General features: G+C 45.3%; 1 protein-coding gene across 1 annotated transcript; it reads right to left on the bottom strand.

The window, feature by feature from the left end:
• Positions 1 to 36,619: 36,619 nt before the first annotated feature.
• Positions 36,620 to 41,831, bottom strand: LOC121047894. The gene is made up of 4 exons (XM_040503560.2): positions 41,798 to 41,831; positions 41,394 to 41,611; positions 38,837 to 39,123; positions 36,620 to 36,878 (listed from the first exon to the last, which is right to left on the bottom strand). Exons 1-4 carry the CDS (start codon positions 41,829 to 41,831, stop codon positions 36,620 to 36,622), a joined length of 798 nt encoding a protein of 265 aa, XP_040359494.2.
• Between the last annotated feature and the right edge of the window lie 30,258 nt (positions 41,832 to 72,089).

The raw sequence follows: 72,089 nt of genomic DNA, 5'->3' as shown, positions 1-72,089 counted from the left end.
AGCAGGTGCTGCTTTCATTAAAAGGTGAGGATTTCACATTCTGTTTTCAAACAGCAAGTTTTTGAATGAGGGTCCTAAACAGTTAACTTTCTTTTGCAGTAAATGCCAGATCCTCCAGTTCAGGAATATGTTAAATATATTTGGTATGGATAAGCCCAGTGTTTTGCTTCTTTATTCATAATTTGACAACAACAACACTTTTTATTTTATCACTCAGAAATACACACAAGAGACTGCGTTGCAAAGAAATGTCGTGCTGAACGTGATATTCCAACTCGCATATAGTTTTATTGGTAGCCGATATAATATATTGGATTCCAATATCCATAATACGCTGAGTATATTGGAATCGTAAACCCTTATTGGATCCCCATACGACACATGGGGATCCAATAAGGGTTTATACGGTATTGGATTCCAATATTTTCAGCGTATTATGGATATTGGAATCCCATAACAAATCCTTATTGTAATACAATACAATAAATGTAATGTTTTCCAATACACTGTCTATATTGTATTGCAATACAATAAAAATATATTGTTTTCCAATATCCATAATACGCTGTTTATATTGGGGTTTTCCAATAGGGCGTTAGTATGGTAGCAGGGCGGCAGAGCAGGTCATCTAAACGGATGCTGACAGCAGCTAATTTCACAGCTAGCAGCAGCAGCCATCGATACTAGTTCTTTTCGCTGCCGTCATAAAGTGCGCGAGTATCTCGAGGCCGCAGGCTCCTGTGGCTTCGTTGAATCTTTCCACGTCTGTACATATATGTCAGAAAAGGATTCTACTCCAAGTGGCCTTTTAATTTATGATTATTGTAATATCTTTGCACTCTTCACCCAAAGTTTCAAGTGAGATCTAAGCAGAGAATGATAAACAAGCAAACAAAAGTTGATCTTGATAAACAAGCAAACAAAAGTTGATCTATGTTTATCATTCTCCCAAACTTATCAAATCTGTTTGGCAATATACTGGTTGTCCCAGAAATTGAACAGAGTGTGTTTGTGAGAGGCATAATAATTTAAAATATTGAACACTAAACCATCACAAAGCTTCTTTGTGACAACAGCAGTAAGCATAAATATAGAAAGACAGTTGTTCGGAACATAAACAGCTGTGTGCGCCTCACACTTTCCCGGAGAGGAATAATCCAAAATTCATTTAGTCAGCTTAGCCATAATGCCACTCCACACACCAGTAATTGAAGAAAAAAGTGTTCCCTTGGTAGAAAGTGTGGGATACAACTATCACCAGATTTAGCACAGCACAAAGAAGCATCCATACAGTGATTAATTGTAGAAGAACTTGTAGTTGGGCTAGTTGGTAAACGTTGGAAATCATAGTGTAAGGCGCAAAAAAGCAATGGACACGAGAGAAAACAGACATACAGGTGCCATTCACAACTGTATTTGAAAAGTGCAGAAAGAAAGGAATTCATACATTGTCATCATCACGTCCACGCATGCGCTTAGCCATGTGTTAGATGAAGCGTATATCACATTACTAAGCGCATGCGTGGACGTAATGAAGATGACGATGGATGTATTCCTTTCTTTCTGAACTTTTCAAATATATATATTTGTGAGTGGCACCCTGTATGTCTGTTTTCTCTCTCAGGTCCGTTGTTTTTTTTTTTTCGCCGAACACCATGATTCCCAGGGGATTAATTGCAGTCTACCCCTGCTGTGAAAAGAAAACAGTTTGGTACATGTTCATGAGTACATTTATTGACTCTCCAATTTCGGAACATGGAAGTGTACATGAGCAGCTACAATATTGCTAGACTATGCAGTTAAAATTATTTTCCCTCTAAACAAAAAAAATTTAAGTGAACAATTATGAAAAAACTTCACACTTTCGAAGAAGCTTGAAGGCCTGTAAATTGAGTTCATGAAGCTCACATAATTAAAGAAAGGAGCGAGAAAACTCCAACAGTGTTTCTCTACCGCAAAAATAAACTAGACATCACAACGACCTCAAACTCTGGTAGAATGTAGCCCTGGCGATTGGAGTAGGGTGAAAAAGTTTGAGAACACAACATTACATGGATCAAAAGATAATAAAGAAAAAACTAAATTTCTCTATGAGCTGACGTCCATCTTAAGCCTAATTTGCGGTACATAAAAAACAGCACCGAGAATGCTAGCACTAATTTTGGTGGAAAAAGCTTGCCATCATAAAAGAAAGGATGATTATCTTTCCTGCTCACAAACTTTCTCATTAAAATGAATGCCACAAGAACTAAAATGTCATCTTATGGTTTTACAGTGGACTCGCTTCATACCAAAATTGTTTCTCTTTATTATAATTTTATGAAATGTTCTCAAACGTTCACATCCTACTCCAACCGCGAGAACGTTTCAGAGGAGTTTGAGCTCTCCGCATTCTCATGCCGAGCAGCAATAAATGTTCAAGTTGCAAAAGTAAAAATAGAGCTATAAAAAGCTTAAAACCTGTCTGGAACACATGATTGGGAAAAGGCTTTAAAAGAAATGTCCACAACCGATGGCTAGATGAAAGCAAGACATAACAAAAAAAACATTATTGCCATACTGAGCAGGTGGAAAATACTCATGAATAAATTGTTTTTAAAGGATGAAATAAAAGTAAACACCGAATGTCGTCTTTCTAGAGCTGAGATTCGCACCAGCACTTCCTGCTTTGGACACGATGCTTAGGACTTCTTTGCCTGCAAACAAAACAACACGATACTAAATGCAAAACACCTAAACTTGTTAACAAGGTGCTATAAAGGAAACATAGCATGCTTTCCTGAACTTACTTCGCTTAGTTCGATATTCAACCCTTTGTCAAAAATTTGCAGGGATGACGGAGAGATAGTGTGGGCAGTTGTCGACTAATAGTAAACATTTTTGTTGAAAAAGTAGTGCCAGTTGCACCTGCTTTCAAACAAGGTTCTCGAAAAGTTCTCCTGCCCTCCTTGCCATTGTGCATACCTGTGGGGACTAACATTTTCAGCTTTTGCAACAGTCAAAACAAACAGTCGTGTCTCTATGTGGGACCAGACCTCTCACTTGCATTTGCCCAAATTTCACGAAGAACTTCCAAAATCGCAAAGAAACTGCTGGGCACAACGTCGCACTAATGACCTAGCCCATGTCGCTACTATAGCTCGCTTGCCAAGCTCAAAAGACCTTATGCTGGACGACCGGATTTCAGTACCACCCGACTCTGAATCTGTGTCCACGCAAAGTTCACTGAAACCGTTCGGTAGCACTGCTTAAAACCTCTTTCGCTCCGTTGTCCCGGTCCTCTGCTCTGTCGACCATCAAATCCCTATCTGCCGCCACAAAAACTGAGTTCGGAAAAATGTCTGCAAGATGGTCGCGGACGCTCTCGGCAATAATTCTTTTTTGCCGGTAGCACAGACGATGTAACGGTTTTCTATGTCATTTCATTTTCCCCCCTCTTGTTACTTTGAAACAGAGAGAACGACAGAATACCAGTTTACGTCAGGTTGCTTCCAAGAAAATAAGCACATGCACAGTGGTTATCAAAAAGGTGATTACTTACGGTTCTCGAGTCCCGCCGTCCAGAAGCTGTTCGGTTGTCCGCTTTATCAGTCAGCAGTCACCGCTGTGGACGCGGCTGGACGTAGCTTAATTGGAAATCAAAGTAACTCAAAGTTCAAACTAGTTCAAGCTATTCAAGCTGTCCCAGAAGTTCGCTCGAAGAAATCGAACCGGCGAAACCAGCGGTGGCAGGGGCCACAGTTGCAGTGGCGGGAACGCGGATGGATGAATATTGGCTGTTCCGGCTGTTCCCTTTATAACGGGCGGTAGCTTGCGCCACCTAGCCTCGAATTAATTAATTGAGAAAAATTTCCTTTTTTCTTCATTCCGTTTTTTCCCGTACTTAATCCTCTTCCATCACCTCGTTGCAGCTATCACCGGGCAGGTAGAGTACTTTTCAGAAAGACCTTTAAAAAATCGGGCGAAAAAAAAGGAACCGGCGAACATATATTTTTTACATTATTTTATTGTTTTACAAATAAAGTCATTTGAATGTTTTATTTTCAACATTATTTTATTGTTCTACAAATAAAGTTGCATTAACGTTTTATTATTAACACTGAAATAATGTTAGTAATAAATGTTCCAAAATCATTATTTTAAAGTTATATTTTAACGTTATTTGACAGTTACATATGTGATGTTACATTGACGTTTCAATATTAACACAGAATAAAGTTAGTAATAAATGTCCCAAAATCATTATTTGAATGTTCTATATTTAACGCTATTTCACAGTTACATATCTGATGTTACATTAACGTTTCAATATTAACACAGAAATAACATTAGTAAGAAATGTTCCAAAATCATTATTAGGACGTTCTATTTTTAACATTATTTCACAGTTACACATGTGATGTCACATTAACGTTTCAATATTAACACAGAAATAACATTAGTAATAAATGTTCCAAAATCATTATTTGAACGTTCTATTTTTAACGTAATTTCGCAGTTACATATGTGATGTTATATAAACGTTAATAACACAACATATAATGTTATATGTTTTACTGGAACGTTATACTAATGTTTCAAATGCAACTAAAACATAATATGTTTAACTTGAACGTTACATTATGTTCAGGTATAACACATAACGTTATTTAAACATACGCAACAATAAAATAACGTTACTACAATGTTTGGTGCTACCTGGGACAGTGGCCAATGTGACTGTCGTCGGCGATGTCTTGTCCCCTCTCCGAGAGCGATTGCGCTCGGCGGAAGGACTGAACAGTCTTGAAATAAGACGGAAAGCACGTATATTAACAGTTTGGAATTTAGCATGAAGGGGGATGGCAGGTAACATTTACAAAAAAGCTATCTTTTATTTCGCTGTTTAATTATACTGCGGTTCCTGGAAAAACTGCCCTCTTCTGCCGATTTCGATAACGTGTTTTGGAACCTGCTTTCGGGGCTTCGTGTTTTGACCGCCAGGCGCTGCTGATATCGCATTCGCCTGAAGAGGTTGGAGAGCGAACCTGCCGTCACAGCTTTCTGTTCTAGCCGCTACACACTAAACATTATAACACCCATAATCGTGTAAAAAGGGTGTAAGTTAGGAAAAACACCCTTCTTACACTTCATTTACACGATATTTGAATATCGGTGGGTGTAAAAAGGGTGTGCTGATGTTTTTCATCCCTTCCACACCCTTTTTACGACCTCGCTTATTGCGATGGCGTCTGAAATCGTGTAAAAAGGGTGTATGGGCGAATTATACGCCCTGTATTAACACGGTGTGAAAGGGGCGTTATGGCGATGCCAGTCTAATACACCCATGATTTCATATCCGTTAATGCTCATTGCTTTGCTGACACTGTTGCTGGTGTACGGCGGTATAAACATCCAGTATAATTAATCGCTACACGAAGTCGCGTATGGTTATAAAATGATGGAGTATAGTTTTTGCAACTCCGATCGAACTCACCGTCCGACACGAGCCGAAAATTACGTGTCGCGTGTGCGTCAGTTTCATCAGTTCAACTTCGATTTAAAAACGAAACATCTCCACTCGCAAAAGATGAACGAAGACGTGTCAATATACAACCCAAACAGCATTGCGCCGATATAGGATCAAATATGAAAAATTGCGCCGTTACCATTTTGGTCCAGCCAATATCTGTGAAAAAAAAGGATGGGTCGCGGCGACGCCATCCTGACATACCGTAGGCGATGCCGTTTTTGGTTGAGCGTCAAGATTCCCGCATGAATGGCCTATGCCGGCGAGGTATGTCTATTTCTTAACCGCCTAAAATCCGACGTTAAAAAAGAAAAGAAAAACAAGATGAAGCAAAACGGAATCTGCTTACTTTTAACCAGAGAAAGACCTCCTGCGCTGAACCACTGAACAAACTATGGGCCGTGGCGCCCTCATTTCGTGTATTACAAACTCACCTGACTGGCCCTCGCACTACTTATAGCACCTTCACTGAGATTTTATTTTTGTGTGTAGTTCTAACGAAACAATTCCGCAAGACAATCGAAAGTGCCGAATTTATGACACCCCGGCTATAGTACGCGATCCTTAGTTGACACCAAAATATCTAGCCTCCCGACGCTTTTTTTTTTCCTTTTTTTTTTCTTTTTTCGTACGGGTGAAATTGCATCTCTTGTTTCATGCGTTCGAATTTGTTTTGTGTTATTTATTTCGTGATTTCGCGGTCGGCGTCAGAGCACGCACGCCACTGCGTGAAGCAAGTCCTGACGTGTCCCATTTTGCGACCCTCCTTGGGCAGCCCAGGTGACTTATACAAAGCCGCAGAGGGAGATTAGCTGCTTTGTCCACCCCTCTTTGACCTCGTCTTCTGATAAGCCTCCACACCTTCTTTTGTGTCTTCGTGTGGCTGTGAGCGAGTGCGAAGGCCGCTTCTAGCAAATCAGAGGGGTGGTGTGTAACACGTGACCGTTCTCCGTGGGATAGGGACGCTTGGACTATAATATGTCACGTGACTCGCTCCGACGCGCTGATGGGCTCACTGGGGCCGAAGTCTTTGCCGTATTCCAAATTACGGTGAGTGTAGGGGCCACGTAGGTCCGGTTTCTAAAAAGCTTCCGTCAGGCGTCAGTGTTCTTCTGTTTTTCGTGCGTTGCAGTCGCAGCCGTGGTTTTTCGTCTTGAACTGCCGGAATACGTTCATACTAATTTTTTGGTAATATTTGTGAATTTCGTTGGAGTCCATAGAATTATTGTGCTGTGTTTGTTGGACGCGTTTCGACAAAGAACTAACTGCTCGTCGGCGCTCGTGAGACTTCCGCTGATTGTGATCGACCGCCTTCATCCTCGACATTGTGTTTGCGTAGTTTTGTGCTGCCCTAGTCGGTTTGTGCATCTATCACGACAGAGAGCTGCTCATCGGCGACGGCGAGAGTTCCGTTGAATGTGAGCAACCGCCTTCATCCTGGACGTTGTGTTTGCGAATTTTTCTGTGGTGCCCGAACCGGATTATGCAACTATCACGGATTACATGAGATCGGTGTTTTATTTGTAAGTACTCTGCAAGCATGCTTCTGGTAGTAGTCCTGCTTCCGTCTCAATAGACCATCTTACTGTTTACAAGCATGAACTGCTGCTTACCCCTCAATCAACTCCCGGTCGTTCCGTCTCTGCCAGCCTGTCGAGTTTTGCCTACGTCAGCAGAGCTAGAAAGCTTTAAAGTAGGTTTAGGCGAAGGAGAGCCTTATTTAAAGTTTGAGTGCATTTATTTTAAGCCTCTAAGAATTTTGTAGCTTTGTCACAAAAACTTAACACTAGGTCACAAATGCCAGCATTTGAGGTTTGACATGGGTTTCTCGCGAATTCGCGAAAGAAGAAGATGAGGTCCATGCACGTTTTTTCTGGATTCAAAAAATAAAGTGTTCCACATGTTTCAATTTGTTAGCAATCATTTCTCCGTAAATACTTTTTGATGATGTGCTGTGTTACACATTTAGTATAACTTCTTGTAGCTGAATGAAGTGAGAGTTACTGCGCAGGCGAGCTGGTGAAGGATCATGGTGAAAAAAACCCAAGACTAGGACAAAAAATCGGGACAACACAACACGTCTCAAGACATTTTTGAGGCAGTATTGTGTTTTCCCAATTTTTTTGTCACTAGTCTCGGGGTTTACCCACCACGCTCTTCTAGCTGCAGTACACGTTTTTGGTAAGGTGTACTGCTGCCATCACACCCTAATAAATAGGTGTAGAGCAGAATCACTCCTTTCTGTGTAGGGTGTAAGGGATTACACCGGTTTTTGAGGGTGTGAGAAATAACACCATTTTTCTAGGGCGTTTTTGTACACCAATAAGGGGGTGAGTTGTGACCCATGCCATTTACACCAATAAGGGCGTGAAAATGTTTAGTGTGTAGGTGCCGTCGATTTCGATGGAGTCGCCCGCGCCTGGCGGTCAAAACTCGAAAGCCGTGAAAGCAGGTTCCAAAACACGCGGTGGACAGAGCGCTAGAAGTTCTCAAGCTCACCGCAGCGTAGCTCCGTACATCTAGCACCTGCCGGAAGTCGCGGCTTTGACTGCATTCATGTTGGTCGAAAAGCGAATTCTCTGCCCGTGAAGCATCGCTTCCAGCTGAATGAATATCCTCTCTATTATTCAAGACGACAATTGAAATGGCATGGGAACAGCACAAATAAAAAACAAACAAACATATATTACGACAGAAAAACTGGCGCCATTCTACGACTGCTGAGTTGGGAAGCAAACGCATGTCTTGGAACCGCAGTGGAGCGGCTTGTTGTTTTATTGGCTTTCAAATGAATACGGCATGAGTGTTTCCTTTTTACGAAGAGATTCATCCTCTGAGCCGTTTAAAATACTTTCGGATGCATGACACTATTGATAAAAGATCAACATGCAGGGGATATTCTTTAGTGCTTATGGGGTCATCGAGAAAATATGAACCCTCAAACAACCAGTATAGAAAACGGAACTGCACTGAACCTCTTTTGATTTTGAGAATGGTTACGACTCCTCTCTGAAGTGCTGTGCTAACGAAGGAAGTGTGTCGCGGATAGTTACTAAGGTAAGACGTGATGTGTGGGCAGTGTCCGTGTTGGCGTTGTCTCCGTTTAACATAGCAGTTTTGAAAACGAGAAGACTGATGAGAGCGTTTGAAACGCATATCCTGCGCGGGAAGTTCGGCAATAAATATAGTTTGTGAAAAGCTCATGTTACGTTTCCGTTTTCTACAGCTATCGCTCCGAAAGTAGAGGCTCGCTTGGAAATGCGCGAAGCTGTTGACTGTCTTTCTTGCGATAGCTGGTTAGCAGGCCTGGGGGCCGCCGGTGCTGCGAGGTAATTTCCTGTCCCAAAAATATGCCAGCTCTTTTCGGTTAAACCGCGGCAGCGTTGCGCGCAAAAACCTGCGCCATGCGTAGCGTCCTGGCGTCCTAAAATGTTACATTCGTGGCAGAAGGGGGATTCAAACCCACGCCTCCTGAGATCGACATTTCGGACATTTACATCAGGTTCTTGAACGCTTCCGAAGTGGATCTCTTAAGATCAAATTGTCGAAATGCCGATTCTTTTTCGACAAAGTGTTGTATGTCGGCCACGAGATATCTGCAAAAGGAATTGCAACCGACGCAGCCGAAACAGAAAAAATCTTAAAATGGCCCAAGCCAACAAACTCTTTTGATGTCCGTTTCTTTCTGGGTCTTGCTTCCTACTATCGAAAATGCATCAAGAATCGCCTCACCGCTGCACAAACTCATGGAGATGCAAGCCATGTTTTCTTGATCACAGCATTGCCAAACTGCATGCGACGAGTTGAAGAGACGCATTAAAAGCACGCCCATCCTTGCATATCCTGGTTTCAGCCTTCCTTTTATCTTGCACACATATGCCAGCGACCGAGAAATGTGGGCGATGCTTTCGCAAACATTGATGGTGACGAGAGAGTCATCGCACTTGGGAGCCGCAGTTTTTCCAAACCAGAGAGACGCTACAGTGTCACAAGGAAAGAGATGCTCGCACTGACACTCTTCGTGGACTATTTTTGGCACACCTTGCTTGGTCGAGAATTCACCTGCCGAACAGATCATAGAGCTCTCCAGTGGCTTCGAACACTGAAAAACCCTGAAGGCCAAGTCGCCTGCTGACTAGAAAAGCTAAGTGAATACGACTTACAAGTTCAACATTGACCAGGAAAAAGACACAGCAATGCACCCTCAATGTCGCGACGACCATCTGCTGACGTACCAGCTTCTGCCTGCTCCACAACAATCAAATCACTCTTCACAAGGGAAGAACTTTCACGCTCATAGTGCCGCGCGCAAGGCTGAGAAAGCAACGCTCGGTCACGGTCCTCCAGAAAGTTCCCGTTTATTCATGTACCGCACGTAACTTCTATCATTTATCCCTGCTTTTGTTTTCTAGAAAGTGCGTGTTCATTCTTGCCCCGATCACGCGACGCTCGAACCGCTTTCGCCGAATCTTCGAGATAGCGGCGCACTCTAGATAAGAGGCCGCCCGCGACCTTGTCGAGTCAGTCTCGCCCCAGCGTTCGACTCTGCTGCCACGCCGACTTCGACGCCCGCGACGCTCTATTATTATCTTTTGTACTCTTTTATTTTTGGCACAAGTTCGCCACATTAAACGTTTATTTCTTCTTGTTTATTTCCTGTTTTCTTTTGGTCACCACCCGTGACATTTTGGTGGAGGTGCTGGGTACCGCATGCCCGTGCAGCGTTCTCCTCCAAGGGACCGCAGTGCAAGTCCGATTCCCGGCTCGGTGAGAAGACCACTCACCGCAGAACCTGAAATTCGGACCAGCCGCCGCACCAAGGGAGAGGATCCTGAGTACGGTTTGCTCCTGGACAAGCCCAAGCCGCAGAAGACGACGATGGCCAACCAGTCGCAAGCCCCCGCCGCTTCTCCCGTCGTCTACATGCCCGTCGCACCGCGGACGGCTGTCCCCTTCCACGGTGAACTCTACGAAGACGTCGAAGACTGGATTGACCAGTATGAACGCGTTGCCCGCCACAATGGCTGGACCGACGAGCAACGCCTGCACAACGTTTACTTCTCGCTTGAGGGAACCGCCAAGCACTGGTACGAGAACCATGAGTCCTCTTTGACGTCGTGGGACATCTTCAAGACCGACCTGAAGGCTACGTTCGTCAACCACCACCGCCGAGAGAGAGCCGAGGACCTACTGCGAACCAGGACCCAGGGCCCCAATGAAAGCGTCACGAGCTTTGTGGAAGACGTGCTCCGCCTGAGCTCCCGCGCCGATCCTCAGGCCACCGAGGGAAAGAAGCTGCGCATTTTGATGCGGGGCGTGAAGGACGACATCTTCGGAGGCCTCGTCCGCAACCCGCCGGCAACCGTTGACGCCTTCGTCAGCGAGGCGACAAACATCGAGCGCGCCCTCCAAGCGCGCGCTTCCCACTACCAGCGGCAGCCAAGCGTCACTGCAACCGCGCTGCTTAGCGGTGAAAACGTGCCTGGTACGGACATCCGCGAAATTATCCGGGAGGTTGTCCGGGAGGAACTGCGAAGGTTGCTGCCAACCACCAGCCGTCCGCCAACCATTTCCATCGCCGAGGCTGTCCGAGAAGAAGTGCATCGCGCGCTCCAACCAGAGGTTCCCGTCACCAGGGTGGCACCGGAGGAACCGACGTTGAGCTACGCCGCCATGGCCCGACGACCGCCGCAAGCTTCCCGCCAAGCCACGGCGCCACCCCGAAGAGACGCCCCAACGCCGCAGTACCCCCGACGGCCGGAAGATCAGGCGCACGTTCCCCCAGAGCGACCTGCGCCGAGGAAGACAGACGTCTGGAGGACGGCCGACCGACGCCCGCTGTGTTACCACTGCGGGGAAGCTGACCATGTGTACCGCCGATGCCCATACCGACGACTCGGGCTGCGCGGATTCCATCCAAGCGACCCGCGCCCCCGGTATGGTGAACGCCCTCGGGAGATCGACGAGTACCTGCGACGACCCCAGTCCCCCGAGCCTGCGTCACGCCGAGAGTTCCGGTCGCCGTCACCACGACGTCCAGCTTCGCCGATGCACCGACCCCGACGTGAAAGCCTGTCACCCCTCGCTCCACGCCGGGGAAACTAGGCGCGGCAACCCCTGGAGGTGGAGTTGCCGAAGACGACCGACGCCAAGATCCTCCACGAACGCCGGAGGGACCCCACTCGAACGCTACCGGAGACCGAAACGACGCTCCTGAAACGGTGTCCAACAACCTAAACGTCATCATCGACGGCCACGACGCATCGGCACTCGTGGACACCGGAGCAGACTACTCAGTTTTGAGTGGGAGGCTCTCCCGCCGCCTTCGAAAAGTCACGACGCCGTGGGATGGACCTCAAATACGAACCGCCGGTGGGCACCTCATCACACCAGTCGGGCGATGCACCGCTCGCGTCGAGATTCACGGTGAGACGTGCCCTGTAAAGTTCGTCGTTCTGCAAGACTGTTCGAGGGACGTTATCCTCGGAATGGACTTCCTCTGCGAGTATGGCGCCGTCATCGACCTCGGAGCAAACCGGTTGACGCTGCGAAAGCCTGTTTCACCACCGGAGGAACCCAAAGCGACGTCATCTGCGGTCCGAGTCCTCGCCAGCCACGTGAACTTACCGCCGCGGTCGAGTGTTTTCGTACCCGTCGGGATCACCGAAGATTTCTGCGCCGAAGTTCTGCTCGAAGGAAGCCTCCAGTTGCTTCTGGGAAGAGGAATAGGCGTCGCAAGAGGAGTTGCTGAACTTCAGGATGGCCGCACTGTGGTCCTCGTCACGAACTTCCGAAATGAAGCGCAACACCTCACAAAAGGTGCAGCCGTGGGCCAGGTCGAGGAACTCCAAAACTCCGCCGCTGTCGCCGCCATTACTGACGAATTCTCGCCACCTCAGCAAGACAGTGCGTCGCCAGCGCAGCTCGACATTGACCCTAAACTCCCGGGCCCGAAACGACGACAGTTGATTAACCTTCTCGCCGAATACCGCGAATGCTTTGCCACGTCGTCGAAGGTGCGCCAAACCACCGTTGCGAAGCACCGCATCGTTACCGAGGACGACGCGCGCCCGGTGCATCGATCGCCATACAGAGTCTCCGTTAAAGAAAGGCAGGCGATCCAGGAGCAAGTTCAAGAAATGCTGACCGACGACATAATTCAACCTTCAAGCAGTCCTTGGGCCTCTCCAGTCGTACTGGTTAAGAAGAAAGACGGGACGCTTAGGTTCTGTGTAGACTACCGGCAGCTGAACACGGTGACGAAGAAAGACGTCTACCCACTCCCCCGCATCGACGACACTCTAGACCGGCTGCGCCACTCTCGATATTTCTCATCGATGGACCTGAAGAGCGGCTACTGGCAGATCGAAGTCGACGAAAGGGACCGAGAAAAGACAGCCTTCGTCACGCCGGATGGACTGTACGAGTTCAAAGTGATGCCCTTCGGACTGTGCACGGCGCCAGCAACTTTCCAACGTGTCATGGACACCGTACTGGCAGGACTAAAGTGGCAGAGCTGTCTCGTCTACCTCGACGACGTCGTCGTGTTTTCCAGCGACTTCGACGAGCACTTGCGACGACTCCGAGCAGTTCTCCAAGCCATACGGACCGCCGGACTCACCCTGAAGCCGTCAAAGTGTCGGTTCGCTTATGACGAACTGAAGTTCCTCGGCCACGTGGTTAGTAACGAAGGTGTCCGCCCAGACCCCGAGAAGACTCGTGCCGTCGCAGCATTTCCAGCGCCAAGAGACAAGAAGGCCGTCCGAAGGTTCCTTGGGCTATGTGCCTACTATCGGCGCTTCGTTCGAGATTTCGCAAGAATTTCCGCACCGCTCACACACCTCACGAAGGACGCCGAGAAGTTCGAATGGGCCGATGAACAGCAGCAGGCATTTGACGAGCTGAAGCGACGACTACAGACTCCTCCTGTTCTTGGACATTTCGACCAGGATGCGGAAACCGAGATTCACACGGACGCAAGTAACGCAGGGCTTGGCGCGGTTTTGGTTCAAGTACAAGAAGGCACCGAGCGAGTCATCGCCTACGCAAGTCGGACATTGACCAAGGCGGAGAGAAATTACTCCACGACTGAGAAAGAATGCCTTGCGGTCGTCTGGGCAATCACGAAGTTTCGTCCGTACTTATACGGGAGCCCGTTCCGGGTAGTCACGGACCACCACTCGCTCTGCTGGCTTGCGAACCTCAAGGACCCGTCAGGACGCCTCGCGCGGTGGAGTCTCCGACTACAAGAGTTCAACATGACCGTCGTCTACAAGTCAGGCCGCAAGCACAGCGACGCCGACTGCCTGTCCAGAGCTCCCGTCGCAACACCTTCCGGCAGCAGCGACGACGATGACGACGAGTGTTTTCTGGGCGCAGTGAACATCGACGACATGGCCCGGCGTCAACGAGACGATCCTGAGCTGCGCGCACTAATAGAGCACCTGGAAGGGCGCGGGAGTGCGATGCCACGTGTTTTTTCACGAGCGCTGCCGACCTTCGCCATTAGACAAGGTGTACTCTACAAAGAGAACTTCGGGAACAACAACTCGCCATGGCTGCTGGTAATCCCGACCGACCTTCGGGAGGAGATCTTTCAAGCCTGCCACGACGACCCGACGTCCGGACACCTTGGTTACAGCCGGACCCTGGCACGTATTCGTGAAAAGTATTACTGGCCCAAGCTCCCCAAAACCGTCCACCTGTACACGCGATCATGTCATGAATGCCAGCGACGAAAGAAACCTCCGACGAGGCCGGCCGGACTCTTGCAGTCAGTTCCTCCGCCAACAGCACCCTTCCAGCAGATCGGAATGGATCTGCTTGGCCCTTTTCCGCCGTCGACGTCGGCAAATCGCTGGATCATCGTCGCCACAGATTATCTCACGCGGTATGCCGAAACGAAAGCCCTTCCTTCCGGAACTGCTGTGGAAGTTGCCAAGTTTTTCATTGAATCCATCGTCCTCCGGCACGGCGCTCCCGAAGTCCTGATCTCAGACCGTGGATCATCATTCATGGCCCAGCTGACGCAAGAAGTCCTTCGTCTCAGCCACACCAGCCATCACCGCACCACAGCGTACCACCCGCAGACCAACGGGCTGACGGAGCGACTCAACAAGACAATCGCCGATATGATCTCTATGTACGTCGACGTAGAGCACAAGACGTGGGACGAGGTGCTGCCCTACGTCACGTTCGCCTACAATACGGCGGTTCAAGAGACCACTGGATTCACCCCTTTCCAGCTGGTACATGGTCGGAAGGTAACGACCATGCTGGACGCCATGCTGCCCCATGAGCCATCTGACAACGAGAGCGACGACGCCCAGGCGGTTGCTCAACGCGCCGAAGAAGTTCGCCAGCTCGCCCGACTCCTGATTCAAGACCAGCAACGCGTCGACGCCGGCCGCTACAACCTTCGTCGCAGGGACGTCCACTTCCAGCCCGGAGATAGGGTGTGGGTATGGACGCCCATCCGTCGCCGCGGCCTCAGTGAGAAACTGCTGAAACGGTACTTTGGACCATACAAGGTACTTCGTCGCCTCGGCGAACTGAACTACGAGGTGATGCCCGACGGAACACGAACATCGTCACGCCGCCCACCACGACCTGAGGTCGTCCACGTCGTGCGCCTGAAGCCGTACTACGCTCGATAGGACTGTGGACCTTTTGTGCTCCAAAAGACTCTTTAGTTTATCGTTCTTTTTTATTTTGATTTGTTTTACACTGCATCGGGGCGATGCACTTTTAAAGGGGGGAGTAATGCCGCGCGCAAGGCTGAGAAAGCAACGCTCGGTCACGGTCCTCCAGAAAGTTCCCGTTTATTCATGTACCGCACGTAACTTCTATCATTTATCCCTGCTTTTGTTTTCTAGAAAGTGCGTGTTCATTCTTGCCCCGATCACGCGACGCTCGAACCGCTTTCGCCGAATCTTCGAGATAGCGGCGCACTCTAGATAAGAGGCCGCCCGCGACCTTGTCGAGTCAGTCTCGCCCCAGCGTTCGACTCTGCTGCCACGCCGACTTCGACGCCCGCGACGCTCTATTATTATCTTTTGTACTCTTTTATTTTTGGCACAAGTTCGCCACATTAAACGTTTATTTCTTCTTGTTTATTTCCTGTTTTCTTTTGGTCACCACCCGTGACAATAGGGCTGATCATTCCCTCGCTCTAGCCATCTAAGCACTCGAGGGGCGAGCCGTGGAGAAAATCATAGACCCTGACGCTCAGCGAGACTTGCAAAAAGGAACGAAACTCTCATTGAATGACGGGTGCCTTTGATGACGCGAGGCTTGTACCAGTTGTACCTTGTGCCTGGGTTCCAGAAGCCTTATTTTCAATAACTTCAAGGCCCAAAAGCATTAGAGAAGGGAGTGTTATTCAAAAATATAAACAAATAAAAACGGCATTTATGCTATACAACAACTTGAAAGTAACAATGGCGGATTATTAAGCTAAAATATGTTTTAATGGTGGACTTAAAACAGAGTGGATCTTTTAAGGTGGCTATCGAGGTGGGCAGGTGGTTCCATTCGTTGCTTGTCTTAGGAATAAATAACAGTGATGTGATTGCTGCGCCAATTGCGCCAAACTGCGCCAAGGGGTTAACCCTGCTACATCCTGCTACATTTTGCCAAAATATGGGTAACCTGCGCCAAGCCTGCGCCAAGGGACTAATTTTGGTCGCCTTTGAAAACCGAAACTGAACTGAGTACCGTAATTGAGCACACATGAGCTAGGTGGTGCAAGCGGCCATCCGGCGCAAAGTACCCTGCATCAATCGTTCATCCGGTCTTGCATGATTTTTCCCGCCGTCTCCCGTCTCGCGTCTTTAAAAAAAAAAATTTCAATGATAGACGTGGGCGTGTGCGGACGCTCCGACGCTAGCGTGCTGGGTACCAGCCATGCCGTCATGCGGTGAAACGAAACCATGTTTTTGCGCGGCGGGGGTTACTTTATGGGCTGAAGCACTCGCTCCTGAAAGCAACGGCCGTGGCCAAACTATATTTGGTCCCTGCCTGCCAGCCACCTTGGTCGCGCGGCGTCGGGTGTTGCCGACCCTACGTCACTGCAATTATGGCACTTTCTAAACTGAAACGTAAGGACTGCCGCATGTTCATCAACAATCCTGTTCTTGTTTAATACACTACTACAAATATCCCTTTAGCTCAAAGACTTCTGTGTCGAAGTATTGATTGCCTAGGTTTCTCTCGGTAGGCTTTCTTTCGAGACGTACCCCGGTACCTGAAAAATCAGCCGCGAAAGATGTTGGTGAAGAAAAGTGAGATAAAGCAAAGAAGGCAATGTCCGCATGCTGAACCCGCACAGTGTGCTTGTTTGTCTTGAGTTCAGTCGTTGCAGAAAGCGCTCCAAGAACTTTTTGACCCTGGCTTGCGATGTCTTGCATCGATGCGCTCAGGTTCTTTTTTTTTTTCTGTGTTTAGCTTGTACCTCGCCTGCCGGCCTGGCAAGCACGTGCCGCTGGACTTTTTTTTTTTTTTTTCTTTGTCGTATGTCGGACAGTTACCTTTTGCATACAATTTTGGGAATTAGTTGGAGACAGAGCGGAGTGGCATGGTTTCGATCGAACAGCCATCTTCGCTCGCGCGACAATTTCGCATTGCACGGCAGTAGTTAGGTGTTTCATCTGTTGGAGACTGCTTCCATTTATTATACTACTAGTCAACCTAATGATGTGATAATAGAGAGTTTTAGCAGATCGTGTTTTTGGGCCACGCTACTTGTAGCGGGAGCTCGCGCTACCCCTTCGATGCATGCTTCGAAGCGCGTGCCTGTAGCGGTAGTGGGCCTTTGAAAACGATCTACTAAAACTCTCTATTTACTACTAAGCTGGTCATTTTCAAATAGATTTTAATTTGCGCAGTTTGGTCCGATTTATTCGTATCATTTAACTAAAGCATTGCAAAATGTGTTGTCATTGGCATTTCAGTTAAATGTTGAAAGACTCCCAGGTGGTCTATCTTGACAATAATTGGTTGATTGCGACGAGCAATGTGTCCTTCGTTTGTCCACACCTTGAAATTAATCTTTTTTTTTTTCTAAAAATATTTGCTTTAAAAGCCACTTTCGCTGCTCCGAAACACTGTTTTAACTGCTCCAAAAGCCAGTTTTGCTGCTCCAAAACTTTGTTTTGGCTGCTCCAGAAGGTGCTCCAAAACGGCTTTAGGCCAATCACATCACTGAAATAAAATAAAAAAAGAATGAAAGACGTTTACAATTCTCTCTAATGCCTAATTAGAGCGCAGCTCTTGAGGAGGAAGAGGGGAGGGTAAGAAGGGGAGGGTATACCCCTCTTCCAGTTCCGTAAACTCCCCTCCTCCTCTACCTGCTTCCCTTCCATGTAGTGGGAAAGTTTCGCTAAATCACCCTCTAAATTTAGCGAAAATTTCCCCGCTGAATTTAGCGGGGAAATACTTCCGCTAAATTTAGCGGAAAATAATCCCTTAAAATTAGCGGAAAAGTTTTTCTGCTAAATTTCACGTGACGTCACTATGATTAACGTGACGTCCCGTGTGACTTCACGAGCGTAAACTTTTCGCACTAAATATGGTGGGACATTTTCCTTTAAGTTTATCGGGGAAATGTTCCCGCTAAATTTAGCGGAAATATTTTCCCAGGTCGAGCGGCGTCCCCGTGTGATGTCACGAGGGCAAAATTTTCTTGCTAAATATGGCAGGAAATGTTTCCGCTAAATTCAGCGGGAAAAGCGGGAAAATGTTGGCAAATTTGCCGCCAAATTTAGCGGAAATATTACGCGCTAAACTTACCGGAAAAATTTCCCGCCAAATTCAGCGCAAAAATTTTACCCTCGTGAAGTCCCACGTGACGTCACGTGCGACGTCGATATGGGAAACGTCCCATAATGCAACGTGCGGTTACGCCGACTGCAACGGCGACGGCGACGCCGGTAAACCCGGAAACGGGCACCTAAGAGCTGCGCTCTAAAAAGTACACTAAGGTGCCACAGTGAGGGACACCTACTTTGTGGCTATGATCCGCACGGGATGAGTGTTCCAAAAACAGCTCGCTTTTCAGTGAAGGATTTTGATGATAAATCTTATGAAAAAGGGCTAGTCTAGACCGTTTTCTGCGTACAGCGAGAGTAGGAAGGTTTAAAGTAGTTTTTAATGCAACACTTAATGCACTATGGTAGTTAGACCAAATGAAACGTGCACTGCGATTTTGAATTGATTTTAGGTTATTAATAAGAAAGTTTAGTCTTGAAACCCATACCGCAGACGCGTACTCAAGTTTGGAACGGAGAAGAGTTTTGTAGTAAAAGCTCTAAAGATAAAGGCACCATAGAAAAGTTTCGACGTAAATACCCAAGCATTTCGCAAGCGGTTTTTACAATATAGTTGTTATGCGTTTGCCAGGAGAGGTTAACGGTGATATGGACCACTACGTAGAGTAACCAACAACTAAATAGCTCCAAGCGACCGGGCGTTTCCCCCCCTTTAATGAGATCACACTGAAAAGACGCTGATGTTAACAGCAGTTTCTTTGCGTGGATTGGTTCCCTCCTGTCTGCTTCACATGGGACGAGTCCTGACCAGAGGTCGGCATTTTAGGTCGCCTTCACTCACCCTCACCCTCACAGCTACACTCACCTAAACCCCTCACTGACCCTCACCCTAACAGCTACACTCACCTTCAGCCCCTCACTCACCCTCACAGTCACACTCACCTTCAGCCCTTCACTCACCCTCACTAAACCTCACGGCCCTCACACACTGACCGCCCTCACGGCCCTCACGCACCTCACTCACTCATGGCCCTCACGAAACTCACCGTCCTCACGCCACTCACCGCCCTCACCGCCCTCACGGCCCTCACCGCCCTCACGGCACTCACCGCCTTCACGGCCCTCACCGCCCTCACGGCCCTCACGCACTCATAGCCCTCACGCCACTCACGGCCCTCACGGCCCTCACCGCTCTCACGGCCCTCACGCCACTCACGCCACTCACCGCCCTCACGCCACTCACCGCCCTCACGCCCCTCACCGCCCTTGCGGCCCTCACACCCCTCACGCCTCTCACGCACTGATGGCCCTCACGCCACTCAGGCCAGCTTCAGATGGGGCAATTTCGCCCAGAAACTTTACGTCGCAACACCAGCAACACGGGCCGCCCGCGATCACACGCAGCAACCAATTGCTGCAGTTTGCCATCGTCATCATAACATTTTATTTTTCTTGCACTACTTAGACACAATTACGCGTTATAAACGTGTTTTTATGCATTGAAATCTCGTTAAGAATACTAATGCACCTTTCTGAAACAGTTTATTTCCAAAAAACGATCGATTTCAAACCAGCCCTTACAAAAATGATCAATGAGTTTCAATTGACTTTCTATTGTGTTCCTATAGAGTCAATTGAAACTCGATATCAACTCAATGTCTAATAAGTTTGACCATTAGAAACTCAATTTTTATTCTATTGAATTTACTGATTAGGAATGCAATTGAGACTGATCATAAGAAACTCAATATCGATTCTATTGATTTTACTCACTAGGAATGCAATTGAGTTTGATCATTAGAAACTCAATATCAATTCTATTGAATTTACTCATTAGAAACGCAATTGAGTTTGGTCATAATAAACTCAATTTCGATTTTATTGAATTTACTCAATAGGAATACGATTGAGTTTGGTCGTTTGTGGATTACTGCACCGAACGGTTATTGCTTGTACCAATGGTTTTCAATTATTCTATTAAGGGATAGAGTCTAATGACGTCGAAACACTGTTGATCATTTATGAGACTTCCAAGGAGGAGATAGCAAACTGGGAACCTTAATAAATGCTGGGGTGGTCACCGGCCAAATGAATACCTTTCTTATGTAGGGTATATAAGGCGGTGGGGTAGTCAAAGGGAGTACGAATAGTGGGTTGTGAGTGCTTATAGTTATGATGTTTGTGTTCGCAATAAAGAAAAAAAAAAGTTATGATGTTTGTGTTCGTTTCCTTCATGTGCTTTGTTTCCTTCATGTTGCGTGCTTTAAGGAATTATACAAAAAAAGTTCTCAACCAGTTGCAACTTTTTTTAAACGCAGTTGTAATAAATTCTATTGAGACACGTTGCAAAAATTCAATTGAAACTCAATTGCAATATTTTTATTGAAACTCAATAGCAAAAGTTCTATTGAAGCACTATTGCCAAAATTCAATTGAAATGCAATTTCTAAAAGTTCAATTAAGACTCGGTGACCAATACCCTGGTACGGTTCAATAGGGACTCATTAGAAAAAGTCAATTGAGTTTCAATTGAGACTGAATGCGGTCTATTGAGTGAGTCCTTTACACTTTCAATTGAAACTCAGTTCATTTTTTTGTAAGGGATAGAACCAAGTCTTTCGCTGTCATCATCACCGGCACGAGGTATCACGTGAAAATTTTGCGTCCCTGATTGGATGCAGCCGCTTCAAACGTATTCGAATTGCTCCGAGTTGCTTGCTTATTTCGAGCTGGACCCGATCTCAGCAATTCGTGTCGATCTATGGAAAGCTAGAGAACAACCCGTCATTAAGATAAAAATTGCTGAGAAAGATGCTCGATCTGAAGGGGGTTTCACGCACTCACCGCCATCACGCACTCATGGCCCTCACACACCTCATGCACTCACCGCCCTCACGGCCCTCACGCCTGTCATGCCACTCACTGCCCTCACGCACTCATGGCCCTCACACCCCTCACGCACTCACCGCCCTCACACCACTCACGCGCTTATGGCCCTCACGCCACACACCGTCCTCACGTCCCTCACGCACTCATGGCCCTCATACCCTTTACCGCCCTCACCACCCTCATGGCCCTCATGGCCCTCATGGCCCTCACGGCCCTCACGGCTCTCACCGCCCTCACCGCCCTCACGGCCCTCACCGCCCTCACGGCCCTCACCGCCCTCACGGCCCTCACCGCCCTCACAGCCCTCACAGCCCTCACCGCCCTCACAGCCCTCACGGCCCTCACTCACCCTCACCTCACCTGTGAGGATGAGGGTGAGTGAGGGCCCTCATGAGTGAGGTTTGCCGGGGTATGGTCCTGACATCAGCACTCCTCTAAAAACAAACGCTCGCTTGCTTGGAGCTATTTCGTTTTTGCGTGACTTACTAGTAGGACCTCACTTGTTCCAGCAAAAATCGTACAATGTTATATTTGGAGTAGTTTCGACTGTTCGCATGACGGGAGATTTGCATTCCTTCGCATTTATTGGTATTAGGACGGAGTTTTCACGACGTCATAACAGGAGGACACCTTGGCCAGACGAAGACACTGCGAAAAGCCAGAGAAAGATTCTTCTGGTCCAGAGTGACAGATGACATTGCATCGTGGTGCTCAAATTGCAGGGAATGTAATGCGCGAAGCTTCTCCACCACACTCCGAAAGCTCCAGTCGTCATGCAGATCGCTGAATCCCCATCACAGGAGCGCTTCTAACTACAAAACGAGGGAGCAAGTACATACCTTTCGTATTGAACTGTTTCACGCGATAGGTTAAGGTTTTTCCATTGAAGTTCCAAGAGTGCCAATTAGTCGCCGATTGTCCTTTTCGTAATTTTTTTCTGTCGGTTTGGCGCCCCTGGGAGTGTTCACTCGAACCAGGGAATAATAATTGTATCATGCCGATATGGTACCGCATGCCAATCTTATCATTCTGCTTATGCTATGTCATCTATAGCACTGGGTCATGCCGCAGTTACCGCCCCCTTGTTTTCGGCTATATAAACGATGCCAAATAAACCTTGCTTGTTGTTGCGTTCACGAAGCCAGCAGTGTTGGACTGACTTTCTTGTCAGCTGAGAGCCAGCTGATACATGGTGTCAGGAGTGGCCCACGCGACCACACCAGAGCCGTCAGCAGGAGGCAGTCATGGAACCACTCAAGCAGCCCGACCCTTTGCTCCTGTCGGGAAACGTTCAGAAGAACTGGACGCTCTTCAAACAGAAGTTCGAGCTGTACCTGCAAGCGACGGCGCCAGACAAACCAAGAACGGAAGCTACCAAGGCGGCCACACTTTTGACCATCGCCGGTGATGACGCCCTAGAGATCTTCAATAACTTCGCCTTCGCTGAGGGTGAAAGCAAGGAGGATTACAAGACCCTTGTCGCAAAGTTCGAGGACTACTGCGCGGACCAGCAGAACGAGGTGTACGAAAGATACGTCTTTCGGACAAGAACGCAAGACGAGGCGGAACCGGTGGAGCAGTTTATCCGCGTCCTCAGGAAACAAGTAAGGTACTGCAACTTCGGACAACTTTCAGATTCAATGATCCGCGATCAAATCGTCTTCGGCACTAACAACAAAAAGTTACGGGAGAAAATGCTTAGGGAAAAGGATTTGACGCTCCAGAAAGCAGAACAAACCTGCAAAGCCGCAGAAGCCTCCGCTAAACAAAATGAAGCATGGTATGCCCACGAAGAAAAGGTGGACTCAACCACAAAAGGCTATCAGCGCCGCTCAGATGCTTCAAGAACCGAACAGTGCTTCAAGTGCAACAGGAGACACGAAAAGAGGAAATGCCCCGCTTTTGGGAAGACTTGCTACGCCTGTCAGGGACGCAACCACTTCGCAGCTTGTTGCAACAAACAAGTCAGCGAGGTGAAGCACGACGACGAGGGCTTCGACATCTTGGACCTGGGTGTTTGTGGCATCGAGAAGGAACGGGACTGGATTGTCAAGGCCCAGCAGGCGGAGCAAGTGGTCTCGCTGAAGGTAGACACCGGCTCCCAAGCCAACCTGTTGCCCCTGTCGGTGTACAAGAGACTGCACCCTAAGCCGTTTTTAAGACCAAGCCACGCGGTCTTGCGCTCGTACAGCGGCAATGTCATCAAACACTGGGGCGTCACAACACAGGAGGTTACGATCAACCAGCATCACTGCCGCGTCGACTTTTTCATTGTTAAACGAAGTCAGGCCATTCTCGGGCTACAGGCGAGTGAGCACCTGGGACTGGTGTCCCGAACGGTGAACTCTGTAAGCACGGGCAGCGCCGTTCCGGTGACCCAAGAATTCGCCCACCTGTTCCAAGGCACCGGCTGCGTAAAGCGACGGTACCGAATGGTACTACGTGACGATGCCGTGCCAGTGGTTCAGCCTGCACGACGGTTGCCCTTGGCACTGCGAGAGCCCCTGCGGGAAGAACTGCAGCGCATGGAGAAGGCCACCATCATCCGGAAAGTGGATGAACCCACTGACTGGGTAAGCCCTCTTGTTATTGTGAAGAAAAAGGATGGCAGCCTTAGGCTATGCATGGACCCTAGAAATATTAACGCGTGCTTGAAGCGTAAACACTACCAGATGCCACAGCGCGAAGATATCGAGGCTGAGCTTCACGGGGCGAAGTTTTTTTCCCGGCTTGACGCTAACTCCGGGTTTCATCAGATTCCAATGGACGAAGCTACGTCAAGGATCTGTACGTTCGGCACTCCGTTCGGTCGCTACCGTTTCCTTAGGCTTCCGTTTGGAATCTCGTCAGCACCCGAGGTATTCCAGAAAACGCTGAGCGAGATATTTGACCCATTACCAGGAGTAAGGGTTTACATAGACGATATTTTGGTGTGGGGAAGCTCTAAACACGAGCATGACGAGCGCCTCAAGGTCACTCTCCGTGAAGCGGAACGAGCGGGCTTGACGTTCAACTTGGTAAAGTGCAAGTTCGGCGTGCAGGAAATTTCCTTCCTGGGGGACGTGATAAGCGAGGTCAGAATCCGCCCAAATCATAGGTTGGTGAGTTGCCTGCACGAGATGCCAGCACCAACCGATAAGCTCGGCGTACAGCGGATGTTGGGAGTGGTAAACTATTTTGGAAAATATTTACCTGCGCTCAGCGAGAAAACAAAGCTTCTACGAAGTTTAGTACGTAAGGACACTGTCTTCAAATGGACAGAAAACCACGCACAAGAATGGACTGTGCTCTGCGAAGCACTCGGCAAAGAACCGTTACTAGCGATTTTTGACCCCACAAAAGAAACAAAGATAACGTCAGACGCCTCAAAGGATGGCCTCGGATCGGCGATACTGCAGCGCCATGGTAGTAGCTGGCGTCCTATTGCCTATGCCTCCCGGGTAATGACAGAGGCGGAAAGTCGTTACTCACAGATTGAAAAAGAAGCCATGGGAATTACGTACGGCTGTGAAAAATTCCATCACTTCATCTATGGACGGCGCGTTTTCATAAAAAATGATCATAAACCTCTTATCGCTATTTCATCGAAGGACATAGGGGACATGCCACCAAGACTACAACGTTTTTTCCTTCGCCTGATGATTTACGATTACAAACTACAGTTTATTCCAGGCAAAGAATTGGTCCTGGTTGACATGCTCTCAAGGGCGGCGCCTGCTACGTCAGGGGACACCGCTGGCTTTATCGACGTTCAGGTACATGCTGTCGGCATTCTGTCATCCTTAGTAAGTGAAGCAACAAAACTGCGTTTCGCTGAAGGAACCCGCAAGGATCCAGAGTTGCAAAAGGTTGTCGAAAACATATCCAGCAATAAAGGCGTCGAAGGGGAACTTAAACCGTTCGCTTCGGACCTTTCCGTAGTGGAAGGAATTTTGTTGAAAGGGTGCAAAGTTGTCGTTCCCAAGAAACTACTACCGGAAATGCTCGGACGGATTCACGAAGGCCATCTGGGCTTAAACAAGTGCTAGGCTAGGGCACGACGTCTAGTTTTCTGGCCAGGCCTAAATTCAGACATTGAGTCGCTTGTAAGAAAGTGTGCCACATGTACAACTTATGCATACAAGCAACCAAGCGAACCACTTTTGCTTCGTCAAGTTCCGGATTATCCCTGGTACAGGGTCGGTGTAGATCTTTTTCATTACGCGGGAAGTGCGTACCTCACAGTGTTTGATGCACACTCCAACTTTCCAGAAGTTGAAAAGCTCGGCGACACGTCTGCAAGCACGGTTATCGGCAAACTGTGTGCCATCTTTTCAAGATACGGAATTCCGGTGGAGGTTTGCACAGATAATGGACCCCAGTTTTCGTGCCGGGACTTTGCCACGTTTGCCAACCGATATGATTTTAAGCACATCACCTCAAGCCCCGAGTTTCCTCGTTCCAACGGTCTCGCGGAGAAGGGCGTACAGATTATTAAGAGGCTCCTAAAGAAAACTGGAGATGCGCGTGAAGATTTCTGGTTGGGCTTACTCGGCTACCGTTCTTCCCCTCTAGAGGACGGCCGTGCGCCGGGAGAGCTGCTGCAAGGCAGACGCCTGCGTACGCGACTTCCCGACTTCAGCTTACAGCCGGCATCCACCGTCAAGAAGCATCGCCAGCCAGAGACCGCGGGGCAGCGACTCCAGCCGCTCTATAAAGGACAAGTCATCCGAGTGAAGAGTAAGACCTGGTCTTCAAAGGCTAAGGTCACGGGTACAGCCGCGCCCAGATGGTACAACGTGGAGACGGAAAGTGGAACAACTCTACGGCGGAACCGTCAGCATCTTCTGGCAACACCGGAAACATTCAATCGCGACTCGTCAGCTGACAGCGATGCCAGTGACTTTGAAGACGCCGGAGCGGAAGTGCAACTTCATCCAGGGGCTCAAGGAAGAGCCAACGAAACTCCTCGTGCGCAGACAACTCCTCAAACTGTTCAAGGAACACCAAACGCGGCTCCACCAGCGCCGAAGAGATCTACGCGAGCTACGGTTGCACCCAAGCGCTTGCAGTACGGGCAGCATTTCGAACAAATTATTTAGCATTGTTTCCCCTTGTCGTTTGTTAACCCAGGTTGTTTTATGTCTTTCTTACTAAACAAAGGGGGATGTATCATGCCGATATGGTACCGCATCCCAATCTTATCATTCTGCTTATGCTATGTCATCTCTAGCACTGAGTCATGCCGCAGGTACCGCCCCCCCTGTTTTCGGCTATATAAACGATGCCAAATAAACCTTGGTTGTTGTTGCGTTCACGAAGCCAGCAGTGTCGGACTGACTTTCTTGTCAGCTGCTGAGCCAGCTGTTACAATAATAATAATATTAAGTAATAAATTGTTTTATTTTTCTCGTGCCCACAAACAACCTCTCGGTTTACAGTGTGGTGCACTAAACATACATGGAGTAAAACCTAAAAATACAGGAAACAAGAAAGTTGTATCAATAAAAGTCATGCAACATTATCGTAATGCAAAAATTGATTATTGATTAATTCACAAAAATCCAGTCACGAAGACTTAACAGAAACTCCTGGGTGGATAAAAAGATGTCGAGGTTAAATTTCTTTGCATCAAAAGCAATTTGTAACCTCGACAGTGGGTTTACAGCGGACATGCAAGTTGGATAAAAAGTTGAAATGTTTCGACTCGGGCGAGCGGGAACATGAAACTCAATAGTTTGTAATAAGGCCGCCGAATTTACCCTGCCATGAACAACTTTGTGAAGGAATAAAAAATCTCTGTACTGCCTTCTCAAGGCGAATTTATGCAGCGAAAATTTATGAAGCAAAGTTTCGTAGTGATAAAAACATCTCCTAATGTAGCGGTCATATAAAATTCTTACCATTCGTTTTTGCACATTTTCAATAGCTAGGTCTCGCCACAGAGTCAATGAATTCCAAATGACTGAGGCAAATTCCAGTCGCGATCGAACTAGAGACTTAAATAAGAGTAGCAAGCAACGGTGAGTTGACAATTGACTACAAATTCTTGAAATCATTCCTAACGTCCTCAACGCTGCATTTACGGTAGCGAAGACATGATTGTTCAAAGAAAGTGAGCTGTCAATATACACTCCAAGGTCCCTGATAGAGGAGACAGAAGGAACTAATACGCCATCCAGGTAATATTGTCACGGGTGGTGACCAAAAAACAGGAAATAAACAGGAAGAAATAAACGTTTAATGTGGCGAACTTGTGCCAAAAATAAAAGGGTACAAAGATAATAACAAAGCGTCGCGGGCGTCGAAGTCGGCGTAGCAGCACAGTCGAACGCTGGGGCGAAACTGACCCCGCTCGCCTTGCCGAATCCCTTATGTACCCTCGTGGGTTTCTGGATCGTTCGGCGTAGAAGGTTCGGCGCGTAGAACATTCTGATCTCGAACAAGCCCCAACATGGTTCTCGTATTTACCAGAACATTACTTTACCGAGTCAACAAAAATGCGCCTCCGCGGCCAGGAATCGAACCCTGGCTTTCAGCGTGGAAAGCACGCGCAATAACCGTTAGACCACGAGCGCGCTGCCTTCTTGGTCAGCTGTGCTCGCGGCAATATTAAAAACAAATAACATCACGCTTCCTAGATAATACCATTGATTTGGATTTCAAGTGGTTAAGGAACAAGCTGTCTTCTAAACACCATATCGAAACACGACTTAGATCTGCTTGGAGAAGAGAGCAGTCAGATAGTGACTTAACACTTAGAAATAACTTAACATCGTCAGCAAACAGAAGGATGTTAGCATTGCTGACACAATAAGCAATGTAATTTACAAACAACAGGAACAAAAGCGGGCCAAGAATTGAGCCCTGCGGCACGCCAGACGTTGAAATAAACTGTACAGAAAAGATGCTATTGACACGAACAGAATTGCGACGATCACACAAGTAGCTATGAAACCATCTACACAAATGTGGGCTAAACCATGTGAGGCCAGCTTGCTCAACAATAAATCGTGCCTAACGCTGTCAAATGCTTGAGACATGTCCAGGTAGATGGCGTCAACTTGACCTCTACCAGTAACTATTGGTGCGGTGGAACTTAAAAACGAACACAAATTGGACTTTACAGACCTACCTTTTAAGAAACCATGTTGTTCATCAGATATCACCGTGTTCAGGTAAAAATGAACACGCTTATGAACTACTTTTTTAAAAACCTTGGAAAATCCAGATAATAATGACATCGGACGACAATTACTAGCTAAACAAGAATCACCTCCTTTTAATACAGGGACAACAACAGCGAACTTTTCCAGAGCTCAGGAAAAAGTCCTTGCTTAAGTGATAAGTTAAAAATATGACACAGAACAGGGGCAAATATAGCCCAGCAACCATTGATGATAAAAGTGGGTATGCCGTCAATACCCGTAGAAAATTTCGGTTTCATTTGATCTATTGCTTTGATTATATCTTCAATGTCGACAGCAAAAGAAGTCATAAAGTCACCACGTTCTATACCCAAGGTGTTAATACAACTCGATTGCCCAGACAAGTAGCAAGAGCTAAAAAAGTCAGCAAAACGATTTGCTACTTCAGCTGGTAACGATTTGTACCCAGCACTATCACGAAGGCAAATGTCCAAATTCTTTTCCCGAACGTGTTGTTTCGTGAATCTCCAGAATTCTGTAGGATTTTTAGACAAACTACCTTCAAGATCATTAAGGTGCATACGCTTGTCCTGTTTATGCAGTTGTTTAACCAGGCATCGATAAATACTGAATTTTTGATACCAAACCTGTAGTCCTGTCTCTTTATATAAACGATGATAGCGCAGCTTTTTGCTTGAGGAAATCTTTAAATATCTAGAAAACCAGCTAGGATAGTGGGAGGGGCACGTGCGCTTTTTCGGATCAAAGACATTAAGTGCGTCTTTAACAATGGAACCTAATCTTTCAGTAGCTGAGTCAACTATTTCATCAGATAAAACCTCCGACCAGTTGTACTGTTCGAGGAATCTGTATAAACCAAGATAATCTCCCCGGGAATAACAAGAAGCGACTGAACTTTCTTTCGCCCGTGGCGGGCCTGATAAGGAAAATTTTGTTATAAACGGCGGATGGTAGACATCAACGGGCACAAGTGGGTTATCAGCCAGCATTGTCCGCTCAAGCGGGGAGTTAGATAAGCACAAGTCAAGAACATTACCACATGCATTCGCGCTTTCATTATACTGGGAAAAATTGAAAAAGTTCGCAAATGATAATAGCCACAGCGCTTTCCTCGAAGTCACGCTTGTTGTACAGGAAGCAATACCAGCTGCCCAGTTACTTCCAGGTAAATTAAAATCACCATATACCTGAAGCCGAAACTTAGAAAAGTTAATGGTTGTTTGGAGGGCTTCAATGTGTGCTATAAACTTTGACTCATCAAAAAGTGGAGGGAAATAATAATTTTCAATTAAGTAATTAAAACCATCTCTTGTGGGTATTTCAACCCAGGTACATTCTGAATAGGATTCTAAGTCCTTCCTTCGGTGAGACTGAACTCTGGATTTAACCGCAACAAGAACCCCACCCCCTAATTTCATCCCCGTGGTATCATAACCTTTGTCTTGTCGATACACAACATAATTAGACGGGAAATAGTTGAGACTGGAAATGCCAGCACAAAGCCAAGTCTCGGTCAAACAGATTATATCAGAAGAACTCATCAGTATATTCGACATAAACTCATCCGACTTAGTACGTAAGCCCCGGGTATTTTGACAGTTGACCTCAAGTGTCCGAAACATTTTCACTTGTTACACATTCGGCACTAAATACTCTCGAGCTGTTCAGCTTTCCAAAAAACTGATGAAATATTGAGCCCTCAGGCCAGAGTTCCGGCTGGTTCAAACTATCAAACACCGACTGTTCCTCCGAAAGGTGAGACGAGAATTAGGAGTTAAATTTCGGCTGAAGCTTGGTAACGATAACAGGTTTGTTGTCTAAAAACGGGGTTATAAGACCCTCAATGTCAGACACGGTAGTCATCGGACTCAACCTAGACACAAAGAGTGCCTTGGTTGACGGTCGGCGGGGTACCGCAAGTACCTTTTCAGTTCTCCCAGTTCCAGTTGAAGGCGGAGGACTTCGCTTTCGCTGCACAAGCGTGAATCCATCAGGTCCGGTCGCCTGAGCAGTAGAACGAATCTCGCGAACAAGTCTCTCGGGCACCGGGAGCCTGTGCAGAAATGGCGGGAAACTCGGAGTCCGCCCAGTTGCTGCACGTCAGGGTAGCGCTTGTGGCCTCGAGCGTAGAAGGCCTCAAAACCTCTCCTGGGGCAGAAGGTGGGCCACCGGACGAGCCAGACGACGCCACCGCTACCGCTGAATACAATGCGTGAGGACTCGAAGAAAGAGGCAGAAGTTCCAGAACCCTCTTGTTTAGCAGGCCGAGTTCGGAGCGCAAGAAGTCATTTTTAGCCTTGAGGCACTTAACCTCGGCGGTCAAGACATCCAGTTTTGAAGATATCTTACTCAGAAGACGGACGAAGTCACGCTCCTTCACCGCCTCAAACCCGGCAGCAGCGTCAAGTGCAGATTCCTCCGTCTCCGACGCAGATTCCTCGTCCCGCCCGTCATCGTCATGGTTGAGCAGGAGTGTCGACGAATTCCGGCAGTGCCTAATACAATCCGAGCACTTTTAGGTGCTCCTACCACTCTGCATAAGCAAGTCATATTCATCCTGACCCACGCCGATCCATTTGCAATGAAAGCGTCGATTGCACGAACCCGAGCAATATAAAAATTGCTGCTTGCTGTAGAATCGAACGGAGTACGTGCCGCAGACGTCCGTCGGCATTGCTATCATTCGACGTTCGAAAGCCGACTTTCTGGATAAATCTCTGCCTTGCTCAGAAAAAAAAAGAAAACACGAAAACAATTGCGTGTCATCCACAATCGAACGGGTTATTAGAGAGGTTTAACAGGACACTTTTGTCGATGCTGAGCGTCTATTTCGATCAGTCACAAACAAATTGGGACCTTCGCCTTCCTTTGGTCATGATGGCATTCCGTTCAAGTGTCCCCGAGTCGACGGGGTCCACCCCGCACTACTTTCTATCCGGCAAAGATGTGAAGCTGCCAGCAGATATTCTAACAAAGGCAATGAAACACGTCCTTAGCACTCTAAGGCAGCCTGTCCGGGAAACTCAAAGAACCTTGTGGATAGTACATGCGGCTGTTACACTACATAACGCGGAAGCGTCGTGTCGCCGAAAACAATATTACGATCTCAACGTCCATGAACAGGATTTTGACATTGGCAACAAAGTTCTACTTCACTGCCCCGCCGTGAAACGGGGTAAATCCTTGAAGCTCTAACTGCCTTGGCAGGGATCCTATATTGTTGTCAAGAAACTTTAAAAAACTACGTTTCGAATGGAGCTTGAGGCTTCTAGATGCAAGTGGATAGTTGTTCACAATAACAAATTGAAACCTTATCGACAATTCCAGGCATACAGGTGTCCCAGACAGCTCAATGACAAAAGTACCTGGCGAACGTGTTCCAGATTATCCCTCCCACGCCTCTATTGGTTCTGAACAAGAACAGCAGCCTCCTGCGACAAGTAATCCCGGTCCACCTGACCTGGGGGAATCAGATAAAGACACCTGGAACACCCCTCTTTGCTTTTGAGCAGAGGTAACAGATAACAAAGGGAGACAATGACTTTCCACCTGACTTAAGTGTACCGTATTGGGAGGCGATCCGGCCTGTGAATAGTTTTGAACCCGTCCTCAATGACTGCCTTTCCGGCGAGAACGCGATGAGGAAAGTTAGGGACGTCGGCCACCCCTTCTACTAGGCAACCACACAATTTACTAGGACGTAAGCCCCGAGGATTGTCGGCTATGATGACTGGGAGTCAGGATGAAACGATGGAGACAATCTGGCAGGTGCATTCTGCGCCAAACGGGATGTTGAGCACCGGTTGTCATATGAACTTGCGGAATCGCTCAACTCCCCTTTTTCCGGCACGCTTTCGAGATTTCATCCTCACATTATTTCACGGGTCGGTTGGAAAAGGTGCAGCAAGAAATACGACGTGAAGGTGTGTGAGGAGACCTTGCGCGGAGGTATTTTAAGTTTGATTATTAAAGCGTTCCATATGTTTAGCCGGAAAAGCGCCTCAAACATACGTGGACACGAGATAGAAGGGACAGGACCACACGCTACTTCTAACTAACAGTTATTGAAAACACACGAGTGCGTGTGTTTTCAATAATCTGTTAGTAGTAAGTAGCGCTTGGTCCTGTCCCTCCTTTCTCGGGTCCACGTATTTTTGAGGCACTTTTCCAGTTCAGCAATATTTACATTATGGAAGGGTTGCCTTGCTGCATGCTCATCCGGGAGGAGCAACACCAAGCCGGGGTTTCCAAAAGAAGGAACTACATTTATTAAAGGGGCACGGAAACAAAAATTTAAATATCCAAATTTCGTTCGGATGATTACCGCAAATGATAATCGCACGTTTGTATTTTGAACGACTGGCTATATTTTTTGTTCCAAACGGTGCACTCAAGAAAGCGCTCCAGGAGAAGCGAACGGAGAGAGCGATGCGTCGTGAGATATCCGACGCAAACGAACACAGAAAGAAAACAATTCCTGCGTTCGTCGCGTAGCAAGGCTGGCGTGGTTATGAGCTTTGCCGTTTGTGGCGTTGTCAGCGTTGTGGCGGTGTCGATTCGCGACTCCAATTCACTATAGGTGGCGCCACTCATTTTTTCAAAATGGCGGATATAGTGAGTGTCGGAGATACGTGCCGCTAGCTGCTGAGCGTGTCTAGTGTTTTGGATTCACTGAACGGCACGAATTATTCCTGGTGCTACGAGGAAGCTAGGTTGTTATGAGTCCGGGTCACCTCCTTATCTTGAGAGAAAAAAAAAACAGTGTTCAGTGTAATATTTACGCCAGGAGGCACGTTTTAATTCGGGAGCGAAACCGAAACTAACCTATATTTGGATTTAATTTCTTTGTTTACGTCTTAATTTCGGATTCTTTTATAACTCAAGATGCGTCCCACATCGTAATTATTTAGTTAAATAAGTTGTTCGCTGAAACTTTTTTTGCGACTTACGTGGCCGGTCCCAGCACTTCAAAATATTTCGGAGATTTCAGTGTCCCTTTAAAGACAGAGCCTTTCATACACCTTAGAGGTACCAAAATATTGTATTTGCTGAGAAAATGAATGCTTATATTTGTGCGTTCTTACTGCCTTTTCACGGTCAGATCATTGTCATGTGAAATAATGAACTGCGGGGCTTTTATGGGATTTTTGGGTATTTAGATGATCAATTGCGTTAACATTCCCATCACAAGAATAACAGAATAAATCTAATTTTTACAATATGGTCACAAAACGTATGAATGAAGAAACGCTGTTCTTGCCACAAAAACACAAAGGCGGAATCCCAATCAGACAGTTGAAGTGTGTGTGTTTTTTGAAGCAACGCTTGAAGCATAGGATTTTATATTGCTCAAAAGTGTGGTAATTATCACCACCGGTTCGAATTGCAGCCTTTTTAATTACCAAGTTATAAAATAAAAATAGTATAAATCAATTACACCATTCTAGATAATGTACTAAATCTATGTAAAATTGCATTAATAGACCCTTTTCGAAATTCAGTCTGGCCACTTTGATCACTATCATCATCTGTGGAACGGCATGTGTGCCATACCAATGGCGGCCTTCTAGTGACTGATAAAGGAAGACGTTGAAAATGCTCCTAAGTGGATGATGCGAGGCCTGTACATTCGGGGGGTCAGTACGACGCGACGTAGGAATGGAACACAAGAGCAACGTAAGCGTTTATTTCTAATAACTGAACAATCTGTGGGCGGCACACAATCGGATTTGAAGCACTTTGGTGTATGGAATTTTCTCGAGGCATCTGAGTCGGTTTGAGCTTTGTTCTGAATGCAGGTTCTTGGTCACCATCGAACTGAAAGTGATCGAGAAAGAACTCACACTGAACAATTCCTTGCGTGCCGTTGACTTGCGAAAGTGACGGTGCCGATACATGTTCATTTCCGCCATTGATATGGCAAAACCTGAACTGCTTTACGAGCCACCAGATGGCACTGAATTTCGGAAACGGTCTATTGTGGGTAAAGCATATGATGCTATCAATGTCGCGACTTTTGACAATCGGCAGAACTTCCAAAGTCCCAGCCATTATCTTTCAAGACGAAATGCCTCCCTCCCCTCAAACAAACAAACAAACAAACAAACAAACAAACAAACGAATTTCGTTTTTTTTTTTAATTACCGACCTTTTCATAACATTTAGCTACTTTCATTTTTACGCACCGTTTTTTTGCAAATCTCAGCCTTGCTAGTTTGACGGAACGCCTACCTACTTGCACGTCTGCTCACTGCAGCACGTTTCATTGTCGTTGGAAGCCCGAGCACGTGACTCTAACGTAAACGGACATCGCTTGCGTTTGCTTCTATACACAATACTAAAACTATCTAGTAAGGGACGATCCCATACCGGCTGCAGCAGTACATTGGGACAGTGAAGAGTGTTGTTTGCATTCGGAAGTGACACTTCGCGAGCCATAATCGCGAGCAGTTCCGCCATGTCCACTGAGCAGGAGAATTGGGGGACCCTCACTAAAGCGCTTCCCGTTTCCGCCGCGGGAGGGCGAGCCGCGAGCTGGAGACGCAAATAGCGTCAACGCGTTACAACCGAGCCGTTCGAAGTACCCGTGGGGTGACGAGCATGTGGCTGGCCCAAGGAGCACGTAGCTTCCACAACATTGTCAGCTTAGGGGTGAATGGGCTGGGGACAGCAACTTTTGTCCAAATTATGAGCGACTGGCTCATCTTCTAGGGGGAGAATGGCTTTATCCGGGTGCACAAACGAGGGGGTCCGAGAAAGAGGGAGGTCACTCCTTTCCGTCTTCTTGAACTGGTTGGTTCAATGCGCGATTTGTGAGTTGAGGAGGAAAGCTAAGAAGAAAAATGGTGAAATTCCAAAGAGCGGCGCTGCTCCGATGGAGCTTGCTACGTCATGACTACGTAGCAAGTTCCCCATCGTTGCTAGATTACATCCCAAATAGGCTCCGCATGCATCCACCAGGTGCACATTGAAAGATCGTTTAATTAGCTTCAAAATTAGTTTGCTTGTGCCTTTCAACGCATGCCTTGTGTATTTGAGATTACGCTGCAACATGCAACACATTAAAGCAATTACCTGATCGCTGGAATTTCGTTTCTCTACCCCTTTAAGGTAACAGCGAAGGGCTGTTAGTGTTGAAGAATAACATGGCCGCAGCGTTCGACCTGCACGTCTCCGTGACCTCGGTCCGGCTCTTCCCTTCTAGGGGCGTGTCCCCTCTTTTATAGGCTCTCGCGCCTATTCTTCGTTCGCTGTTGTGCGCCTTGGACGTTGTCCAGTTTGGGCGCTCGGCAGCGGCATCTGGGCGTAGTGGCAGACTCTGGCTCCCACAAAAATTATCATAAAGTTTGCCGAATTTCATATATAGCAATATAAACTCTGTAAACTTCGAATTGTGGAAATTGGAAAGTTTAGTAGACGTAAATTGGATAAATGCTCTATCATTCATTAAAAGTAAAGAATATTACTTCTGAAAAAAAAAAACAATAGTTTTAACTTGTGAAAATAGCATAAAATGTAGCTTACATCTTCGACAGCAACTACATCTAGGGCCTATAACTGGTACCATAGATATGTTTGAGCTTTTAGTTTCAAGCGGGGATAGACCGCACGGCCGGCAGGACGTGGCCGGCTAAGCAGAAACATGACGCCGTCGTTCCTCTCGCTTCAAGAACTGAAGAAGTGTTTTAAAGTCTCGTGATGGCAATCGAGGTAACCGACAACTACCGCTATGAAATCTGGTAGCGCTAGCAGCCAGATAAAGATTGTAACAGTTTTAACTTGTGAAAATAGCATAAAATGTAGCTTACATCTTCGACAGCAACTACATCTAGGGCCTATAACTGGTACCATAGATATGTTTGAGCTTTTAGTGACAACATTCTTGAACGGTAGAATTTACGATCTCAATTTTTGCACGTGGAATGAAGCCTGCTAATAAAACATTCGACTTTTCCCCGCTTGAAAAACTATGTGAAATCGCAGAAATCGCAGAGTCCTTGCCTACTCGAGGCATACTTTGAGGCTACGAAGCCTTCAATATGACGTGGACAGCGCAAAACGCCTGATAACGGAATTTATTGTTTCTTTCCTTACATCACGCAAAAGGTGCGGCGTAAAGCAGTGGATGCCCAATGATTCTGGTTCTGCCGAGAATTGCATGGCAACAGTGCATCTTGCTTTGTTTAAACTTCTTTGACTTCCATTCTCGCACTATTCAAAGTTTGCAATTAATGCCGACACCGTGCTTGTCAAGAAAGCAATTAGGAAAATTGCATCGAGAATGTGGTACTACATTGAAGAAACTACTAATCCGCCTGCGCATTTGTGAAAGCGACATCGCTGTTGCAAATGGCCGGGCGGATCCGATAGCTCAGGTTGCTTAAAACCTCGACGGCGAAAATGCAAGTTGACACGGATAACATGACAATCCAGAACAGGAGCAGGTCCTTGAAATCCGAGAAGGAGATGTTTCCGTCGCTGATGGTCTGACCGCAGCCTTGCCAGTGGCCTGACGAATCTTTCCACCATTTTGCCACCAGGCCAGAATCACGGAGCCACAAAATCCTTTGAAAGAAAATGAAAACAGGTCACAAAGTGGTGCCAGTGTACTTGACATCAGTTATTTTGCCAGTGCGTGAATCTTCATAAAAATTGTATGCTTGGATGGCTTTAATAGTTGCAGTGCCTTAGAGTACATGAAAAATAATACCAACATGTGCTCTCAAGAACAATTATTTGGGCTACTCTATTTTGAGTTGAATTGTTTTACTGCTTGTAAGCCATGCTTCTTTTATGCAGCCTATGCACTTCAGGAGCGTTTGGAGACTTAGTAGGCAGTAATTATTACCGCGATATAGAGATCCCTACAAAGCACACGGGCTAGTGTCGAAGCCCATATTTAGCTATTGAATAATGCACACTGTCATCAGAATGACTATTAAAAGGAATCGCAGCGGATTGGTTTTATGTGTCTTTTTACCTCTTCCAAGTTTCCGGTTTGTAAGTAATCCATTTACAATAGACAGTGTCTTGAGTGGTTTGTTGGTGAACGTGACAGCACTGAGACGTGCTTAATGGAAAAGCTGGCTCTAATGTAAAAAAAAAAAATAAAGTAAAATCCATTAGTGGATTTTTAGGGGAATGCGTTAGCATGATCCTTGTGAAACGATATACGCGTCTTTCTTTGGGAAACGCGAACGCTGACCCCTTCACTCCTCTATTTTGGTTTTCTCTTTTGGTTTTATTCTTTGCTTCCTCCATTTTTGCAGCCCAAGGGTCATGTGCTAACGCATTCCCTAAGAATTCCACCAATGGGTCTCACTTTAATTTTTCTCACCGCTTTCTTGCGCTCTGTCTGTCAGAGTACGTCGACGGCCTTGAATACCGTCATCCATTTCACGCGTGTAAAGAACCACATTTATACCACTCTTGGAAGGAACCGCATCTATATCAGTCGTGGAAGGAACCGCATCCATCGTTTTAACTACACACACATCACAGCCCACCCACCGCTACGTCGGAGACCCAGAGCGGCACTTAGCACGCTTCCATTTTACCGCGCCGCAGCGCCTCCTCCTCTCTGCCTTCGCGCCAGCTGTGGGACGCTGCTTTGACGAAGGCGAAGGCGAAAACGCCTGTTTTTAAGAAAACCCTGCGGCGCGCCTGTCCGCTTGTCGGCTCCGTGGACATATAGAGAGGAAGATGTATAGGGTAACGCGCGGCGACGTCAGCGCATTGAACCAATAGGAGCGTCGCACGCGTCCCCACACTTTGTCCCTCCTCATTTTCTCGCCGGTGCTGACAAACTGACAGATACCGCCTGGACTTCGTCAAAACATGCGTTCTAATTCTAACGCATTAAGAATAAATCAACTTGGAGATTATTTTTATTTGCCACACACGTCCTTTCATCCCCAGCGGCTATCAGAGTTCGCTTGATGCTACTCTGAACAGGTATATTACAAAAGGGAATGACGTATATCCTTTTTCGGATTCAAGAAACATGCAAATGAAGTATAGGGAGTATTCACTGGCCGTCATAGCTGAGCTCGCTGCTGCTTCCTGACCACGGGGGAAGAGAGAGAGGGGAAAGATGCTTTTCTACGAATTTTGAGTGGCAAGTTAATCTTCTATAATCTTCTAGAGGGAGAATAGCGACGTTTGGGGAAGCCTGGGACCCACAAAGGAGAGTCCCGGTGATGAGAGGATTTCTTCTTCGCCTCTTCTCTTGCGGTTGCCCGAGAGCTGACCGGAAACTCTTTCCGGGCATGCGCTGTGAGCAGTTACCTCAAATATGGCGTCCAGTGAATACCCCCTATAACAAAATTAGAAAACACCAAATATGCATTCACGATGGATTCTAATAGTTTTAATTCAAGGTTGCAATATTTACTTTTTTGCACGACCCCCCCTCCCCCTCCTCCTCCTCCCCCCCTCCCCTCCACCAATTTTCCGCCCTGCAACCTTCCGTCGATGCAACCTTCTTTACAAATAATCCCGAGATTCGCCACAATCAGACTTACCTACTATTGATGGCTTGTTGCCTCTCCAGTGGCATCCTTTTGTTCAGGTAGAATACAGAGTTGAAATTGAAGGTGGACTCCTCTCCCACGTAGTACTCTCCTATCGTAGAATTGGCGCATGCAATCGTGGCCCGCGAGGCCGCAGCTGCTCGACTGAGGATGACCACAGCTTTGCCGAGAACGACTTCGCGCATCGAGGCCTCCGACAGCACGACGGCCGGTGGCTGGCTTCCCTTGTGCTTTTCTACCATGCGCCACACTTTCTGGTAGTATGTATCCCTGGAATCCTGTTCGAGAAAGCAGAAGACTGCTTGAGAAATCGTGTTGAGTATGTATGTTTTCGACTAGCACACTTCAGACACGTAGTGTCGAAAACGTGTTGTTTTTATTGTCGTAAAATTAAGCAAAGAAAACACTATTTTAGAATTGTTACGCGATGAGAAGCCCGTTGCCGTGCTGCGCGTTATTTTGGACCGAGAATTGCATTAAAAAACACAATTAATTCAAAGGTTTTGACAAATACTGAACTTTACTGTTCCAGTATATTAACAAACGCGTTTGAGCAATCAATTCAACAAACTGTTCTCCCATTGGACTGGAAGATAGGAAAGGTGGTACCCATTCACAAGGCTGGTGACAAACATTTCTCTCAATTATCGTCCGGCTTCTATAACCAGTGTTCGCTGCAAACTTCTCGAACATGTCCTACTCTCTAACCTCGTTAACTTTTAAGAATCAACAACTTTTTCAGCATTTCCCAACATGATTTTCAAAAAAAAAACATTTTGATGTGAGACGCAGCTTTTATCATTCACTCATGATCTTCATAGGATTCTAGACCAAAGATCGCAGGCGTACTGCATTTTTCTGGATTTCCTAAAGGCCTTTGATGAAGTGTTTCACAAGCTTTTGCTACTAAAACTTTCCAAACTTAACATAGACGCTAACGCTCTTGCGTGGATTGAATGTTTCCAAATTCAAACGTGACAATCAATTGTTGTAAATAATAGAAACTCCTCCGCTGTCACTGTTGTTTCCGGTGTTTCACAAGGATCAGTCTTAGGGCCCCTACTAATTTTACTGTATATTAATGACTTTCCGAATAATGTTTCCTCATCTATCTGTTCGTTCGCTGATGACTGCCTGATTTATCGAAAACCTCTGGAGTATAATGGCACTTCTAATCTCCAATCAGATGTTAACACTGCCTACCAATCCATGGTCTATGAGCTTTAACACTAACAAATGCAAGGCATATGAGTCTTAACACTAACAAATGCAACGCGATTCGGGCGTCTCGCCAATCGCATGACTATCCTAACAACCTCCTAAGTAATACCCAGTTAGAGCCAGTATAATAAAATTAGTGTTTATGCGTACATATAACTTCTAACCTGTGGCGTACAACTCATATTCAGCATATTTCTTCCAGGCTACATGTTAGGCTACATCAAACGCAATTTTTCATTAACCGATGTTTCACATAAGAAAATTATTTACAAAACTTTAATTCGCCCCAAGTTAAAATAGGCAGTTTTTGTCTGGGATACCGACCAAGCAACTCTTTCATCTACATTAGAAGCAATTTTCAAGAGGTCTGCTCGTTTTATCCTAAGTAACGACCACCACACCTCCAGCGCCACCTCTATAAAAAATGATATTTTAGTGACACCTTTATTCATTCGTCCAAACGTTTCTTGACTTTGTTTCATAAAATGCATTACCATAATTCTATACTACGCGACCCACTAATCTCACGTCCATTTTATGGTTCCTCTCGTCTGGATCATCAGTATAAAGTGGTCAACCCGAGTTCTATCACGAGAGTGTTTTGTTCATATTTCGTTCCTCGTGCATCGCAGGAGTGGAACTACCTTCCCGGATCGATAACTGTCATCACGAACACTGAGCTTTTCAAATGTACCATTACCAATCATTTTGCTGACGAGAGTGCCTAATATGCTTGTATTGACATAACTTTCCTGTTATTGAGTCTGCCAAATTTGTATTTTGTTGTTAGCTTAACCTGTTCTTGTTCTTTTCCCCTTCTGTAATGCCTTCGGGCCATGGGGGTACAGTAAAAAAAGATGAAAAAAAAATCTATTTGGGGAATTCATCAGTATCCTAAGGCGATTATAGAAAACAAGTCGTCGAAATAATTTATATTTTTTTTTCTGGATTTACATTCTGCTGCAACGTACCAAGGCATCGGCGTTAACAATCTTGATACTCAAAGAAAGGCAAACATCACAATATTCGATAACATAGGAAAACAAGGATGAATCACGGTCGTTTAACAAACTTTATAAAAAGTTATTCGATACTACTAAAACAATATTATTAGGTAGACGATTCCGTTCTTTACTTGTATTAACAAAAAACGACTATTTGAACATTTTAATTTTACAGTTGAATTCGAATATTTTTCAAGCGTTCTTGCGTTCACAAGGGAAGTACCAAAAATAATCGGACGATAAGATATAGTTTTTCAATTACACTGTAAAAGAAACTGTTGACATTACTATAGATTTACATTCAGAACTAAGGATTCTCTCACGCGTATTGAGGACACGACGGCGCTTCCGGCCGGAAGGTATGGCTTCATCCCGGGCCTGAGGGACAGGTCTCTGATACTGTCGATGCGGTCGGCCTCGTTTTGGACCATCATCATGGCCTTCATCTGACCCGCGAAGCCTGTCGTAAGGATAATCACAACCAGCCAGAACGACCCTACGACGATCCGTGCCGAATCCCGCTTTGGGGTCGAAGGAGACGCTGAAATCGAATGAAGAAAAATAATCGAAAGGAATATCAGTTAAAAACTTCTGTTAAGTCGATACATGGCTGGTGCTCAAGAAAATATTTATCCTTGACTAAAATAACTAAAACAAAGTGTGTGGTTTACAGTACGCGTTGGAGCGGCGTGGTCCAATCAGGCGACAGTCAAGATAGCCAACGAACCAGTAAAAGTGGGGAAAAAGACAGAGCACGGCATCCTAACCGAGCAGTTACAGAACAAGAACAAGAAGCGCAGTCGCACAAACAGGAACCAACTTCAACATGACTAGCTTTAGTTGAATGCAGCACGGTTCTTATATTTTGGTCACAGCTTACAATAATCAGTGAGTCCTGCAAAATTCTAAGATCTCATTCACTTGAGCTACGTGTAATTGACGACTAGCGTACTTCCGTATGTCCTACACAATTTTAAGACCACGTTCACATGATTTATGTGTAATCAAGGACTAACGTACTTCCGTATTACGAACAGTGACATCGAACACCTGTGCTCCATTTGGATGAAATTTCAATCGTCGGGGGATTGCACTTTTCCTCCCCTCTGCGGAATGCTAGCAAGGAGGACATGGAGGCTTGTCAAAACTAGATAAGACCAATATTTTACCAGTACGTTGAAGAAAAGGTCCTAATATTCTGTGTACGTGTTAAGGGGTTGCAGTTTCATGGGGGTTCTGCCTTGACGATGAGGGGTTTTCATTTTGTGTTACTTCGATGTTTTGTCACGCTACCATTTGAATCATCTGCAGGTTCATGCTGAGTGTCACCCCCCCTCCCCTCTCACCCATGAAAATTTCTAGATTGCTGTGAAAAATTACACCTCTTTCTTCTCACCGAATTAACGCTCTTCTCATAATCAATTAAAACAAACGTATGCTCTTAAATTTGTAAACAATAAATTACAATACATTTCGATAGACGACGCTACGAGGTATGGGACGAATCATGCAGCGACGAAAGCGCAAGTCAATCGGTCTTTTATTTTTAAGATTGGTACAGCGATAATAGAACACGTACAGAAACAAGACGAACCCCCTCATGCATGGTGCTCTATTTGAGGCTGTGAGATCTGTCTCACCAGTTCGTAGCGTCGGCTGCGTTTGGACTTAGGGAGAAACAAAGTACTGTAATAGTTAGAAGCCTCGGTGCCTTCTCTCGCGAATATCGTTCTTGATTTTTTCTGAAGAGATTTAGCTCATTATCTGACGCCTCTGCTTTGTACGCGCTTCTTTACTCCAGTATATTGGAAAGGAAAAACGTGAGTACTAAAAGAAAAATGTTGTTTTTTGCAGAGAACATGAGTTATCACCATGCGCTTCTTTTTTGGCAATACATTCATAAATCAAATCAAATTGTCACTTCCCTACCTTATTATGAAGGGCATCACGTTTTATTTATTGTGCAATATCTTTAGACCCTAAATTTGATTCTTCATTAACGGCGGAAAGCAAATATCCTTTTAACTAACAATTGCTTTTAGCCATGGGCGCATTCTCAACACCACTACCAACGACACTTGAACAGAAACACTGTAGATCTAACCTAAAGCTAAAGGTAATTTATCAGTGCCTAGCTGCACTATAAAGAAATTGAACTAGACGTTTAAAGCTCTAATTAAGCGAATTGGTTTGATCGGCCGTTAACTCCCCCGTTAGAACTTCTTACATGGCCAAGATGTACGCGCATTAATACGTTGGTGCACTTCGCAATGCGATGTAATGACCTATTTTATCCATACAAGGGAAACAACGTTGTGTAAATAGAATTTGTAAAAAAAGCGGCTCTCGTACCTTCTGTACAGGTGTTTTCAATGAACGTCCACAGGTGTTCGAAGAACGTCGACAAACACCTTAAATAATGCCCTGGTTGTTTCCATGAGTGGACAATGTCGCTGAGTGCCCATGTGATGGTTGATAAGATCATGACACAAACGAAGCAGGTCCATACCTAAGGCGACATTGAAAGGAGGTTTCAAAAGAAAGATGCGTAACTGCCTTCAAGTTTTAGCATGTGGCTCTGTACTCACAACGCAGCACCTTGATAACAACCCATCAAAAACGGTTATTTGATTTGGTTTTTTAAATGGCGTTTCCAGAAAGTTTTACTACCGAGATAGATGGGAGCTAGTCCACGCACAATACGCGCTAGAGAAATGTAAGTTTGGTCTGCAGTCAGTCTGAAGTCACTAATGGCAATCTCCAATCGTCGTTTTGGCGCGCTATAGGATCTACATTTGTGGAGTGCGCGTCTGCCGATGGGCGGGTGAAATTAACACGTTCGACTTCAGTTCGTCGTTTTAGAGCAGCGCTGGCTTCAGGTCCGCCCTGGATTCCGAGAAAACCTGCTCCGTCGAAATCAACGAATTCGGCCGGAACCCAGCTTGTAGCTCAGTGAGGCTGACCAGGACGGGACGCACACTTTGGTAATTATTGGCAATTTTTATTGTTTATATCACTTCGCGTGTGGTGGGGCGTTGCTTCAAGAGAGTCCAGGCATAAAGCGCAGTTCAAGAATCACCACGGGAGGGCATTCACCAGGCGACATCAATTGCGAAAACTCACAAAAAGTATTTTCTCTAGCTCCTCATTTTGTCATGTTGTATTTCGAGCGTTAAGGCCTAAGCGAGGAAGGAGTGTCACGTACGTTCTGATAATTACAGCTTTTTTTTACGAGCATATCAATTTGTTTTCTGTTCGTGGGTTCTTCCGAACCCACGAACGTTTCATGCCGCTTGGTACAAACCCGAGCTGAGATCGGTAAAAAAATTGCGTGTTATGGGTTTCACATTTGCCTTGATCATGATAATAAATTTACTCAGCACTGTCAGTTTGCAGTCTTTACTTTTTTTTTTTGTTTTATTTCATTTTAAAAACACCTTTGAGATTTTGAACATTTTAAGATATCCGGAGGCGGCCGGCGTAATGCTTAAGCATAAACATATGCGACCAGCAGCGTATTTGTTGGCATTCCGATCATTCGAAGCCATCTTGCGGCGCTCTTTTTTTTTGAAGAATGCATTTAACTCTGCTGTGCTTCACGTGGAACATGTGCTCTGAGAGGGTGAGAGCACGTGCTTTTCGGAAGAGTGGCGTTAGCCACTCCTCGTGCCGCTCCCGAAGGTGGGGTAATCTTCTCCTTACGGATTCGGAGGCAGAACGGCTCGCCGTGAACCGTGTGCTCCAGTGAGGGTTTAAATCATTACATAAGAAATGAGGATTGGAAATTTTCGTACACCAAACCTCACAAAACAACACGTTTTGTGAGGTTTAGTTTCAAATTAAAAGAGGGCGGCTAACCCGTTTGATGTTTTATTTATATGTTAAGTGAGTGATCGTTTTCATTCCTATCTTCTATTCACCAACATAGCAGACGTCAGCAAGAGTATTACATCCACCATGAGAGTACAATGGGTTACTCACGACCTAATAATAACAAGCTAACAAGCTTCAGTGACTGGCACTTTTAGAGAAATAGGTACCTAAGACGATAGACACGAAAGAGAAGGAGCATGCAAAGGTTTCAGTAACTGAAAATATAAATAGAACAAGATAACTTGCACCTATTGAACGCCAAAGTGAAAAAGATTGACTTGTGACTGGACAAAAAAAAAAAGACATTATAAGCAACCGCCTGAAATATTTCTGAGATATTCGGCATAATACAGGACAAACAATAATTCAAGACACTTCTCCCCGTTGCTTGATTTTATTTGTTCCAATAATTCCAATAATAATCAATTTCTAAAGATATTTATGCCTGCGCTTCATTTAAGCTGTCACTTTAATTGTAAGACCATTGCACACTTTTTTATTTTTTGTTTTGTTTTTCACCGTAACCCGTTTTATATACGGAGGCCATTCTGGATCCTAGCGCAGTATGACGAACAGGAAAAATCGCCGCCTACGCACAGCAAGCTCAAACTTTCACCGAATGTAAATTTGAGCGGTGGGTTTTAATTTGTAAACTTTCAAGGCATAGCTCTGTTTCTCTAAACGTTTAGGACGGTCATCCAACTTGCCAAGGTTAGAGGCGGACGCGCTCGCAGACGATGGAGCTAGCGATGGCGCGGTTATGCGAACAAACGAAAGGGTGCGTCGACTGCTCGATGCACCTATTGAGAGGGTGCACCGGAAGTCACGGCAATCGATATCTGGGTCATCTGTGAACACATCCGCCATTGACCATGGAAAGTTTGTTGATTTCATTTCTTTACAAGAAAGGAGTAGAGTTGATTTTACCTTGAAATTTACAAGGTAAAATCCACCAATGAATTGGGAATTTGGTCAAAGTTTTTGCTTTCCTTCTACGGGAAAGCGCCGATTTTTTTAGTTCGTTTTACTCCGCCAAGTTTTGTTGTCACCACCGTATATTTTTCTAAAGTTTGCCAACGGGTTTACTAACATAAGCATGAAATTCCGAAATGCTTCAATTACTCTTTTTTGCATTTTACGTTCACTCAGTGGTATTTTATCTATGTCCAGATAGTACGTGTCCTTGGTACTTACTTGCCATGAAAAAATTTGTATAAGTCCAAAAATGTGGCTCTCATGACGAGACAGACGCCCAGCCATGATGACCAGTTCAATGGGCACTATAGTTTCTGTTGCCACGGCCACGTCTTTCTTTTCGCTCGTCGGGTTGATCACGGAAAGAGCCAAGTCGGCCTCCTGGAAGCGTTACAATTTGAAGAACTAACGGCTTGGGCTCTTCGCGTGGACATTTAGAAAATATTCAAGCGCATTGCGTCCCTCGACATAATTAGCCTGGTTGCTAATCACTCCATGTGCGTCTCTGTGGTTTAAAACCCCTCACTTCTATTCGCATGTTTTTTCCTCTTAGAACATTTGGGGAAAGTGGTAGCTGCTGTAACATTATTGCTGAGGACCCTTAGCGAAAACTAGGTTACTTTAAGTATACTTTACGGTCTTTTAAGATACTCATTCTCGAGAAGTATACTAAAATTGTCCTTAAAGGATGCTAGCCAGAAGTAGGCTTGTACTATTAGTGTCCTTTCTTAGTATGCTTGAAGTAAGTACTGTAATAGTATACTTTTAGTAAACTAGCTAAGACCTAAGTAGCTTTTAAGTTCATGCGAAGCGTCTTACTAGTAGCCTGCCCTGGGTAGCTTTTAGTGCACTAGAAGAACGTTATGGAAGTAAGCTGGAAGGATCTTGTAAGTATTCGTGCAGTGACTTATCAGTTGCCTCTCTAAGGTTTCTTTTAGTGAACGAAAAGTTTACTATGGAAGTGCGCTGAAAGGATAATCGGAGCATGCACCGAGTATGCTTAGCCGCGCTCACCATGAAATGAGGACAACATTGGGCTTCGTCGCTGTGTCTGTGTCATGAAATGGCGTCAGCAACTCGCGTTGTTTCGAGCGCTGTGGCGTTTCAGTGCTGTACGTGAGCCCCCTGATCAAGTTCTCAGCGTTCCGGTGGCAGGCGTGACCGACTACGTCTGCGATTGCACCGTCCCAGAATGAGTGTAGTGACCATTATAAGTTGCGCACACGCTGTGGACGCGTAGCTTCCCGGCGTGGCGATCAAGAAATGAGCCGCCTGGAAACGACAACAATAGTTGCGTTGACGCAGTGGTTACCCCTCACAACAGCGCAAGAAAAACTGTGAAAGGTACGTTCAGTTGATATCTTCAGGAATATGAAAGGTAGCCGCTGCAGTCTCAGCGTAGTTGTTGTCGTTTCCAGTTCGTTCTGTTTACACGGACGCGGTGAGCAGCCTGCAACAGCGAGTGAGATACGCTATTACCGTTTGATCCACCAGCTTCGGGAGGCTGATATCACATCGCAACCCGCAAAAGTCAGGAGCTTGGCGGATGAATCCGAACACCGCGTACAAAGAAAGTGATTGCTTGGTGACAATCAACAAATATGCGAGCATTACCGACTACGTCTGTGATTCCATCGTTTAATCATCAGTGCTACGTGTTATTTGCCCCACCAACATCGACGAGCAATCTTCTGTCGTCGATAGGTCTCAGTCGGATTATAAAGCAGTGCAGTTTGTGTAGTGGTGCACCGGGTCGCGAAATCGATGCTCCTGAGTTTCGTCGACGCAGAAAAAACAAGCTTCATCGTGTCTGCGTCTGAGAGCTCCGCGTGGTTTCATTGCAGTGTTAAAATTCGAATGATTTGGGGTCTGTTGCTGTCGTGACGCGTTTGAGTTCTTGGTATTTCTATCAGTCATGAGCGTGACCGACCACGTTTGCAAATACGTCGCTTTTTATAGACTTAAGCTAGGTGGCGCAAGCTACCACCCGTTACAAAGTGCGTTGCAAGGTGCCGCAGTAGTATCCATACCCATACAATCATCCAGATGGTACCGGATTGATCGGCCGTCAGTTTTGTTGTCTTTAACTAAACCAGTTTTTTTTATGAACGTTCGATGATGTTACTTCGAAAACTTTAGCATTCAGAAGTGGGATTACCGCTGAGCCTTCCCGGAACAGTGGTGGCTGCGACAGCCACGTTCACGCCGACGAACGTGAGTCTTCTTCGCGGGCGGTGGTGCGCGTCCATTGTTTCCGCCACCGACGAGAGGCCGTTCAGTGTTCCCGTTGACTCGACGAGAAAGCACAGCCATGGCCGCGGACCGTGAGCTCGTACGGACCCTAGCGTCGCAACGGGGCTTCGCATCGGTGACCGCGATGCCAGACTTGACGGCGTCCATTCCCGCCTTCTCTGACTCGTCGTCGGCAGCGAGCGCCATGAAGTGCGCGAGACTGGGAGGCGCATATCAACACGGTGGCGGCGCAGCGCAGTCCGGGTGGAGCGATGAAATAACGCTCGCTGTTGCTTCATCGAAGGTGAGCGGGACGGCTTGAGTGGCATCCAACGACCGGGAAGCGACTGGAAACTTGGTCGAAATGGGCTGAAGAACTACAGATGGTGTTCCCCGATGATGACGATTCGCACTCTACGAGATGATGCTCCGGCGGACACAGACCGGGTGAGTCCGTCGCTAATTATTTTTTCGACAAGAGCTTCTTCTGCTCTTGTCGAAAAAAAAGAAAAAAGAAAGAAAAAAAAAAAAAAAGACACTGTGGAGGACAAGCTTCTCAAAAAGCTTCGCCAGGAGCTGAAAGGTCACAGGGTATGTATAACAACATTTTTGTTAGAAAGTGTTAACTTTATGGAGAGCACATCAGATTTATATAATATTGCCATTTTGGTGCTTGGTTAGATATATTTTAATCAATGTCATTATTTTTTTTTCAAGTGTACTTATCAATTATTCATTCATGCAAACTGCAAGCTGTTCAGAATGCTGAAGTAATTGGAGACTAGATATACTGTTTCAGTAACCTTTGCACTGTGAGGGCAGATGACATATGATGTTATTTTCCTCAGCATTAGAAAAAGTTGGTGGGCAACGGGAATGCAACTTTGCGGGTCAGTCAGAGGTCACTTCTGGGAAGCAGTTGCTTAGGACTTCCAATGTTATACTTTGTTGTACAACTCTGATAATCTATCATTACTGCTTATATTTTCTGTTTATAGCTCCGTGCATCTTCTGGGGATCCTGAGGACGTTGCATCACAAGCTCAAGGACCTGTCTTCGCTGTACCTGTCCTGGCCTCTGCTGAAGAGGCCTCTGCTAGGTCCAAGGAGGCCCGGGTAAAGGAGGGCGAGACCTGGGCCAACAATGTCGAGACCAGGGCCAGTGAGCCTCAGACCGGGGCCGAAGCCAGGGCTAATAAGGTCAAAGCCTGGGCCAACGAGGCCGAAACCAGGGCAGGGCCACCGAGGCTGAAGCCAGCATGGAGCAGGTTGAGACCAGGACCGACCTGACTGGGGGACGCTGAGGCTAGGGCGGCCGAGGCCAGAGCACAGGAGGTCGAGGTTGTAACGTAGCGTCCTCTGCATCCGGATGTAAGGTGAAACAGTATAACCTACTTGTCCAGGCCTAACTGCTCGATGTCGCAAATTTGCAACCTAAAAGATTTTTTGCTTAGAAGTTCATTTGCACCAAAAATAACTTTAGTGATCGATTACATATACACATTTGCAGGTACGTCCCCTGGGTGCCGCCATCTTCCTAGCTGGAGAGCGCGTGAGCTGCGCCATAACCTAATTACGATGCCTTGAGAAGAAGACGTAGTCAGATTATGGCGCGGCCCACAGTGTACCTAAGTACCCCCCAGTAAGCAAGATGGCGGCGCCCATAGGCCATACTTACAAAGATGTATACAAAGCAAAAAAATAAAGTTTAAAACATTTTTCTTATCTACACTTTGCTTTAATTCCCTGCGTTAAATGGTCAACAAGCTTCTTCATATCCCAAAATGAGTACTACTGCTGCTACCATTCTTTGTAATTCCGTAAGTTTTTTTAGTTAAACTGAATGCTGATACAGGAGAGACTTTTTCAAAATCAGGGTAGGCAATATCTGTGATGGTAAAGCACTGAATCGTGATGAGAGAGCTGACCCTGCTTGGGTTTGGAGTTTGACTGTCTCTATGTTTACACACAGTGTCAATTTTCATGCCTCAATTTGCTGTTCTCCTTACAGGAATAGCTTGTGCATTTCTCTTTAAAGTTGCAGCTGTACATAGGTGAAATGGGGCCACTCATAATATGATATAGAGTGGCAGCAGCATTCTTACTCGATTTGGGAGCGGTTTGTGAAGCGGCGTGTTGACAGTGAGTGCCCGTGTCGAAAGCAGTGAAATATGCACAAAAAATACTGAATGTGCACTAGGAGGGAAATTTTGAAAATAAAAGTGACAGCCACTGAACTGAGCTGACTAAGATCAGGGAATGAGATTCGAGGGGTATTGGGGTGGCGAAGCAGTCTGAAGGGAGAGCAATATTTCTAGTGCAAGTTAAAGGGCTCGGATAATTTCACGAATGGTTTCTTTATGGTGAGTATACACATGTCCAGCATGGGATTTCAGGCTTGGATTTCATAGCTTCATGCTTTCCCACCATTCATATTAAAAGTTTGAAGTCTAGGAGCAAGTTTGGTGCAGTGTTTGCTTTAATCGTGTGCACTTTTAATTTTCCTTAATGTTAAACCAGGTGTCACATGTGTGTAACTTCAAAGCGCCTGTGATTTCAGTGCTGACTGTTGAACCAGTAATTTTCTTATAATTTGATGCTTCCTACCGGCAGGTGTGCCACCCCTTGCTGCGGCTATGGAGACTCGTGGAGTGGCAGGCCCTGTGGTTCAAGAGGATATTGTGTGGAATATGGTATGTAACAATTTTTTTTCTTTAAATCGCAGTTAAAGGTGTGAATCTTTTATCTTGTCTTTTTCCTAACCGTAATGGCTCATTCACACGAAATTTTGACGCTGGGCGTCAAAATTTGATCAGATTATTTTGATGCTCGAACCACAATCGCAGACTTTTGACACTGGGTGTCAGAACTCTGTGGAATATCCTGTGGCAAGCGGATCAATCAAAGACCTTTTTGATATTTTTTTTTTTTTTTTTTGCTGGAGAAAACTTTTTAATTAGAACAAAAGGCAGGAATTCTATTGCCATATGTCACACCAGGGAATGTCAGCTTATATGCAGCAAGAAAATGAATTTCGGCGACGCGAGGATGTCTCGTGCAAGGCTCTGTCACATGCCTCCTCAGCTTGCAATGGCCTTGCCGCTTGCCTTCCTTGTCTTGCTCGGCCTTTTCTGTCCTCAGCTACAGTTGGTTTGCGACAGCACACTGCCTTTTTGTTGCCAGGGTAGGTAGATGCAGCTTTTAAAAAAGGTCTATTGCATCCTTTGTGATATAGCAGACGTTCACAAATCATTTTAAATCTCGTTTAGCAGACGATACATCAATGCCTTTTTTGTTGTGTTTTCGTCGGTGATTGACACTTCATGGCAGGCGAAACCAACACAATTTAGACGAACTTGAGGTTTTAGCACCGATTTTCCATGTCACCTAAAAGGAGTCAGTGTGAAGCGCGGATTGAACACAAGTGTCATGTCAGCCTTGACTGCCCATTCGGTGAGAACACGAGTCGCACCTGATTGATGATGCTTCACTAATTATTAATCTTAAATCTGTGCTCTGCTCGATCCCCCTTTTGGTCACAGAAAATCCAGTGCGTTGACTTCCCAAACTCTTCTTTTTCTCGCACTGACAGGCAACATATTTGCAAACAGTCTTTTAGTTCCTTCACTCTCGCCAAGACGAAAATCAGACCCCGTGCTGTGGACAGCTTTCGTTCTGTGCTTGCATATTTCTTGGTTGTCACTGAGCAATGAGCATAGGTAACCTACTCAAAGTAATGCATGGTGTTTGTCAAAAGTTGACCTCCTAACTTCCTCCGCCGACGCACACTGGCACGGCAGGGTTGTACTAAGGAAACTGATTTCCCAGATACATCATATGGGAACGGCAGGGAGTAGTAAGCCTCAACATTATAACTTACAGTGCGACTAGGACAAAGACAGACAGAGGAGAAAACACAGGACAAGCGCTGAACTAGCAACTGAGTCTATTGAAAAGAAAATACATATGATGCTGCTGCTGCTCAGGCAGGCATGCCCCTCCGTGGCCCTGGCGCTTCTTCTTTTACTCAACACGATACCAGCCGAGTTATCCGAGATCCGAAAAGCCGATCTCGCTCTTCATCAAAGTCACTGTGGGCTGGCTCACACACAGAGATCCGTTTTGTGTTATGTAGTATGTCTCCATCATTTCTCGGGGTAGTTTTTGGTTGTGTCGGAACATCACTGTCGTGTTGTTAAAAAAGGGTTGGCATCCGCAATCCCGGCAATGCATCGCGAGATGTGTGTGAGCGGTTCCTTTCGTAGAACTGTGGTGTTCTTGTAGTCTTATCTTGAGGCAACGCCCAGTTTGTCCTATGTAGGCACGCCCGCAGGAAAGCGGGATCTTATAGACCGACACGCGGGCTTGACGTCCCGAAGCTGCGGCGGCGCTGCGATCGCGCCGGAGCCGGGGGGTGTGGGCAAAAGTGCGCACGTTTCTCATGGGCATCATAGCATTTCAGCATGCCGCGAAGCTGTGTTGCCGTTAATTGCGCCAGAATGTACGAGAAAAGCAGCAGAGTGAGTTTCCACAAGTTCCTGGCAGACTCTGAAAGGCATGGAAGGCGGATAATATCCGTGGATCGAAAAGAATGGTCGCCTCGCGCGAACGACCGTTTTTGCGGCAGACACTTTCTTGAAGGCAAGTGCGGCTTCCATTTCAATCTCCGTCCCGAGGCTTGCTTATGTGCAGGAAAACCGTCGTCTGATAGAGACCGCCCGGATTTCGTTCCCATGGTGTTCGCACACAAAGCACCGGCCAAGCGCTCGTCGGAGGCTCGTTACGCCCATGCTACCCAGCAGAAGGAGATCGGCGACAGAACGGCAGTGTTGTAGGCGTTACCGAAAAAAAGTAACGAAATACGTTACTTGCAAAGAAAAGGTACGCGTTACTGAGCTACGTTACCTAAAAATAAAAGGAACGCGTTACCGCTACCAATAAAAAGTAACGCACATTACTTCTGCGTCACTTTTTTTAAATTATGATTTAACACATTTTACGGTTTTGACCATACAGGTAATATATCAAGAAACATAATGTTCATGCATAAACTGAACATAATCACTTTATCTATTTTTACGGTTTCACCTCAATACTTACGAGAAGAAACGCAAAGAAAAACATGGCATGACGCCTAAAACACAGAAAAAATTGAAGTGTAATTTCTTTAAGACCTGGGAAGTAGTAAGGAATAACGTAACTACGTTACTTGAAATAGTAACACAAGTACGTTACCCGTTACTGTGTCGAAAACGTAACGAGTGGGTTACTACGTTAGTGAAAAAAGTAACCCGTTACCAACAACGCCGTTACTTGTAACCTGTTACCGCAAAGACTGCAGAACGGACAAACCGTTACTGCTTGTCATGCCTTGTGGTCATGAGGGCAGGGAAAATATCATACCTTGACTTGAAGACGCTGTGTGTATTTATTCAATTAATGAATACACACACTTCCGCGGACCCACAGGCTGCTGATCCCTCCGGCAGTGCAAAAACTAACTCGAAGTAATCGTAGACCTCGAGAGACGTGTACGCCTGCACCGTGTCGGCCGTGAACTGGCTTGGCGAAAAAACTAAATAAACGACGACGTGAGCCATCGACGTCGGTGGCAGCAACTTTACGTCGGAAGTCCAGCAGGTCTTGTTTATACGGTGTACGGATCCTTGTAGTCAACGCCGTCCACGCAAAGTTTGTTTCGATACCGCTGCCGTTCAGGCTCGGGCAACGAGCTCAAATGGTCGGGCATAGCATACGACATACGTTGTGAGGAAGTACGGTGCACAAATAAAGATACAAGCGTCCCTACAACGCCAACAACGAGCGCACGCCATAGAACGCAATGGCGAAAACACGAAGGGTCTGGCTGCTTTTGCCCACATAGCTACCGCGCATGCGCGGCCTTCCGGCCATGTTGGTAAACAGAGCCGCTTCGCGTGTCGGTCTATAGACCACACCTTTTATGCAGGCGACAAACTGCATTCCGTGTTTGATGCTGCTGCGGCTGAGATGTAGGATCGTCATTTCTCGCACGTTTGTTGACTGTGGAGCACACAGAGCCGAGATTGTGGCAGGTGGAAACATCAACATTCACATTGTATCTCGAGGCAGCTTTCTTGAGTCCGTGGGAAAGGCAGTGGATGTATGGTATGACTGAAGTTTTCCTTTTCTCTTTCTGCTCGAGGTCACATTGCTCAATCTCTGGATCTGTTTTAAGATATTTCACAATTTTTTCCCAAGTTGAAGTAATGACCGAATTAAGATACCCCAAATCCTTGAGCCGTTGAATTTTGGAAATGAAGCGGGAACTCAATTTGTGGATGCATGTGCTTGTTAAAGCTGTCCTCAAACAGGGAAATGCGATGCCTTGTTTGACGAGTTTAGAGTGGGCTGACTGAAAGTTTAGAAGAGCCTTTGCTGTTCTGGGACTGTAACACCAGCAAACATGACCATCCCCCTCTTTGATGCGGAGATCCAGGAACTCAATAAGGTTCTTTTTTGGGGCTTCATAGGTGAATCGAAGTCCTTGCCTTTTTTTCGTGAAGATCTTCAGCACATCGTCAAGCTTCTGATGAAAATTAGCCCTCTCAACGAACACCAAATAATCGTCTACGTACCTAAACACTTTTCTGGTGTTTTTCTCCAAGCAAGGTTCCAGATCCCGATGGATCTTGCCTAGGAAGATGTTACTGAGCACAGAGGCTACCCTCGACCCTATGCATACTCCGGACTTCTGTATGTACACCTTCTCCTGCCATCCGATGAATGTGGACTTCAGCCCACTCCAAACTCGTCACACAAGGCATCGCATTTTCCTGTCTGAGGACAGCTTTAACAAGCACATGCATCCACAAATTGAGTTCCAGCTTCATGTCCCAAATTCAACGGTTCAAGGATTCGGGGTATCCTAATTCGGTCATTACTTCAGCTTGCGAAAAAATCGTGAAATACCTTAAAACAGATCCAGAGATCGAGCAATGTGACCTCGAGCAAAAAGAGAAAAGGAAAACTTCAGTCATACCGTACATCCACCGTCTTTCCCACGGACTCAAGAAAGCTGCCACGAGATAAAATGTGAATGTTGTTTTTTCCGCCCGCCACAAGCTTAGATCTGTGTGCTCCACAGTCAACAAACGTGCGAGAAATGACGATCCTACATCTCACAGCCGCTGCAGCATCAAACACGGAATACAGTTTGTCGCCTGCATAAAAGGTGTGGTCTACAAGATCCCGTTTTCCTGCGGGCGTGCCTACATAGGACAAACTGGGAGTTGCCTCAACATAAGACTACGAAAACACCACAGTTCTATGAAAGAAACCGCTCACACACATCTCACAATGCATTGCCGGGATTGCGGATGCCAACCCCTTTTGAACAACACGACGGTGATGTTCCGACACAACCAGAAACTACCCCGAGAAATGATGCAGACGTACTACATAACACAAAACGGATCCTTGTGTGTGAGCCAGCCCACAGTGACTTTGATGAAGAGCGAGATCGGCTTTTTGTATCTCGGATAATTCGGCTGGTATCGTGTTGAGTGAAAGAAAAAGCGCCAGGACCACGGAGGGGCATGCCTGGACGAGCAGCAGCATCATCATATGTATTTCCTTTTCAATCGAATCAGTTGCTCGTTAAGCGCTTGGTCTGTGTTTTCTCCTCTGTCTCTCTTTGTCCTAGTCGCACTGTAAGTTACAATGATCTCTACCGTAAACTTGCCCAATTGTCCAATCTGCTAAGCCTCAACAGTTCGGTCTTTTTTTGGTGACCAAATTCGGTCGGCAGCAAGACTGCTTTTTAAAAGTGTGAACGAACCTTATGTTCTAGCAAAAAATGTGCCTATTAGGGAGGTTCAAATATTCGAACCATAGCTATACTTACTGACCTTATAATGTGAGGCCTAAGTTTCCACATTCCACCAGGATGTGCGAAGAGGTAAGCATTGGAATCTATGGAAGAAGCTTAGCAATGTTGAGGCATAGAAAGGTAATGGTTCTTCAAACAGCGCTAACCGTATTGTTGGTTTCATTTCTGAATTGTTTTGTGTTGTCTCTGTTTCTGTCGTGTCCTTAAATCTCAGTGATTTGCTTTGTTCCTGGTTTGCAAGGTTTCAGCAGACCCGTCCTCTTTTTTAAAAGGTTCTTTTTTTTAATTAGATGCTGTATATGGGGTGTCTGTTCATGCAGGCTTAGGCCATCCCAACAATGTCAGGACTGCTTTCTGCTGATCATTTTCATAACCTAAATATAATTCTGTTAGAACCCAGGGAACAATTTTTGCAACAGATATATCCCTCATTGCCTCTACGCACGCCTTCTAAATTCTGGGAACTGGATGGAAATAGTGTATTAGGTTCACCACTATCTTTCAATGATTTTCCGAGTGATGCTGCCACACTCCACGAATGCGGCCAGTGGAAGTTCTCATTCAGCCACTGTAGGGCGCGCAGCATTCAATCGGTTGAGGCATTTTCAAAGCTGGAGGATATAGTGGTGCCTCGATTATGTGACTTTCAGGAGACTGCGCGACAACATTGGATAATCCAAAAAACAACAGTTACGGGACAAAGACATGCAGAACTTCCAAACAGCCTTTAAGCTGATAATCTGCTGGAATCTGAAGAAGCTAGAACCCTCATGCAACTATGAATGTAACCTAGAAATTGTGTAATAGAGGTGCCAATCAATCTTTATTATCACCTTGGAACTTCAAAAGAAATCAGTGAGTTTCTGCTGACTCGTCCAGTTGTGCATAAACCGGGGACGCATAATTGGGGTTTTACTGTATCCACTGTGGGACACATTTCATTCTCGATCGCATAATGTGTAGAAGTTTCTTAAAAATTTCTGGGCGTTGCCTTTAAGGACTAGCATTTTCAAAATAAAAAAAAACAATCAGAAAACTGCTTTAATAAACGACGCAGATCAAGCCTGGAATGTGCTCGACAGCGGATGTTTTCTTCAGCTTCGATAATACTTCCCCAGTCGACTCCTGCATGCTGCAAGATTGCCAATTCAGAACTTCCGGAGGCTGCAATCACAGAGTGAAGCGTAATTATAGTTGGAGGCACCTACTACAGTCCATGTGCATGTTCTCTTAAAGGGACACTTGCATGGCTGTTAGGGATATAACTAATAGTAATCAATAATATTGATTACTATTAGCCTTGGCACACTCGCAACTGTTGTTTATTTGGAAAGACAATTTACTATATAGGCCCCTTCGGCCAGCCTAGTCATCATCACTTCGTGCGAAGCATTTTTGTTTAATAGTGCGATTGATGCCTCACTTACACACTCTTTTCCTTTTTCCTAAATATCATATTCCCCATGCAGTTCTCTGCTTGTTTTGTCATTGTATCCGGCAAGAATCTTAACATCGTGCAACACCAAGGAACAGGGGCATCTACTGCAGTGAATGGCGAGGTGGCCAGACAGGCTAGCTCACGTGGCAGCCACGTGCTCATGGGCACGTTCATTCATGCATCCACAAATTTATTCTTGTGTTTTATGCTGCAAGGCTCAGACGGCTGCTCTATGATGCTGATTCTGTGGCAGAGCCGAGCCATCTTATTGGATGCCAAGGACACCACAGGAGTGCGGTGGCGCTGACCGACTTCCCTTAATTGTGTGAAACTGAGGCTATGGTATCACAGCTGGTCTTACATTGGACCTCTCACGAGTGGGTTTGTTTATCCAGGAGCAAGCTACCTGCAGATGTGTATAATTCAGGTCGCCAAAAGCTTGTTAAATAAAGTTGAGGCATAAACAAACCTGCTCGTGAGAGGCCCAATGTGAGACCAGATGTGGTACCATACTTACACTCATACCTGCCAACTCTTCCGAATTTTTCGTAAAATGTACAAATTGGGACTAATTTTACGATTTTACAAATCTTGCTTCAAATCTTATAAAAAAAATTTTTTTAATTTTTTTTGTTGTTGTTTTTGTAACTCCGTTGTTGGTGGTATCTTGTATTGCCACAAGAGGGCGATAGGTACCGTCCACAGCAGCGTCGTGGTTTTTACTATCCATCTATCCGGTGGCCACGAATCGAAAACCAATCCAAAGCTCAAAGCCTTTGTTCGTGTGTTCGGCGGTGCACAGGTGCAAGTTGGTTCGGCGTGTTCAGACGTTGTTGGGGCCTCGTTGTTTCGGCCAGTTTCGAGGCAAAAAGTATGGCGTCTGTGTTTGTTGCACGTGTAACTGTAGCATTCGCCTGGTCACTGTGGCTTCGCGGCGCAATGCCGAACTCGAAACCTCAAAAGAGGTACTTTCAGGTGTTCCTGAAGTCCTACGCGTCTAAATTTCCGTGCTTCATGCCGCCCAAAAAGCAAGAGAAGTTTGGATTGTGTAGCACGTACACGTGTGATGTAAGCGTTTCGCACGCTGGCCAGGCTGACATTAAGCTGCACATCGCTTGGCGTAACCCCCCCCCCCCCCGCCCCGGCCGCAGCCGCGCGACTTTTACGAATTTGAAATTCCACAGGTTGGCAGGTATGTACTATCGGGGAAAAATGAAATGCGAACAGAGGAGTGCGTGGCTCGCGGTACAGGCTGCGCCGCCTGGAAGTGAGCCTAGGAGCGAGGGTGCGTGGCCTACTCCGACGTGTTCACGCCCCTCCCTCTGCGCTTCCCAAGCTTCAGCAGTGCTCTTCTTAGTGTGCTGAAAGCTATCACCGCTATCTTTGCTGGCTGAGCGATTGCGGTGCAAAGAAGCTCGCTGCACTCGCCAAGCAGGCAAAGATAGCGGTGACAGCTTTCAGCGCACTGAGAGGCGCGCTGCCGAAGCTGGGGGAGCGCCAATCGAAGGGCGTGAGCACATCGAAGTAGGCCACGCACCCTCGCCCCTAGGTTCACTTCCAGGCGGCGCAGCCTGTACCGCGAGCCACGCACTCCTCTGTTCGCATTTCATTTTTCCCCGATAGTACACTCAGTGTCACATAATTCAAGGAAGTCGGTCAGCGGTACCGCACTACTGTGATGTCTTCGGCACACAATAGGATGGCTTGGCTCTGCCACAGAATCAACAGGCCCAAGCCCCGCCGTCTTAGCCTTGCAGCATAAAACACAAGGATAAAATTGCTGGGTGTGTTTTGCGCGTTGTGTATCAGATACCAATATTGTGAGGGGCAGTGTATATGGGCCAGATGTGGGAATGACCCTGCCCGTGAGCATGTGGCTGCCACGCCAGCCAGCCTGTCTGGCCACCTCGCCATTCACTGCAGCAGATGCCTCTGTTCCCCGGTATTGCATTATGTTAAAATTCTCGCAAATACAATGACAGAACAAGCAGAGAACTGCATGAAGCATATGAAATTTGGGAAAAAGGAAAAAAGCGTGTGAGTGAGGCATCAATCGCCCTATTAAACAAAAATGCTTTGCGCCAATGTGATGGTGACTAGCCTGACCAGTGGACTTTATATAGTAAATGTTCAAACTAGCCTTACTACCCTCTTTACTATTAGCTAGCTCTCTTGATCAAACACTTCCTTACCACCAGCATGTCACGGCCATTCGTGCACATGTGCTCATCTAAAAGGCATTCATATGGATGTAATGACCGTATTTGGTTCTATTTTTATGTTTCAGATAACCTTTGGAGACATTGCGCTTCCTGAAGCGCAGTTGAAGCATGTCGACACGAAGCAGCCATCCATTTACGTTCAGGAACTCGCGGTCATGGTATTTGGAACTGAGGCCCTGACAAACTGCTGCCTTACGGGGTCGGCAATGAAGGGAAAGCTTCCTAAAAAGGGAGTTAATGACTTGATAGGTGAGTAAATTGCCGTAAAGAGGAAATGGCAAGGCACTATTGCAATCAAACTTAACAGGAACAAATACTAAGTTTACTCTTGACATATATTGGACTTAAATCTTGGACAAAAGCTCACCGGTCAAAAGCTCACCACGTGAAAATTTCATGTTGGTCTTAACACGAGTGCAGACAACTTAGGTGCATGCGTGCGACACTAAAACACAACAATGAATTAAATCTGATAGGCACATGGTTTGTTGATTAGACTGGAAACAAGTTTATCGATTGGTTAGAAGGAAATGCAGTCCCGTACAGGCTGTTTCCAGCAGTCTTGGTAGATCTCGGTGTACCTGGAGCCCCTTGCAAATATTTTCCAGACGGTTGTGGCATACCTTGAGTCAACCCAGATTGATCTTATCAGCTTCAGCTCCACTCATTTTGGTGACCTAAATTTTTGTCCCAAATCGTTGCTTCTGTGCCTGTTATGGCTTACCTGTCAACACCGTTGCATGAGATGGGGTACCACTTCTTCTAAAAATAGTGCAATGTCCATTGCGTCCGCACTTTGGCCCAGCTCGTGACTCACCAAGTAGCCAAAAAAAACGGGGTGAGCTATTGTGTGGGTCTACGAAAAAAACGGGGGAGCTTCTGTCCGGTGAGCTTTTGTCTGGTCACCATTGGACTTGTGTCTCGGTACTCATGGATGGTTGTTTCTTTTTGGCTTATGTTGGGGGAGGTATTTGTCTTTTTGTGTCATTACGTCTTGCGCTACACCTCTGATTTGCAATAATGTGCCCCAGTTCTAGCATACGTTAATTTTTGCCTAGATTATAATTCACTCTGATGTTCCTTCTGCTTAATTTTGATCGTCGATTTATATCAGCGATTAAACTTAACGAAACTTCAGTATTGTTTACTTTTGTGTACAATTTTCTGAAGATAGCTGACTGTTTACCCCAGCTTTAGGCTGCTGAATCTTTCAAAAACTTTCAGCTTGTTCAGTTGTTTTTAAAGTAATTGTTTGGTACAGTATGGCCTCAGTTGGTTTTATATCAGTAAACCCTGAAATATAAAATAGATGTCAGAATCAAAATTAAAAAAATGTGGTCATCTGTGTGTTTAAAATTATTGTCTAGCTACGCTATCTCCGACTTTCTAGCCAAATATCCTGAGGCACTGGTTCTCGAACAGGGTTCCTAGTACAGTATACTGAGGGTTCTTTCAGCACCTGAACTTCCTCAATCGTTCCTACACCATTGTCATACACTCAATTGCAACAATGCCAAGAGTGGAAGGGGCTCCTCGGCTAACAATAACATTAGTAAATTTTTGTTCGCTGATGTCAGAAAGTTTGAGAGTCCCTGTCACAAAGAATGTTATGTTTGCAGGCTTTTAAAGAGGTTATGAAATAGTCTTCAGACTTCGGCCAAGTAAGTGTGGCAGTATCCCACCATCGCATGTGCAGTGAAGATCAGAAAACAATTTTTTCCAAGGTGCACTAGTTTTATTAAAAAAATTAAATAGACTTAAGCTTGGGGGGCCCCTCAACCTTTAGAGTCCTTTCCAGGTCACGTGCGTGTGACATGAATTGGGGGCCAAATGAGTGAATGACAACTTTTATAAAAACCTTAGCTTCAAATTGGGCAGATACCTGCTCAACCCGCAAACTCGACCACTATTGGCGCCAAGCCAGTAGTTCCTGTGGCCACCATAAGCTGCATGATGAAAAATGGACCCTTTTTTCCTTTCTGATTACACAGTGCACTCGCGACATTTTGAGGGATCACGGTGTGTTTTCTCGTACTTGTGATAAGGTAAAAGAAATAAAAGTAAGGAGCTCCAGACTGTTTCCACAGTAAACTTGTTTCATGATCCCTTTAATGCATTGCAAATTGACGAAATGCCTTGTTTTACATTATTTCACAGCAGCAATATTTCACAGTTGCCAATAAACATAGTCATTGGTCCCTGTGCTCAATATATTTAGATGATTAACTTTTTGTTGTTGGTTTTTTTTTTGTGAAATTTTCTAAAATTATGTGGACCTGGAGTATAATTCTAAGTAGTATTAAGTAAATATGGAGTCTTAAGGCAAGTTTCTTAATTGTCTATTGTCTTCTCTTTTCAGCTTTTGTTACTGCCAATTCCCTGGAGAAACTCGGAAGTCCGTGAAAGAATACCTGTAAAGGAAGTGCAGCAATGCTACCTACACTCAAAACAAAGCCTCCAACACACAGAAAAAAACTGCAGAATGAAAAAAAAAAAAAAAAATTAGCTTTCATTTTTATTTATTTTGCGCATTGGCTTTTTTTTTCTCTTAAATCTGATTAGTGATTAATTTAGATTTTATTTAACAAGTGCATTAACTTTTTTCATTCATTTTACTTCAGTCATGTAGGTGATGTTACTTCAGTCATGGTAGATGATAAATATTGTAGGTTTTATATTAACAGGTGCAATACTATGTTTGCTCGTTTTTCTTCAGCATGATAGTTTGTATTATTTTTTTCTTCTAATAAGAGCTTGTTTATAAAGCTTTAAGTGCATCTGTGATATTTGTAAGCCACTAAAAGTATTACGTTTTTTGTTCCATCGTAAGTGTTTGTTATAGGCAACATGTGTTCATTCTATTGAAAAAAATATTTGTTTAATAAAAAGTTCTTACTTTAATTTGTCATCACTTTGAACTCGTCTACATTAAAGCCTGTAACATAATGCATTTCAGTTTCGATAAGTGCAAACCACTGCAATTGCTAAATCAATATAATTTTCTACTTTTCTTATCTGGAATTGGTCAGGAATAAATTGGTGAAATGCTTTAAAAGTTCTATTAAGTGTACCCCCGATTATATTTGAAAGCCTGCTTCCAAGTTTAATCTGGGGTACAATTTATAGTACTAAAGGCCTGCGTAAAAGCATACTAAAATTCTGCTCAGAAGTGTACTAGAAGAAGTATCCTAAAAGGATGGCGAAATGTTACTTCTGAAGTGCGTAAGAAGTGTACTAAAATGCCTCTTACAGGCATGCTTAGAAGTATCCTAAAAGTATAGCGAAATGTTACTTTTGAAGTGCGTAAAAAGTATACTAAAATGCCTCTTACAGGTATGCTTAGAAGTATACTAAAAGTATGGCGAAATGCTACTTTGAAGTGCGTCAGAAGTATACTAAAAACCGGCCAATTTAGAGCATCAAGCATACTTCTGGAAGTGCAAATAAAGTATACTCTAAGAGCCCCGGTTTTTCGCTAAGGGGAGTATTGAAGAAACTATTGCGGTTGCCACGAAATTTATAATTTACAAGAACAAGAAGGCACTCTTACGGGTCTTAAATCGTCGCCTCCACCTTGTTATACGTTTTGGTTTGTTAGCATTAACAAGCGCGATAATTAAAAAAAGACGTATATATTCACTAAATCGAATGAAAGACTTTAAGGGTGTTGAATCTTTGTTAGTATCAAAAACGTATTTTTGAAAATCCAAATGAACTCCCAGATTTCCGTAATTCAGTCAAGCTAAGGGGTGCCTTTTGTATAAAACCACGAAAGTAAGAAATACAGACAATCAGAATATTTGCGATAAGATATGGGATTTCAACCTAAGCGAGCCCCATTGAAATATTCATGACGTGACAAAGATCACATGATTAAGAAGAGAAGAAAGGGACAGGACAGAGCGCTTATTCATGTCTGTTTGAGAGTTTTTACAATAATATTTTGAGAAGCCAAACGCTTTCAAAAGTAGGCTGATTTGAGAGTTAATGAAAAGCGTTTTCTCATTGTTGACACCTTGATAAGCAGTAATATGCCTAAAATGCTAAAACTTATGCCTTAAAATTATATTTACAGTCACGAAAATAGAAATCTGCGCGTTAAAATTATATAGAATGACAACACTAACACATGTAAATAACTCACGTATATTCTTAACAAATTATACATTTTTGATTAAAAAATTGCTCCATGATACATTTGTTTTATGCACTATATATTTTATAATTAGGTTGAACATGAACCGAAACGGGCCACGGTTAGCCATACTTCTGCGCGTACTAAAAATAGTGAAATATTGAGAATCATAAGGATGGTTTTAATCAGTCTTTATTTGCCGTCGACACTTTTTATTGCGTATAACTTTTATTGCATCATAACTGGAACAAGTAGTAGCATGGAGCTTAGTTACATATTAAAGAAAACTAAAGCGTCCTGACAGAAGTTTTGTTTATACCTTCGTAGAGGTCACAGGGACTTAGTTTCTACTGTCCTTTTTTAAACATAAATGGGGGAAATCAGAATACAGCTTGTTGGCTAGGATGAACGCCCAAATGTTTAAGCCTACGCGACAAGAAAAAAAAAAAACAAAAAAAAAGCTCACGTCCCGTTGCAGCATCCCTATGACCCCAGTCCAGTTTCCATCAGGCTTCCGCAGTCCCCAGAAGGAGTCCGTTGGAAGGGCGATGCTGTAACTTACGTTCCAACAAAACAGACAGACTGTCATATTTGGCACGTGGCGCTTTAGTAATGCGGAAGAAACTTTCGTGTACTGCTATCATAATGTCTCATCGAAGGAACAACTTAGTGAGGCTTAGAATTGCTGCACATAAGCATCGCGTACGCAAAGAAATGGCGTCGTCGTCATTGCGCATGCACCGAGCCGTAACCACGTTTTTGATTGGCGCATGGCGCCGAAGCTATGCGTTACGGAAGTTTGTCTGCTTCTTTTGTAGGGGTTGTGGTGAAGTCAGAATGTAGAGCTCTGATTGGCTCTGATTGAACAATAGTGCGTAGACCTCAAGGCAAGCTGAACTGAGGTCTACCCACATTTCTTCAATCAATGCAAATCGGAGCTCGGCGTTTTGACGACACCACAAACCCTGCGAAAGAAGCAGACGAACTGGCGCTCCGCATTTCTTTGCGTAAGCAAGGCCTTTTGGGTATGCTACTATATAACTATATATTGATTCACTCTATTTTCCGGTGCATACGCCAATGCGCTGTATACAAGCGTGCACAGAAACAAAATTGGCGGAAGATAAAACGTCTGCGCATGCACAGTGCGGGACAGCAGCGCCACAGCAGTAACCTAACGCCAGAGAGTTGAGTTAGTGTACAACATGCACTGGTCTAAAACGTGCGAATTAAATGTTTTTCGACCAATGAGAAACATGAATTGTTGTGAGGGGTATGCGAATATTCTTCCTTTGAGTTCAAATCGAATAATGATTGTCCCGATAACTCGACTCGACCTTCGAATTCCCAGTATTCGAGTTTTTAAATAATTTGATTGATCGAATATTGGTACTATTGGCAAAATGCAGATTTATTCAGGAACGCTGTTCATATGATGAAATACTCCTTACAAGTATGTGTTTGATCAAAATAAAGCATGTATTCAGCAGCTTTGAAACAACTTTTTTGACAGAAAGTAGTACGCTTTTGTGTTTCTCGAACGAATTCATGCTTCAAGCTTTTTGGATACTCCCGATGAAAACCCGAAAGCCACTTACGACGCTTGTACTTTATGAACCTAATCTCGGTTGTCAGGTTGATAATACGACAATTTATTATCAATCTACAAATAATAGCGATAATTAAACTGGTCTCTTCCGCTGACCCGTCGCTCCCCGCGACGTTGGGTGAGGTGCCAGGGCTAGTTGAAGCAAGTCGTCACCCAATTCAAACGGATCACTTATGTCCCTCCAATCATCCAGCACGCTGCGTAGCAAAACGTAGACGAATGGACACATCCCTCAATTTCGTTCCAATTATGTTGCTTAAGCAAAAATAAATTGGCTTCCAACTGCGATGGAGCGGAACTCGCGCCCTCTAGGCGACTGATGGTCGCTGAGAAAACCTGCCTGGCTCGGGATTCGGTCCAGGGACCTGTCCAAGACTAGCGGGGCGCTCTAGAAACTGAGCTAACCAGCAGCTGACAGTCAGTTGAGGATGATTGCTCTACGTACTGCTGGAGATCTTTGATAACACCTATTTCTTTTACTTACTGCTAGCCCTTAGTTATCTCAGTTGGTAGAGCACACGGCTAGACTTAAAGAGGTCTTGGGATCGAATTCCGGACCGGGCGGATCGAATTCCGGAGCGGCCATCAGTGGCCTAGAGGGCGCGAACTGCGCTCCATTTCAGTTGAAAGTGGGTTTATTCTTACTAAATCTTCTCCTCTTTGGGGACTTCCACCTAAAAATCAATATATCAAAGTTTGTCGTTTAAGCGTTTAAGTAGTTGAGCTATTGGAACACTTGCTCTTTTCTCACCTTTTTACAGATTATGATCTACCTTAACTTTACCAACAGTAACCCTTGTTTACTGTTGTGTACTGAGGTATTAAGAAAATAACAATCATAAAGACGGCTTTTATGCATACTCACTTCAACCTCATGGACTGAGCAATGGCGGTCAGGATTTCCCCGCAGACTCCTTGAACGGGTGCATTGTGACCCAGCTTTGTGATCACGTGGTACGGGGCATACTGCGCATAGTTGAAGCGCTTGGCTCATGCGGATCTTGCACTCGTAAACACCGCGAGTTGGCTGAGGTTCGTATTTCGCACTTTTACGAAGTCTGGAATCCAAATGATGCTCTTTCTATTTTTTAGTAGTAAGATGGGACGAATGTAGAGAATAATTGAAATGTTAACAAATTTGCACCTCCTTACGGACGTCAACTAACGTTTCATGAAAGAAGAATTGAATTAACTTACTTTAATCTAAGGATACTCAAAACGCAAAACAGTTAAGATATACAGGGCATTCGATTTTTAGTTTGAACCGGTTTTAATACAAAAGAGTCTGAAAGTTACACTATTGCCGGCTTCACAGTGTATTTATCAGGCTAACTAGTTAACTAAAATTTGTTAATTACCTTTGTAATTATTGGTTTTACGGGTTATGTTGCTGTTGCAGTATAAACGGCCATCACAATTGGAAGCCACAACAATTTAATTATTTGCTAAAATGTTACGTTTTTTTATATATTAACCGATCAATTTTCGCACCTTTTGCCCGATTTAAAAATTGAGCGTGAAAAGAGCTCATCAGGCTTTGCCCACAATGCCACAGACAAGGCTGGCGTTGTCGTTTCAGTCACGTTGTCACTTGTGTCGTGGGCGCACTCAAGAGCGACATGCTTCCGGGATGGTGACGACACGGTTGAAATGACTACGTCACCCTTCCAAACGTGATTGTGGTAAGGGCTTGCGGCGCTCTTTTTGGGCACAATTTCCTGATTGGGCGAGAAAACACGCATATTGTTTCATTAATATCTAAGAAATCATTACCGTTTCACAAATTATTTTAATTCTTCTAGCCTCTAATGGTAATTGCCGTCAATGCTGCATTTCCGAAATGACCCATAACACCAATCATTAAAACGTTAACTCACAAATTTTAGTTGGTTCGTCAACTTACTTTGACGATTATTCCATTTTCTAATGTCCACCGTATCTAATAAATACATGGTGAAGACGGTACAGGTCTCTTATTCCTTCTCTTTAAGTATGTTCGAATTAAAATTAAACGCCCTGAATAGAAACTATTTGGTCTTAAAAGTGGCATTCAAACATGTCTATATTAAAGCCCAACACGACGAACGACTCAATCAAGGGATCATAAACTACAAGACAGGTTTTCAGTCAGACTGTCTCCATTTTAACGGTTTTGTAACCTTTCCATATTCAAGGAAAAACTAAGTGAGCTCCGTATATTCAGTTGAATATTCTGCCTAGGTTTTAACGAAAACAAAAATCTTGAAATAAAATACTAAATTTTATTTTATATTTTAATGAAACACAATGTCAGTGCTTTCTAGTTAAGTCTAATGCGCCGTAAAGAAGACTCTCCTCTTCGACGGCACAGGTCTGACATAAGAAATACAGGATGTTGCTAAATAAATACCTTCCAGAATACGAGGAGAGGGAACCTATGCTTACTGATCCGCCTGATCGATAGGAAGTTTAATCCAATTGCCTCGAAGTAAATTTTTTAACTCGAATAGATGATTTAAGTTCAAAGGAAACATCGTTAAAACACGTATTAGCATTTTTTTTTACTTCATGCTGTCTTTATTTTTATTGTGGTGGGGGATATTAAATGGTCCTTAAATTACATGGACCAACGTGCATAAATATTCCAAGCTCTTACGTTGAAACTGCTGACCCTCAAGTGACTTTCCACCTCCATGTTGAACGCCAGTCACCACCTGTCCTGCAGAAGGCCCGTGAGATCCTGGATTTTGCTGCAGATCGCCCTACCTTTGCCGCAAATTGGTGCTGAATGATCATGCACGTGTGTAATCACACTCTTGTTGCGAATAATTCACAAAGCGGGAATAGAAGCTGCCGTGCCACTTGACAGCACACAAGGCAAGTCTGCATACGCAATAAAAAATAATCAGTCTCCTCGTTATGTCGATGGCCCCAGCAAACAGCAACCAATAACATGCCTTCCGAATCCGGAATATTCAGAACTGTTACCATCATCATCTTGCTAGTGGAGCGAACGGAGGCACTCGCTCTCGGTCTCTCGCGCTGGAGCCTAAACAACAGCTGTTCAGATTAAATCGTTTGCCCTTTGCCAGTATGCTTCGCCGCCTGACCTACCTCACAATGTACGAACTTCAAGCTAGAACAAATATCGCATATCAAATGAAGCGACCACGGAACACAAATATCGTCTCGATCATTCAAACACTGCTTCACAAAAATACTCGGCTCCGTTAAAAGCTACGTGTTTATTCGTGTAATAAATTATTTCCAATCTAACATGCGCCTCCACTAGCGAGTCAATTAGGATAAAAGGTATCAGTTTATCATCGCCCCCAGTCGCCTGTATGAGATCTATTGAACTGCTAAAATTATGCACAGCAATAGTACCGTAATTTGGAATGTTTATACTTTTTCCTGACATTGTTTCGTTACTCCGGCCATAAACGGTGTATTTTCCGAATACACAATTCGAAAAATAGACCGTTTAATTTGAATTGTCATTTACAATTTAAAGAGACACTGGTGCAGGTCCCCAAAAGCTTACTCAGCCTCCCAACTCCCTACAGCTAGACTCTCTGATAACAGAGGAAAACAGGAGGATCAGCAAGCATTCGAAAGGCTGTCCAGCGGTAGTGAAGAATGATGGAGTACATTCTTGATAACGTGATTTTCATTTAATATTTCCAGTGATGCAATGTGGCAGTTGCAGCATCGACTGGCAAGTATGCACTTTAAATCACTCCTCGGAATTATAGCAATCCTGTTTTCGATTCACAAAAAGATAGTGCAAAAACAAAATGCTTTTTTAATTTGCGTTTTTTCGCAGTTTACATCAATGCGTATACAACTAGACACAACTATCATGCTCGATGTTGCACATTGGGCATTCCTGACTGTTCCCATCTTCTATACCCAGGCGAAAATTTTCAACTGGGACCAATTGGTCCCAGTTGTAACTGGTTTATGGAATAATTCCCAGTTGCAACTGGTCCCAGTTGGAGTTGTCCAACTGGTCCCAGTTGGAGTTGGTCCCAGCTGGAATTGGCCCCAGTTACAACTGGTCCCAGTTGGAGTTGGTCCCAGTTACCGCTGGTACCAACTCCAGCAACAATGAAACACGGCACAAAATGGAAGGTTGACAAGACTTTATTGTCAAAAACTTGGAGAATAAAACTAAATAATAGGTTCGGTGACGTACGCGCTCCGGGTTTAGCCACTTGCTTGCGACGGTTGAATCACTTTTTCAGAGGTAGTATTCATGAGATGAAGGAAGATCGGCCGCTGGCGTCTGTTAGTGAAGACGTCCTCAACTTCTCTCCCCATCGCGTGAAGAAAGGTGCTCACCCGTGATCCCGCGTTGCACAGGTGAAGTCCTGATAGGATGCGGTAGCGCTCCCACCTTACAATCTCTGTCACAACAGTCGAACATTTTCGAGGTAGACCTCCCGCCATTTTCGCCATTGTGCTCTCCGCGGCGTTTTCTTCCGTCCGGTCTTATGTGCGTCCGGTCTTTCCTGGGTGTGCTCCGATCGCTGAACTGTACTTTTCCATCCTCGAAGTTCACCGCCGCCACCATGGTGTGTGTACAGTTAGGTCCAAAGAAGCGCAGCTGTAGTTTTGACATTTTCATAACGACGCCAACTTTGGCGATGGCGACCCTTCTCTACCGCGTCCGCAGCGTCCGTCCGACTCCGGATGGATGGATGGATGAATGAATACGGCTGAGCCCTTTATATTGGGCGGTAGCTTACGCCACCTAGCCATTTTGTTTTAAAATTTAAGCTTAGAATATTTAAATGTGAAATCTATATTAGCTCCGCAGTGCAAAGAAAGTGGAGCTATGAAACCCCCTTGCCATCAGTGAATAAGAAAATACCTAGTTTTCTCTCGATTTCTGTCACCATTCACTTAATCTTTGCTTAGTAATCTCTACAGTCTTGAAATCCACTCTCCCTTCGCTGTCTCTAAAACCCAATGACTTTATTAAATCTATGTTGTCTTCGGTAGGCATAGGGTGAAGCCCTTTACAGTAGAGTATCAAGTGCTCAGCCGTCTCGTCCTCCTCTCCACAAGCAGTGCACACTGTATCCATTTCCTGGTACTTCACTCTGTATGTTCTGGTTCGCAGAACACCCGTCCTCGCCTCAAACAGCAATGAGCTTCCCCTAGAATTGTCATAAATGCTTTCTTTGGCAATAACTATTTTGTTTAATCTATAGCTTTCCAGAGCCGTCTTTGTCTGCATTCCCTCTAGCCACCGATCTCTTTCTGTGGCCTTAACTTTCTCCTTAACTGCGACTTGCCCTTCCGTATCTTCGCTATAGCCCAAAAACTTTCCCCTTAGTTTCCTAGTGCGCTGTCTCCACTTTGTGTCTACACTCCTCATGTATAAATAGCTGAAAACCTTTCGTGCCCATTACTCACCATCCATTTGCCTCAACCTATCCTCAAATTCTATCTTGCTCACCGCTTCCCTGCTTTCAAATGACGCCCATCCCATGTCTCCTTGTACTCCCTGGTTTAGCGTTTTGCAATGTGCCCCCAAAGCCAGTCTACCTACTCCGCGCTGTTTTATTTCTAGTCTCGCATGCACTTCGGATTTCATGCATAGCACTGCGTTTCCAAAAGTTAAGCCAGGCACCATGACCCCTTTTCAAATCTCTCTCACCACCTCATACCTGTTGTAATTCCAAAGTGCACTATTTTTCATTACAGCTGCATTTCTGTTGCCCTTACCTATTATATACTTTTCATGCTCTCCGAGATATTCTGCACCATCACATATCCATACTCCTAGATACTTGTATTTACTAGCTCTTTCAACTGTAAAATTCTGTATCTTCAGCCTCTCAACTTCATCCTCGTTAAAAATCATGACTGCTGATTTTTCGCTACTGAATTTTAAACCTAATTCCTCTCCTTCCCTACCACAGATGCTCATTAATTCCTGCAACTCTGTCCTGTTGTTAGCCATTAATACGATATCATCCGCATACATCAATCTCGGTAAGGATTGCTGAATTTTTTGGCCTTGCTTACTGCAAGAAAGGTCGAATCCAAGCCCACTCTTCTGTAGTCTATCCTCCAATCCTCTCAGATACAACATAAACAGCAAAGGCGATAACGGGCACCCCTGCCTAAGGCCTCGTCTTATCTCTATTTTCCCTGTCGCCTTTCCTTCCCATGTTATAATCACCTTGTTATCTTTGTAAATGTTCCTTAATAGTGCTGTTAGTCCTTCATCTAGGTTTAAGCTCTCCATTATGTCCCACAAGTTCCTTTGGTTCACATTGTCATAAGCACCCTTGATATCCAGAAATGCCAGCCAGAGCTGTCTGTTTTCTTTTTGCGCTATTTCTATACACTGTGTTAGAGAAAATAAATTGTCCTCCAACCTTCTTTGTTTCCGAAACCCGTTCTGTAACTCGCCCAGTATGCCCTCGCAATCTACCCATTCCTCTAGTCTGTTCTTTATAATCTGCATTACCAACCTGTAAATAGCCGGTGTCACGGTTATGGGACGATAATTCCTAATATCAGACTTATCTCCCTTTCCCTTATATATCATACTCATCCTTCTAAGCCTCCATTCATCTGGAATATTTCCTTTTGTAATCATGGTACTCACTATCTCCCTTAGTTTTGCCTTAGATTTAGGACCCCAATTTTTCACCAGCTTGATAGGGA

The sequence above is a fragment of the Ixodes scapularis genome, unplaced genomic scaffold (genome assembly GCF_016920785.2).
Source record: "Ixodes scapularis isolate PalLabHiFi unplaced genomic scaffold, ASM1692078v2 PGA_scaffold2__306_contigs__length_199485367, whole genome shotgun sequence".
Taxonomy (NCBI): domain Eukaryota; kingdom Metazoa; phylum Arthropoda; class Arachnida; order Ixodida; family Ixodidae; genus Ixodes; species Ixodes scapularis.
The sequence above is the reverse complement of the archived record's forward strand: the minus strand, read 5'-3'. Positions and strand labels throughout refer to the sequence as shown.

Excerpts from the sequence above, each read along its gene's own strand:
- LOC121047894 (XM_040503560.2), bottom strand. The coding sequence starts at position 41,831 with ATGCCGTGCTCTGTCTTTTTCCCCACTTTTACTG. Across the intron at positions 41,612-41,797 it reads CTTTTTCCCCACTTTTACTG|CGTCTCCTTCGACCCCAAAG; the intron begins GTTCGTTGGCTA and ends ATTCGATTTCAG. Across the intron at positions 39,124-41,393 it reads CCGTCGTGTCCTCAATACGC|GATTCCAGGGATACATACTA; the intron begins GTGAGAGAATCC and ends TTTCTCGAACAG.